Genomic DNA, 72,089 nt, shown 5'->3' with positions numbered 1-72,089 from the left:
TGCTCTCTGCTGCCGGCTATCGCAGCTTCATGGTGCCAGGGTGGTGATCGATCCACAGTACCCACGCCTGCCACCTCACCCGCTTTCGGCAGCCCTTACTAGGGCTTACTGGGGAGTAAGGGAGGTGCGAGGGAAATCCCCACGTCTTCAGGATGATCTTCCCAAAGTATTTCCAGGGGCCATATCACCGTTACGGCTCCCCCTTCCCTGACAGCATCAGAGTTCCCAGGAGCTGGGGCTTCTCCCAACCGGCCAGAATGGCGCTTCACCGGAGGTCTCCCCCTGTCGCGGGGATTTGAACCGCCGACCTTCTGATTGGCAAGCCCTAGGCTCTGTGGTTTAGACCACAGCGCCATCCCCACCCCTCTTATAAGAGTACTATGGCATAAAACACAAACATTGGCACATTCCCTGGCATTTGAAGGGTTAATCACATGAGCTTACATGGTTTTCTTCTAATTTTCTGATTCCAGGCTGGAGAGAGAAAAGAATGTGGGTGGTATGAACCGCGGCCACCTTACTGGTTTGAGCTCTAAAGCTGATTGACTCTCGCTTCAAGTGTGAGTGAATAGCCCTCCGTCCATTTACCCATCTCAATAACTGTGGCAGAAAACATTACCAGCGCAAATGAGCTCATGAAATATACCTCTGTCATTTTAATACCTTACTTGCATGGTGGTTTGTTTTTTTCCTCTCCTTTTTTTTTACCACAGCACAGTTCTAAAGAAATTGGGCATTGGGCATTTGAGCTAAATGTAAAGGGAAATTTAGAGATGCAATTTTCAGATTGCCAGAGTCCATTAACCTGATGTCTATTTAATGTATGGAATTGTACCTTTGAGGCTAAGATGAGACATAATAGAAGCTGGAAAGAATTTAGCTGAAAAACAGGCCTAGGTAATCACTCATTGTGTACAAATAAGTCATCTCAATGGTGATTCACAGGCTGGAGAGAATTAACAGATCTCTATAATTTTCTGTTTTCCATAAGTGCAAGGAAAATGAAACAATAGCACTTCTATTGAAAACAAAGTTTTGCTTCATGGTTGCACTACAGTACTAGATTGACAGTTTGGGGGATTTTCTGAATGTTGCATGTGGCAGAATTTTCCTGTATTCATACCACAAACCTATATGTATTTATTTATTTAAATATTTTTAACAAGACTCTTCAGCCTTTAAAAGAGTGGGTTACAGATCACAGCAAATGAGAGACAGCCCCTTTCCTCAGGTTTACAATCTAAGAATGCATGGCACAAAAGGAAAATGGATTGGCAGGGAGGAGGAAATATACACACACAGGTGCACATGCTTAGTTAAAGAGTCCCATGGACTGCAAAAAGATCAAACATATCCATCCTTAAAGAAATCAGCCCTGAGTGCTCACTGGAAGGGCAGATCCTGAAATTGAGGCTCCAATACTTTAGCTACCTCATGAGAAAAGAAGACTCCCTGGAAAAGACCCTGATGTTGGGAAAGATGGGGGGCACAAGGAGAAGGGGATGACAGAGGATGAGATGGTTGGACAGTGTTCTCGAAGTGACTGGCATGAGTTTGGCCAAACTGCGGGAGGCAGTGGAGGATAGGGGTGCCTGGCGTGCTCTGGTCCATGGGGTCACAAAGAGTCGGACACGACTGAACGACTGAACAACAACAACTGCCAATCTGGATGATATAATTAAATGTAATTGCATTGTTCATCTAATAGAAATGCTGCAATTTGATGAAATATTTCACTGCACACACTCAAAGACAGTGTTTCCCAAAGTGGGTGATACTGCCCCCTGGGGGTGGTGCTGGAATGATCCAGAAGACGTTAGTAGCCTCAGGTGCAATGGGGGGAGGGGCGTCAAATAAATATAAGGGGGAGTGGAAGCATAAAGAAAGAAGAGAAGAAAAAATGAAAATCCATTCATACATGTTTCATCTGTTGTTTGTCTGTTAGCAGAGGTTATGTTCAAGTTATATATGCATAAGTTTATGTGTAGATTCCTTATTAATGCAGATGATGCTTATGCAACTTCACACACATATATTTTCCTCTTCCCTGTAGAGGCTGAAACTGTTGTTCACTGCCTTTGCTGACCAAAACAGAAGCTGCGTAAAGTGACAATCTGCCCATGAGTGTATTGGATACCTTTCTTTAAACATTGGCCCTTCTGCCGATACGCCTAATTTTATAAAACTATTTTTATTGACTCACACAATGATTGCTCTTTTCAAAGAAAAATTGATCCAGCAGTAGAAGCTGCAAGTAAAAATTATATATATTTTTAATTGAATCTGCATCACTTCATCCTCTTTTTAAGTACAGTCTTACTGGTAAATGACCAACAACCCCCCCCCCCCCCAATAACTCTCAGTTTAACTCTTTAAGAAAAGTGTAACACTTATCCTCTTCCTCAAAATCATATTTAAAAACTCATTATTCCTGTCGGACACTGATATTATGGAATATATTAAACAGCCACACATATTGTTAGAACTTTTTCTTTCATTAAAAATGTTGCTTTTTAATACATTTTACAAGGCAAGACAACACTTTGAGTTGCTCCTTTGAGTTTTGTGGGACTTACTTCCAGGTGAAGTTGTCACCTGTTCTTTAGAAGCCCAACTAAAGGTTGATTATTTAGTGTTGCATGCTCTATGCTGAGGAACATGGTCTCCCAGCAGAGGTTTGGGTAGCATCCTCACTTTGGGCTTGTAGGCATCTCTTGAAGACTGTTTGGGACTGAGAGGCCTCTGCATCTGTTTAATTAGTGTTATGTACTGAGCTGAATCCTAGAACTATAGGATCCAGAATGCAGCAGTATGATTGGTCCTAGAACAATAGGATCCAGAATGCAGCAGTCTGATTGGTCCACAGGAGCCACCTAATCCAGCTCCAGGTGGAAGTGAATCTGCAACCTGATTGGCCTACAGGAGTAGCTCGGAATTAGCCAATCATGTGGGGCCCATTGTGTAAATAATGTATATATTAGATATTGTGGGGAAACATTCATTCATCGCTACTATGAGCTGAATAAAGAGCATGAAATTCACACTTGACTCCAAGTATATTTTAATCAGCCACTAACTTCAATGGTTATTTGTGTTGTTTTTAATTGTTCCAAAACCAAGGCGCGCTTTCCCATAGAAAGTAATGCAAAACTGACTAATCCAGACTTTTAAAAACAACCCCTAAAGCAGCAATTTATCATGAATTTTACTATCTAACAAGACCATTGATCAATAAAACGAAAGCAATAATCAATGTACTGTACTATAAAATAAATAAGACAGTATTGTAGATGATAAAAATTAAAGTTATTATTATTTTCTTACCTGCACTGATGATAGTCATTGTTTGGATGAGGGGATTTTAGCCATTTCTGCAGACAAATAATCAATAAACCATTAGCTGAACTGGGTTCCACACAGTCACAAAAACAAATTAACCAAAAAAGCCTCAAAAACAAAAACGCAAAATAAATAGCAAAAACAAAAGCACCAAACTTAATCTGTTCCGGAAGTCTGTTTGACTTCCGAAATGTTCGGAAACCAAGGCACAGCTTCTGATTGGTGCAGGTGCCCCAGAAACAATAGCCGATATCCCCATTGGATGTTCAGCTTCTGAAAAGTGCACAAAAACCAAAACACTTCCAGGATTTCAGCGTTTTAGAACCAAGGCGTTTAAGTACCAAAGCTACCACTGTATTTTCAGTTTTATTGTTGTATACCAGTATAAGATTGTAGTCTGAATCTTGAATGCATCTATTAGCAGGAGGGATTGAAATTTCCTGTGACTCTTGTCTCCTCAGTCAAAAGGTATCATCCACCAATTAAAATATGTGGCATCTTCTCAAACAGACCACTACTTGAACCCCACCCATCCTTGATTACTGTAATACCTCCACAAATGTCCACTTTGTCTAGCATCCATTCTGGCAAACATCTGCAGCAAACCCAGAAGTACCGGGTTACTTCCGGGTTTGCCACTCGCACATGCACAGAAGTGCTAAATCGTGCTTCATGCATGCACAGAAGCAGAAAATGCTCCACGCACGTGCGCAGACGTGGTGCTTTGCCCTGTGTCCTTTTAAGCTAGCGGCCGGGGCTCAGGAACGGATCCCGGCCGCAAAACAAGGTACGACTGTACATGCAGGTAATGGGCTGTATTCAGTAGGGTTGTGCACCAGACTCAAGATTCATCTTGGATCTCAGACCCTCCAAGTGTCCCTTTTTCTCAGGGACAGTCCTAGATTTACAGAAACTGTCACAGTTTCTGATTTGATCCTGGAATGTCCAACTTTTTCTTAGGACATCCCTATTTTCATTGGAAATGTGTAACTATACAACCTTTAGAAGACACCCAAAGGCCACCCTGTAGAGGGAAGTTTTAAAATGTTTTATTATGTTTTGTTATATGTTGGAAGTCACCTATTATTATGGAATAATATTTTCATCGGATAAATGTTGGAGGGTGTGGTATTTGTGTCGGAGGCTGGCCCAAGTCATTTTGGCACCTGAGGCAAACCACAAAATGGCACCTCCCCTGTGAGTTAAGATGAGAGAGGGGAATGAAAATCAGCCTGGGAATGAAAGGGGGGAGTGAAGGTCAACCTCAGCACAAAAGTGGAAAGGGAAGAACAGCATTTAAATGAGAGGAGAAGGCAGAGATGGTGGTGATGGAGGTGAGCTTTAGCAGGTGGATCTGCCAAACCTCCCAGGGGGTCTAGAATTGCTGCCTGAGGTAGCTGCCTCACACTGCTTCATGGGTGGGACAGTCCTATCTGTATCTATAATTTAAAAATGAAAATAAAAAATCTGTGTCTGTTTCTGAGTCACTCTTTGTTCTCTTTGCTCCAGTCTATAATGTGGTTCCTTCATCACTCCATATAAAACAAAGCTCTGCTCCCCCTATTCATTATATTGTGGGATCTAAACATGGCTATAACTTGTCTCTTTGTTGGCCAAAGTGGATGACAATTCAAGGGAAAGGAGCCCCTCCAGTGCAGATTGAGGCTACCCAACTGCGTAACAATAGGTCCAGGGGTTTTAGTAAGGAAAGTAAAAGGGATACACTTTCCTCTATAATTTCTTATGGGAGGAGGAGGTTTTCATGCACCAACGTAATGGTAAGTGGTGTATATTCTTACTTGTACATTTTTACTGTATATTGTACCAACTAATGTAGGGTCGCTCCAAAAAGTTGTTGAGCTTTCCTGGGGCAATCAGCAGTGGCAGATGGCAGGGTGGCAAGCAGGTTTCCGAAACTGCTGTCTAGATGGAAACAAAGAACAGCACTTCTGCTTCTGACATGGAGCAGACAAAATACCAGACATTTACAATTAAATTTAAAATTTCCCCCTGTGTGCCAATTAATCCCCCATTCCCCAGACATTAATGGAATTTTCCAATATATATATGGTGACCCTAAACTTATGGTAATGACCAAGTGGTGTGTAGTCTTGTTTGTACATTAAAAAAAATATGTTTGTAGCATGACTTGCTTGGACACAGAGTCCAGTGTCCAATAAGATGTACAGGCCTTATTTTTTGTTCTCTGATAGGTCACAGACCTCTGATATAGGTCTTACAACCTGAAGAGCTCTGAGGGTTTTATTTTGTTTTTCCCCAGGCTGCAGATGAGGCATAAAGCTTAGCAGCTTAGGGTTGTTGTGTTTTTAAACTGAAATGATTTTTAAAAAAAGAACATTCACTGCTGTGCTCAGCATCATCAACAACAAAATCCAGAGTTCTCCAGTCCTCTGCAGGTAAACATTTTGGAAAGCCTCACTTGCTAAGCCCAAAGAGCTAGAGAAAGAGAGGCTTGTGAAAACATACAACTATCCTTTAGAGATAAACAGAACAGCAGAATTCTGTGGCATTGTGGGAGTTCTAATATCCTGATCCAACTTGGTTGAGGATTATTGACATCATGCTTTGTCTTGAGAGGGGAGAATACACCCAATCAGTTGATGCAAACCTCTAGTATTTACAAAATAGAAAATTCTTTCCAGTAGCACCTTAGAGACCAACTGAGTTTGTTCTTGGTATGAGCTTTCGTGTGCATGCACACTTCTTCAGATACACTGAAACAGAAGTCACCAGATCCTTAAATATAGTGAGGGAGTGGGGAGGGGTATTACTCAGAAGGGTGGTGGGAATGGGTGATCAGCTGATAGGTGTGGAAAACCTGTTGATGACTCTTAACGGCTGCAATTAGTCTTGCAGGGAAAGGCAAGGGGTGAGATGGCTAAGATAGCTGTGTTATGTATAATGAGATAAGAATCCAATGTCTTTGTTCAGACCAGGTTTCTCCATGGTTTTAAGTTTGGTGATTAGTTGCAATTCAGCCACTTCTCTAGTATTTAGACTAGCCATTTGCATTTTGCCAAGGAAAGGAAAGAAAAACACAGCTTGCATTAAGAAAAATGTGATCTGTTGACCGATGCGTTTGCTCAGACTGCCGTGTGGGTGATCACATTTGATGGACATGGTCAAGGCCCCTTGTCTCAGTCCTTGTGGTTCTTTATCTTTTAACTAGACTCAGACTGGATATCCCTTCAAATAGAGCCCTTCCTCAAACAGAATTCTCAATCTCTTCAAGTTGACGTCTCCGGTAATGACGTCTCTTGCTCACGCTAGCCCTTTTCAGTCTTGCTCTCTTCTGCATTTCTCTATTCTATCAGTTCTGGTGTTCACATTCGCCATTCTCTGGCAGGTCTTGTGCCCCAACAAGTACCACTCATATAGAATGCTGTGGTAATTCCTTTCATTCTGGGCAGCTGGATGTACTGGAGCAATTTTATATTGTGGGCATCATAAAAATAAAATAAAATGGTGATGCAGTTTATGGTTGGGGGGGGGCAATTGGTGTGCAAGAGGAACCAAAAGACAATATTTTGGTGAGGGCTTCCTGGGTCCTGAAGCAAACTCTGTTCTCTGCACTGGCTAGCCGTCCACCAATATAAAAGCCAATATGTTTCTTTGAATAAGTGTGTGTGTGTGTGTGTGTGTGTGTGTGCACTCGCACTCACGCTCGCTTAATCATCTGACAATGTGTTACTTTCAGTTCAAAAGACACATTGTAAAACAGATTGGGAAGGTGCCTTCATTAACAGTATATAGGCCACTAGACTATTTATTAAAAATAAAATAAAAAAGAACGAAAAATATGAAGGGTTTTTTTATTGTTCCCTGCTTTTAAAGTGTTTTGTTTTTCTTTTCCCCTTTTCTTTTCTTTTTTTAAAAATCTGTTCTCCCTGCCATTCATTTTGCAACTGATTGACTGATTAATTTAGAATTTGATGATAGCATTTTAAAGAAATAATATTTGACTTCAGGGTTTTAGTTAGTATTGTTTTGTCACAGTTGTAGGTCACTTGGAGATGTTCGCAGAATTCATGCAATGTTCAGATCTATAAGGGAAGGGAAGATATAACAATCACCTGCAACATCTTGCAGTCTGATAAGTAAGTGTTGAGCACAGCAGTTCCATTTCTTTTAGCTTCCAATGAGGCATCAGTGCAGCTGACATTGGGAAGAGCCAATAGTATGAGGTGTGTATCCAATGTGGAGCTGTGTGTTTTGCTGAATGTGTGAGTCACCCGTTAGGTGATGAACCTTGGCAGCCTCCAGACTGAAGAGCCCAAGAGGTAGGAACTAATAGCTTTCCTGAAAACGATGCCTGTTTTACCCCCTAAACAGTGACACACTACATTACCCAGCAGCTGGCGGTCTAACTATGTGGTTTGAAGAAGTCCATTATTTTGAGCACAGCTCTTCAGGGAATTGCTCAATCTAAAATGGAGTTAAAGAAGCCAAACTATGTGGTCCATTATTTAGAAGAAAGCCCTTCAGGGAATGGTTCTTTCTCTTTCTTTCTTTCTCTCACTCTCCTAAATGAAATTTAAAACCATAGTGAAGAAGCTCTGACAGGAAGGGGGGCATTAGTTACTCAGAAAATCTAGTTGTCTAGGTTCCTTCTGTATGGAGAATCTTTGTCAACTCATTTACAGTCCAGACAAACACTAATATATCTCCCCTGCTATAGTTTCACACATATATCTAGTCAATGATAGACATTTGTCTCGGAAATTGGTACAGAGGAGCTGCTTATCAACAGCCGTCAACGTTGGCTTGCTTGTCCTATTTCTGTATGAATAATACAAATATTTAGCAGTGCGAATGGAGGAGGAATCCATTTTTAAATGGATGTACATTTGAAATTTGATCCTTGCAAACCAATTGAGCATGGCCCACGTCAGACAATTGCCTTGACAGCCCACTTATGTCAGAGCTGTTCACACATTCTTTATATTCTGGATAGCCGTGCTAGGTGGGCTAACCAGTTTGGAAGCATTCCCTGGCTTTGTCACTGACCAAGGCCACTTGGAGGCTGCACCCCTCACCTTCAGGAAGATTATCACGAGGAATGGAAGGCCATCCTTGCTCCATCTTTTGGCCAGAGGAGAAACAGCAGGGATCTTGTTTCTCCTTTCTTTCCAGCAAAAAATATGCTCCAATACATTGTTTTTTCCATTTTCTCTCTCTCCCTACCCCCTTTTTATATCATGTTCATTGGGTTGCAAGTCTGTAAGGAAGGACTTTCTTATCTGCTGATGTCCTGCTTGTGGATTTAACATAGACATCTGGTTGGCTACTAGGAACATAATGCTGGTTTAGATGGACCTTTGAACTGATCTAATTCATTAGGGCTCTTCTTCATTGCCAAATAATAATATTTGGATAACTAAATTCATAAGAGAGATTTTATTCTACTATTCATTGTATTATCAACCTTGAACTTTATTATTTTACAGCTCTTTTATCTGGTTTATCTTCTGAATTCTTCTCAATTTTTCTATATCTTTCTTAAAATTTGATGCCCAGAACTGTGCCCAGTACGCCAAATGAATCTGGAATATGCCAAACGTAAAGTAATAACAACTGGAAGACCTGTTGAGATTCCTGAATTGCAGAGGAATTGGGCTAGATGACACGCGGGATACCCTCCAACTCTACAATTTTATGATTCTATGCTCCCTACTTTGCAAGCCCTTTTCCACCTGGCCTGGGAGGACAGGACTCTGGCTGACTCCAGCTACAAAAGCTTAGTCTGGTGCTGGAGTGGGGATTGTTGCTGTTATTGATACTATTTGTTTGTACAGTGGTACCTCTAGTTATGCACTTAATTCGTTCCAGAGGTCCGTTCTTAACCTGAAACTGTTCTTAACTAGAGGTGTGCTTTCGCTAATGGGGCCTCTTGCTGCCGCTGCACCACTGGCACACAATTTCCTTCTCATCCTGGGGCAAAGTTCTCAACTTGAGGTACTGTATATTCTGGCATATAAAACTACTTTTTAATCCAGGAAAATCTTTTCAAAAGTCGGGGGTCGTCTTATACACCAGGTGGATAATCTGCGGTCGAGTATATCTCAAACTCTATATTTTAACTGGAAAAGTTGGGGGTTGTCTTATACGCCCAGTCGTCTTATACGCCGGAAAATACGGGTAACTCTTCCAAGTTAGTGGAGTTTGTAACCTGAAGCGTTTGTAACTCGAGGTACCACTGTATCATTATTTTAATATCTTATTACGATTTATGTGGAAATTCTTTTGTGTTTTTTATTTATTGCCTATGACCACCTTTGTAATTATGTAAATCTCTTTAAGCTCAAGCATGGTTTTAACTATGGAAAGGGGGTATACAAATATGATGGTGATGATGATGATGATGATGATGAAGTAGAAAAGGGAACCAGGGTGGATCTCTGAAACTACATGGCAGTTAACATGTGTTCTGTGAAAACATGTGGAAAACATTACTAAGGGTTATAGGATAAAATTATCAAAGATATAGAAGAAAAAGTCTTCCTGAAGCAGCATAAGCATGGCTTTTACTGAAGCAAGTCCTGTATAACCAACTTTTTTTTACTGTTCTTTAAGAGTGTCAATAAGCAGGTAAATAGGGATGATCCAACAGACCCTCTGTGCTTTGACTTTGAAAAAAGCTTTTGATAGTCCTTCACAAAAGACACCAGAATAAATCTAGCAGTCATGGGTTAAGAGAACAGACCCTCTTATATAGATCAATAATTAGTTAAAGAGCAGGGAGTCTGAATCAATGCACAGTTCTCACAATGAAGTGGTGCAAAAAGTGGGCCCACCAAAGATTTCTAATGCGGTCAAGTGCTTTTAGACCCATTCATAATAGGGCGGGTGTTAAGGGTGATTTAGAACATCTGTACAGGTCTATAGGGCATGTTTGTTTGCTTGTCAATTCTTTTAACTTTTTTTACAGCAAAGAAACAAGTTAATAGAACAAAGGAATAATAATAAATAAGCAGGAACAACTCAATCTGTAATGGAAGTGCCGAAGAATCTTTGAAAAATACAAAGTTATTCAATCCATGCCCAATGAGCACATTGTTTATTTTGGAGCTGTCTGTTATAAAGAAAAAGAAAAAGATTTATGCCTCAATAACTGGGCAAGTGTTTACATATGAAGAGGATGGCAGAAAGCTTCTGCAGCAGTAAAAGATTTCATAGTCTGCCAAAGTCAGTCTTCCTTTTCTAAAACATTCCAGCTGAAATTCAATGGTACTTATTACTTGTAAATAAATAGTAGAGAATTGTGCCAGGAATAATGCTTAGTTATACTACCAAAAAAATAAAATAAACAAAAAAGAAAACAACTGTGACAATTAATTCAAAAGCCAATGTGCTTTAATTCAAAAGCATTTGATTTGGCATTCAACTTCTTTTGACAGATATTGTGCAGCATCAGGACGGGGGGAGGGGGGCTTTTCTAGTTGAAGTCCTAGATAACGTTTGAGTTAGGATATAGGACATTAATCAGAAAAACCCACCCACACCCATATAATTATGATCCTAAAAGTGGTGCACCTCCTCATACAGAGGGAGACATTGTACCTCTAAGTACCACAGTACCTAGAACAAAGACCTATGGTGATCCAGTTGACCCCAACCTGGTTGACACAGAGTCATTAATAATGGTACAGTTGCTCAGCCAGCTGTGGTTCTCAATATCACCATTTGTATAATCTTGGGCACCCTTCAAAAGCAATTGATCTTAGGGTGGTATGCGTTTTTAAAATGCACAAGTGATAGGTAGACCTGTGACCCACCAAGCTGAAGCCTGCCAGTCAAGCATTATGGCTTGATGGGTGCCTGTCACTTCCTGCATCCTCCCACGGACACAACAAAAACAGTCCCTAGTTTATTGAGTCCCTAGCAGCCCATCCCCTCTGTAGCTCACAGGCTGCATTTAGTGTGGAGGACATCTGTTGTTCAGGTAGGGAAGAATGCACGCTTCGTTTTCAGCTGTTCAGCATTGCTGTGCAAATTTACAGTGGCCCTAAAAGCACATAATGCAGTGCTATTTAACTGAAATATTGGATAACGCTGCCATTTATAGAATTATGGTTATAGTTGTGAAGAAGCATAGGGCTGCAGTATGGCAATCCAACATTGCACAGAATTATGGCTGGCTGTTAGCTTCCCAACTAATAGTGCCATTCATAAACCACAATGATGATCACGTTGCACATTGAGCATCATGTTTGTAAATGTACTGGCTTAGGTTGCATTTGCTTGTCTCTGTGCTTTGAGGGTTGTTGCTTAAAAAAAAAAAAAAAAAACTACCGGTAAGGCAATACAGCAAAGCACAAACATATCTATAACAAAGTGGAATTAGGTAGAAAAACATTTCTTTTGTCTCTCTAGTTCCCTGATCTTGGGACAGCCTTATACAAGGGGTCAGAATCCTTGTGTGCCAAGAGCACTAGAAACTTATGACATTAAAAACACACACACACCCCACAATGGTTTATTTTTACAATGGGCATGTTGAGCAGGCAAACAGTCTGACAGATGGTGCCAGCCTAAAGCTGCATCAGATCTCAAAATGCAGCATGTACTCTATATATATATATACTTGGAACTCCCCAAGATTCTTGCCAGCCAGCTGCTAAACTCATACATTTTCTTCCTTTTCCTGGATACACTTAAATTGTTTCCTTCATTGTTATCTAAGCCAATGGGATGTGCCCCTAGCTGGTAGCCACCAGCGAAGAAAGGAGCAAGCTGTGGCACAGAACAGTACAATTTCCATTTCATCTCTTAGTGACCTAGAATCAGGACACTAGAACTCAAATTTCATTGTGGTCCAGGCAGATAAAACCACCTTCCCTTAAGGTACAGAGAGGATATACTTGATGGATATAACTACTCCCAAAGACCCTTATTGTTTCACAGACATGGAATGGCCAACATCAGCATATAGGAGGGGTGGGGGTGGGGAATTAGCATCAGTCTAAACGGTATGGTAATGATCTGTGGGCCATGTCCACTGTCTAAGTTATTGTATGCATATTCAATGTAAATGAATGACAGTCTTGCAATAAGAATATAGTTTGATGGATGGAGCACCATCACAATAATTACTTAATTAATTAGGAAGAATAAAATATGGTAACAAGAGGCAAGTGTATAAGCTAAAGTAATTTTTCAAGGAGCAGTCACATAAGCAAATGGACTTACCAGGAATCAGCTCCCAACTGAATGAGATATTTTGCAATGGCTGTTGAAATTTCTTAAGTTCCTCCTGCTTTCGTAACAGGTTTGAGAAAACTCAGGTTTGGGGGGGCTGTTTGGGGCCCTCCAGGCTTCTCTCTCTGGTTCTCAGGACTCCTCTCAGGCCACACCCTTCACAGTCTCTGCCCCCATGCCCTCCCAGAGTGCTTGTATGGAGAATGAAGATATATGTATGTATATATATATATATATATAGAGAGAGAGAGAGAGAGAGGGAGGGAGAGAGGTGTGTGTGTGTGTGTGTGTGTGTGTGTGTGTGTGAAAACCTCTTATGCTGCCATGCTGCAATATAGCCTGTTGTACAAAGAGAAGTGTTGCTTCTGTTGCTCAACCAACTTCTCATTCATCATTGGCATATGCCCCCCAAAAGATGTATCCAATGTCTTTATTTTCTGCCAAAATTGGATATAGATTACAGGGTTGATTGCCCTGTCTGAAGGAACAAAGCCTGCCAAATTTCAGAAATATAGGTGCCATCATTGTCCCACAAAGGTGGATGTTTTCAATTGGTGGTTATAAAAGATGAATTGTGTTCTATTCACTAGTTGTTTGTTTGTTGGATATCAGTTTGCAAACTGGGGGCATGAGGGGTTTTTCCCCAGGTAAGAATCCTGCCAAAGTTCATTCAAAGAGTTCTAGAGGGGTCATTGTGCTGGGAGATTTTTACCTTCATTATAATGAAACCTGAAAACCTCAATTTTTCTCTCTCAAGCCCCTTCCTAGAAGTAGGAGAGAGGGTGAGGAGATCTATGGGTTATTAACTGATAGAAAAAAGAACGACTGGGAAAGAAAGAGGTCATCAGGGGAGAATGATGGATTACGTACTATAGGATCATAGAATCTTAGAGTTGGAAGGGACCCGAGGCTCATCTAATCCAACCCCCTGCAACGCATGTGGGTTTACTTTCACATCCCTCCTCCAAATCACTTGGACTTACCGGTAATAATTAACTATAATTAAAAGCTGGATTTCTCCATCAAAACAAAAAAAAAAAATCTCCACACTTCCTCACGTCTCAAGCACCAGGTATTTCCCTACCCAGCTCAGTTTCCTCTCTCAGAAAGGGTGGGGGGTCAGTCATGCACCTTTTTTTTTGTCTTTCAAAGCCAAAGGCAAAGAGCCACCTGGAAGATGGTGGATCCATATGGAAATGGTTTTTTAATGGCACAATCTGGCGAAAGGAAGGAAGGAAGGAAGGAAGGAAGGAAGGAAGGAAGATCCTTTCACAAGTCACCCTGATTCATCTTATATTTTGGAGTACAGAAGAGAGAGAGAGAGAGAGAGAGAGAGAGAGAGAGAGAGAGAGAGAGAGAGAGAGAGAGAGAGAGAGAAGCTCAGGGGTAGAGCATCAGCCATGCATACAGAAGATCCCAGGTTCAGTCCCTGGCATCTCCAGACAGGACAGGGAGAGGCTCCTGCCTGAAATCTTAGAGAGCCAGTGTTTGTCAGGGTACACAATGCTGAGTTTGATGTACTGGGAATAATGCACCTTCCAATCTTCCTGTGTTCCTATTTCACTGTTTTATTTATTTGATGCTGCACAGCATGCAGGCTAAAACTGCTACTTTCATTTCCCAAACTAATAATTACCAAATAGATTTGTTGAAGCTTGCATTCACAGAGAAGAAAAGGAAAGTTAAATAATTGATATCACACACACACACACACAACCCCTCTTGCTAGGTATGTAAGATCAAGTTTCATTCAGGTATTCTGAGTGTTCTTGGCAGTTCAATAATATGTTCTTTAGAGGAAAATTTAAAGAAATGTGATGTATGTATTTAGATGCTGGCTCAACATCCATCCTCATGCAACATCTATGAATAACATAAAAAGGTTCTTGTTGAAAGATCTCTTTAGTATAGGAAAGGTCATCCAAATGAACATAGTGCAAAACAAATACAATTCCAAAGTTTATTTTAAAACAGAGGGTCCTATCTTACCTTTATTGAAAGTATTATATGACTATATAATAGTCATTATACACAGCCCCTGTGTGATTGAAAGGATTCCCGCCACATCGCCCGAAGGCGACCAACCTGGTCAGCCGGGGGGGGCATGTCCTGCTTCCCTTTAAGCGGGAAACAGTGGGAATCCTCTCTCTTTCACTCCGGACCCCAGCTGCATAGGTTCTCCCGCCCACCTGCCCTTTAGGTTAGCTCTTGACCTTGCTATGGACTTCGGTTGGTTGCCTCAGTTGGCCGAGGGGCCTGGTAGGATTTTTTCCACTTGGACTAGCCAAGGCGGTTTTTTCGCCTACCTCGTAGCAACTCGTCACAACTTTGGTTTGGCGGTTATAAAATGCAAATGAAATGTATAGATATGTGCACTGGGGAAAAGTGTTTATGAAAACATGTACAATTTAAATGCCTTGTTGTGTGTGTATGTGTGAAAGACTAGACATGACTGAATGCTAGGGATATGCACAACTCACCTATCCACCCCATCCAGTCTGGGCCAATCCAGGGAACATTTCAACCAATCAGCACATGGGCAGCCAGTGCTGTTTTAGCAGAGGTGGAACATGCTGTCGGCTATCTAACCTCATTAACTGTCTAGGATAAAACATGTCTATCTATACTACTTTCTCAAACTGGTTACATATGCATCTCTACCAGAATTCTTGGCTTCCTTGCCAACCTGCAATTTATTCAGATTCTTTGGCATAAGACAATATTCTCAAACTTATACAAAACCAATATACATTTGTAATGTGGATACGGCTTAAGTGTTCAGAAGCTTACTTTCTGAATTTGTCAGCAGTGACATTTTAAGCTGAAACCAGAGGGGACTTGGTTACTTTCTGCATCCCCCCCCTTTCTGGGAATGCAACCCACCCACCCACCCCCTCTATATATGATGATGCATTAGATGTGTCTCAATAGAACAGTATGAATGATTATGTGAGCATGTGGAGAATAAACAGCATATCATAATAGAAAGTGCTATCTTTATTCCCAACAGCCACAGGAAGGGATCGGCTTCACAAGCCCCAGTAATTGAGAAAACTGAAAGCAGGAAGAATTTGCAGTGATGTATGACCAGCCAGCGCTCCTTTAAAGAAGATTCATTTTCCGTCAAGTTTAAAAGTCTAACACAGAGACATGAGACTCGAAATGTTCCCTCAGCCTTTAAGCAGATACAAGATTTTAGCTCAATGAAAACACGGCTTATCTCTGCCCTCTTTCTCCTTTCAAAATCTTGAGTTGCTTTTGGGGATCACCACAGCAGAAAGACCAATTCTAGATAACCAGGAATGTAAAGTACTTACAGAATATTCTGGATGAGTAAGCATTACCAGTGTCCTTTCTACCACAGGCTTATACAACCCCATCTTTCATCTCACTCTAGAAAAAGAAGCTTGGGAAACCATGGAATATCTCTTGACAAAGCCCTCATCCAGATTGGGGCTTCACCGTGATTTGCTTGCACAGTGCTTATGTGGAGTTTAGATTGTATACAGCCTTTATTGAGCCTTTGGGCTCATCTACACTTCTGTTTGCCCCATGATTTCAAGTTACAAATACAAGAGTGTTTCTTCCCTGCCCCCTGCCCACTGTCTTCCCTGTGAGAACCCGCTCTTTACTGCTGAATCAGAACAAACACCAAGCAGATTTCCTGATGACTGATGTTCTGATTCAGCAGTAAGCAGCAAGTTTTCACAAGGGAAGCAGCAGGACAAAAAATACCTTCTCATAACTCTGACTTGAAATCATTTGAAATCATGGGACAAACCATGTGCGCCGCCTTGCCCCCACAATTGAGGGGGCCAGGGCCATGCACTGACAGCACGCTGTGCCCACAGGCCTATGGCCTGTACACATGACATCAGAATGTCCCACTGTATGCGCAAGTGATGTCAGCATGCTCTGTGGTGTACTCTCACCATGCACGCATGGCCTGCAGTGTGCTGACATTACTCGTGCATGCTGCATGGTGTGCTGAGGTGTCATGCAAACGGCCCAGGGCTTGTGCACATGATGAGGGCATGCCCTGTGGAATGCCCTGGCACAACTGCCAGGGAACTTTGGGTGAGCCTGGACGTCTCCTTGAATCTTTTTTTGGGGGTGGCCTGCCAGCCCCACCCTAGATGGTGTGCCTGGGACAAACAGAAGTGTGGGTGGGTCCTTTCTTCTGATTTGCTAGCATAAAGCTTACATAAAGATTTGACCATGTCCTCTTTTGATTGAGCATCCATTCTGGTTTGTTTGTAGTGAGACTATCTGGAAATATGGGCATGCGCTCCCCCACCCTTTGACCCACCATGCGATCAGCGCTGGAGGAACCAGCCCAAGGCCGGGTAAGTTTGCTGACCCCTGCATTAGTCAAAGTGTCTTGTCTCAAAAGGTCCCAGGCCCAATCTGTGCTGTTGCCAGGTGAAGTCTGCTGGGGTTGGGAGACATCTTCACCTCACCAGTGTGGTGTAGTCGTTAAGAGCGCGGTAGACTCGTTATCTGGGGAACTGGGTTTGCGTCTCCTCTCCTCCACATGCAGCTGCTGGGTGACCTTGGGCTAGTCACACTTCTTTGAAGTCTCTCAGCCGCACTCACCTCACAAAGTGTTTGTTGTGGGGGAGGAAGGGAAAGGAGAATGTTAGCCACTTTGAGACTCCCTAGGGTAGCGATAAAGCGGGATATGAAATCCAAACCAGTTTCCAATCTGTAAAATAGGAATGACAATGTCTTTGTTTACAGGAAGCTTTTGATGAAGAGAACATACACTTTATAACTGAACTGAAAGCAATAGTAAAAAGTAAAGGGACCCCTGACAGTTAGGTCCAGTTGCGGCCAGCAACCCACATTCTGAAGGATGGAAAACTCAATTCTGCAATCTGTGTAAATTAAGCAAATCTGCATGATTTATTTTACACTTCTTTTTTAAAAAAGCAATCTTCCAGAATTTATTCTGAAAGGCCATCAGTCTCATGCATTCCAGCTGCCAGAAATACAGTCTGGCAATTCCCCTGTAATATCCACATACTTTCAAAATACTTTTGCAAAATAAGGACTAGATTTATTTTTTTAAGCAAGGATCCAGCACTCCATACAAGATCCTGCAGGGTGGCTTTTTTGCCATTTCCAATTTTGGCATATGCATATAGCCATTGTGGGATATATTCACCTTGCTGCTGAGAAAGAAATTAAACTGGATGCTAAAATCTTGTGCTGGCAGATGTAAAGAACTCTTGTAACCCTTCCGTGGTGATAAAATATTGTTATATGCATGACTGTCCTAAGATGTCATTTCAGAATACAAGCAGATTTGAGGAAGGGAGAAAGTGGTTAGGTAGCCGTCAAATTTTGCACAGAACTCTCTATCATCTGCACAAAGGCGTCGGTACAGTTTATCAATTCATTTCCTGAATCAGAGAAGAAATTCATTCCCATCTCCTCTTTCTCTTTGCTGCGAGCCCTCTAGTCATAAATAAAAATGAACCCGACCTATATGAATAATTTAGCTTGACACGACTGTCCTAGCCCATTACATTGACATCAGGGTTTTTTCGGGGCAAGCAGGATTCTTGTTCGGAGAGTGCCTGACCTCAGCAGACCTCCACACACTGCCAATATGAAATAAACTTTGCCTCATTCATGCACTTTGTACAGTACATTCAGAATGCTTGCTTCTTTACTGCCCACCATAGAGCAGACAGATTATTTGGTTGCCAGCTGTGATATATATATATACACACACACACACACACACACACACACACACCATGTTTTGTTGTAAGAATTCCTGATGTTGGTATGTGAAGCAATTCTGACTGATCTATATCTCATTGTTCTTTTATAACAGCTGCCATTAGCTCAGCACCATGAATGCCAGCTTGTGTTCTAATACATTATTTGGATCTTGTTTGTCTGTTGGATGATGCATAGGTGTGTTTTGAATGGTAGAAAAAGAGAGGGGGAAAGTGGATTTTCACTAAGTAGGTTCGTAGCAAGGGATGGATATTGGGGCCTTAAAGCAGGGGCAGCTGGTGGCCCCCAAGTGGCCTTATCAAGAAGGAGTTTCCAAATAGCTATCATGGACATTGGCCATCTATATGCCTATCCATTATGCATGTGGGAAGCTGCTTTATACTAGGTCACAATCTCATTTTATTTAGCTCAATCCAGCAGTGGCATCCTCCATTTCATGCAGGGGTCTATCCCAGTCCTACCTGGAGCTGCTGGAGATTTTCATGCAAAGCAGATTTATTTTCACTGAGATATGACCCTTTCCCAACACAAATATGTATGCTTATGCTGTTGTTGTGACCCAGATTAGGTCAAGCCAGGAGGGGCGGGGGGAATGTTGGCAAATTGGGTCCTCCCTCAAAGAGGGCACGTGTTGTGGTGCGACCTGGTCACATGACCCAGTGTTGTGGGTGGGTAATCCTGGAACAGCCACAACCCCTGATAGGTGGGTCCCGTGTTGCCAGGGTGCAATCTGACCAATGGGGTGCTTCAGAAAAGGAGCATCGCAGGACCAATATAAACCCATTTGAGGCTTACGAGCTTCCTCTTTGGGGCTATCACATCAGAACATGGAACATTGGATCGTGGACCACTGTTGCTCAGAGAGACTTCAATTGACCTTCTTTGGTGATCACTGTACCCTTAATTTTCCCTTTAGTTTTCCCAGTTAATTACCCTGTTTCCCTTATCCTCTCCCTCACCCCATGTTTTGCAGGCTTTGGAGCTTTGCCCTGCCAGGGCCTTTGGGCCTTTGTGAATAATCTCTCCCCCCCCCCGGGGGGGGAGTAATTTTAGTCCCTGCGAACTGTTCTCCAGAGGTCGTCACCTTCCCGCCTTCGCCTTGTTCACCGTGCATTGGCTTCACCAGACTCAGCTTCCCTCAAGGTTGGTGGTGTAGGTGGGTGGCAGTGCTGTGCGTGGATCGGGTGGAAGGTGGAGAGAGCCTTCGTCAGTGAACCTGGGTTTCTTATCCTTACATGCATAGGGCGCAGCTCAAAACAGACTGTGCTGCGTGCTTGGGCGGGAACCGCCATCTTGTGTTCATGGACGCCTTCTCCTTCGACCGCATTCCAAGCCTGGCTCTGCCTATTATCAAAACTTTCGCCGTAGGGCCTCCCAGGTCCATACAGCCCATTGGGACTGGAAAGATCTTGATGCCTGGTCTACCTATGTTGCACCACATATCAAGGCTAAGACCTCGGAATTTGCAATGCCAAAATTTGAACCCAAGAAGGTTGCTAAGCGAGTGTATTATAGTTGGGAGTATAACAAAGGCTCCTGCCAGAGGCAGGGTTGCAAATACACCCATTCTTGCGACAAACCACCCAGCTGTATCCTGTGGTGCGAAGCGCCCCTTTCATGGCCAGAGGAGGGGTGCAAAGCAGGAGGCTAAGTCAGTGAATGATGCCATCCCCGCGGAATTGGCTTCGGTTAAATATGCCACTTTTGACCAAGCGGTCAAATTAATAAGAAGTTTTGGGAAAGGAGCTTTGCTGGCCAAATGTGATGTTGAAGCAGCATTTCGCTGCTCCCGGTGCATCCCCGTGATTTTAAATTCCTTGGATTTAAATTTGAGGGCAATTATTAGGTGTACAAGGCCATGCCAATGGGATGTTCCTTATCTTGCGCAGCTTTTGAATCGTTCAGCACCTTCTTGGACTGGGCATTGCACAGGAAGACGGGCTTTAGGGGTGTGGCCCATTATTTGGATGACTTTTTTTACTTTGCTCAGCAGCTGAGTCAGATGAGTGTACCCAGCTATTGCTGGCCTTTTTATGCCCTGACAAAGGAACTGGGTGTTCCTTTAGCTGCTGACAAAATGGAAGGCCCTGCCACTAATCTTTCATATTTGGGTATTCAGTTGGATACAGTTGCCCAGACATCCGCTTTGCCAGAAGAAAAAAAATTGTTGCCTTGCGTGCTCTCATTTCAGAAATCCGGCCCAGAGAGAAATTGACCTTAAGGCAGATTCAGCCCCTTTTGGGACATTTGAATTTCTCCTGCAGAGTGGTGGCCCCAGGCCACCCATTTTGCACACGTTTGGCAAGGTTATCATCAGGCCTACGATTCCCCCATCACAGGGTGCGGGTGCCCAGTGAGGTCAAGAGAGACCTGCGCAATTGGCCGGAGTTCTTTGAAGGATATAATGGGATATCCTTGTGGCAGGACACTTTAAATTTGGAAACTGATTTCCAGGTCCATTTGGATGCTGTCAGCTCATTAGGATTTGGGCTTTATTTTAGGGGCCGATGGTGCGCCCGGAAGTGGCCTGAGCACTGGCAGGGTACTGCCATTCTTTGCAATCTAACCTTTCTTGAGTTTTCCCCCATTGTAGTAGCCGTGGGCCAGTCCACTGTCCCTCAGACCATGTGGGGGGCTGGACTATATTTTGGAGAGAGAGAGAAAATGAATGAATTCCTATGCCCCACAAATAAACCAGAGATGCATTTTAAATAAAAGCACACATTCTACTCATGTAAAAACACGCTGATTCCCGAACCAACTGTGGGCTGGATTGAGAAGGTGATTGGGCCATATCCGGCCCATGGGCCTTAGGTTGCCTACCTCTGATCTTAGCCAATGGTCAGGGGTGATGGAGATGGCCTTAATAGGTCGACAAAATCTGGTAACCCAGGTTGGATGAGCACTGAGATAGGAAACTTAACTCAATTATATCCCCAAAGCTTTGGAGCATTCTCATAGTGATGGAAAACTAAGAAGAAGCCCACAGTTAGCTATCCTAACAAAAAAGATTTATACTAGGAATTCGTTTTTAAAAATTCAGAGTTTACCCCCATACCTGGTCTCTGTGCGAAGTACATTTGAATTGCTGCAGATAACCTTATTTTCAAGAACAACTCTGTCCCAGATAACCTTTGGCACAAACATTTTAGTATTCTCTGTAGTCTCGTTGCAATTATTATTTTCACATCAATTTAATGTTGATTCTCTTTCCTTCCTCTTCAGCTTTTCATATGCTTCATTGCTGTCTGCCTAATCTGTAGCACATACAGCTATAGTTTGGATGAGGCAAAATTTCATTACACCAGTGCAGAAACTGGCATGCCATGATGGAACAACAGTGTGAAACACCTGCTAATGTAACAGAGAACCCAGTCAGGATCACTTTAGTTTCTCTCACTTTCTGTTTTTTTCAGTCTTAAATGGAGTTCTCTATATCTCTACATCTATTTGTTATTTTATTATTTTTAAAAGTCCTAATGCAAATTTATTATGATCTTAACATGAATTTATCCTAATATCCATAATTTTATTGTAATTTTCCCTAATCTACACACTTTTGCAAAGCATTTCCCCCCTACTATAATTCATTTTATGTTATTTTCACTAATATACACATTTCTATCCACACTTTCCACAAGTTCCACTTTTGGAACAAAAGACTGGAGAACTGCCTTGAAAAATTTCGAGAAATGAAAATTGCAAAGGGTGGTGGTTGCATTTTAATTCACATGTTGTTTCGGAACATGCAGATTAGGTAGGTTCACCTGTAAATGTGAAGTGAATAAAATTATCTCTGATCCTTAGAATCCAGGGCAAGAACCAGAGAGGGAGATAGAGGTGCCACCATGACCTCGAGGAGAGACCTCAGATGCAGAGGCTAAATATGGATTTGTGCTGCCTGTATTTCCACTGTTGGGTTGCAGAAGAAACATCTTGGGTGCCTGCTTCTGCTTTTCTTCCTGTACATTTGTCATCACTGTCCCCAAATAGATCAAATCACAGTGAAAGTCAATCTTCTAAAATAAAATGTGTCATCTGTTGTTCTGTCTGCCTCCTTCTCGCCCAACTGTTTTGCTGGCAGGGGTGAGAGAGGTGTGATTAGATAGCTGTGGGAAAGTAATGTAGTAGACAGTGCTTGGGGAGCTCAGAGGCTTTCTTTACCAGGGAGAGAGACCCCCACAAATGCCCTGTTCTGCTTTCTACTGTTTTAGGATGCTATCAATTCCTTCACAGCGCCAGCAGCCATTATACTAGCAACTCTAGCAACAAGCACACAACGCCAAGCACAAGGTTGGGCAGTACCAAAAAATCCTGCCATGCATAGCACACCTTAGAAACATTGGTTGAGAATAAGTTTGTGTCTGCAGAAGTGACAAAAACCAGCAGCACAGTTTGGAAGGAGAGCACTTTTTCTAATAATAATGACTGCTCCCTGCATCAAACGGGTGCACATTTTGTGTGGTCGCGAGTAGCCTCCTCAGATCACGGTGCAGCTCCTGGCAGTTGGGTCTGGCACCACCTTCCCAGGTTGGATACCTCTGGTCTCCACCCACTCAAGCAGCCACCCAATCCCGGCTGGGGAAGTGTTGCCGGGGGGGGGGGTTGGCCAGGTAGAAGGAGGGATTAGTCAGCTATACAAGCAGGAACTCTTTAGGCCCGATGGCGTCCATCTTTCAACCACTGGTAATGAGTATTGGCTAAGTGACTTGAGGCATGGCCTCTTGGAATGGTTGGTGGAAGGTGAAGTGTCTGTTCAGGTGTACGTAGTCTTGGCAGGGTTCCCGTTAAAGGGGTCTCAGGGGGAGGCATTGGTTCATACGCCCAGGGGTCGTCATTGCCCTCCCCCTCCAGCAGCGGTGAACGGGGGGGCTGGCTATCTGCTTGAACATATGTTCTCCAGAGTTAGCCCACTCCCCACACATGCTGGATAACCCTATTACCCAGAACCCCGGCTGGGGGGTTGGGAAGGATAAACGCCCAATGCCTGAGCCAAGGTCTCCCTACATCTGAATATTAATAAAGTTGTGGTCAATTTAATCCCATAGATCGTTGTCACATGCCGTTATTTCCCTCAGGGGCTGCCCGGGGTTTGGGGGACTCTGCCTGGCCACGCAATAATAATTTCCAGTAGTATGAAGCATTTTCACATGCACACAGGGGTGTAGCAAGGTAAATTGGTACCGGGGGGCAATTTTTTTTGTCACACCCTCCCCCCCAGGCATGGGAAGGTCAGGTGGTACCCAGTGTGGAAAATTTCTTGTCAACCCCCCCATTGATTCCCACCCCCCACAAAAATGGTTTTAAGTTATTTCATATTTTCTTACAAAGGAATAATAACAAGTAATAAAAAACACCTTTTTATATATCCCACCCTCCCTAGCCAAAGTCGGGCTCAGGGTGGCTAACATCAGATACATAACATTGGTATAAAATCAAACAATATTTAAATTATCTCCTAAAAACATCTCAAAATCAAATTAAAGTCTAATGAGATGGCTTTCCACAGGGTTAGGGTTGGGAACAGTAAGTGTTCTCTGAACTGAAATTTCAGCCTTCATGACATAGGAAAACAGCCAAGTGAACACCTATTTTGGTGGAGGAGGGTCAAGATATTAACCGATATGCATGAAATTTCATATATAGATATATAATCCCTAGTATAGTAAGATAAGACCTTCAGAGGAGGCATTAAAAAAATCGGAAAAAAAATAAAAAAAAAATTGTTCCTTGATAATTTGTCACCCTCTCCATTATGGAACCCGGGGCGGCCCACCCCCTGCCCCCCTTGCTGTGTAGCACATACATTTGGGTGATCACCCCCTGCAATTGTTCATCCTTTCAGAGTGAGGACAATGCTAATCTATCTCCATACTGAATTGGCTTTGTTGGTTTTTTCTGATATATTCATGTAGCCAAAACTGACTCACTGTATGGTATAAGGATCTCATCACATCCATTAAATGATCTGTGATTTGCTAGGATTGCCGATGCAATTGTTGCTAAGAGGAAACACACACACAACCCAAAAAAGCACCAAAGCAACAGAGTAAGGAATGGCTATGAAAAGAAATGGAAGAGGGAAAGTCATTTACCTGATGTAGGTGAGGTTTTGTGGGGTGGGGGTGATATGAGCTCATCAAAAATTACCAACTATCAAGGTACCTCTGCAATTTGATGTATATTTTACCAGTGTCCAGACAGACTCTTCCTTTTCTCTCACTAATAGACTCTTCCTCTCCACTCACTAAAGATACACTGAGCCCCTTCTTATGGGGGGGGGAGGAGGTGTTGGAAAACCTTATTTATAATGTAGAGGGGCATGGAGAGAGTGGAGGTTCCCCAGAAAGAATGAATTGTCGTTTTGTCACAAGGGTCTTGAATGTGGTTTTACATTGCCTTGCTAAATGATATCAAAGGTCCATCCAGGGATCACCAAGGTCTAGCTGTCACACCTGTTTTGAATACCAGTTCTTTAGCAATGCTGATGGACTACCAGATTGACATGAAATGGGGTGAACCTTATGAAAAGTCAGAAGTTTAACCAGATGACAGCCTGGGCCCCAGCGGCAGCTAAAGATCTGCCAAGAGCTATCTGCAGACTCTGCCAAGGAGACAGCTGCTCATGCCAACAGTGCATAGATTGGCAACACTCATCTCACATCATGAGCGATGCTGTCATAAAGTCACATGCAGAGCACCGTGTTGGACAACCAATGCTCAGTAGAGGGATGTCAGAGTCTTTTATATTTAGACCATGTTTGTTCTCGCCCTCTGCTTGCTCTCTTCCACAGTTGGGAAAAATGGCACGTGGCACGTGGCAGTACTAAAAGGATCAGACTCAGTGCTATATGATACAAGACACAGATGCCGTGCCTGTAAGGATTTTCTATCTGAAAGCTATGCTGCAAGGTTTGCTGAATTTGAATGCTTTATATTAGGAATAAGGTACCTTTTTTTTCAGCTCGAGAGCCACATTTTCTCACACACAGCCTTTGGAAGGCTGCACGCGTGTGCATGGCCAGAGGCAGAAAGGAAATGGAGCAATGGATGCAACTCTGACTTTGGGACAGTAGGCAACATTCAAGCCAGGAAAATCCCAGAGGGTTTCTGTGTATGCATAACTTCATCCAGAACACATTCCACTAAGGAAACGCCCTTGAGGAGGGGGTGGGTAGGGCCAGTGTGGGATGTGGCCTGGGAAGGATACATTTGGGTGACTGAGGGCAATAGAGGTGGATGAGCAAAGAACACAGGAAAGGATGTGCTAGGAAATACAGGCCAATATGGAGGCACAACGGCGTAAAGCATTTTGGAGAAGCTTGTGCAGGGTCCAGGAGTATTGACAAATAGCCAGCAAAGGGATTTAAGATTGGTAGTCATATGACCAGAGCAATGAGAAAGGTGAATCATTTTGGGAGCAAGGGAGGAAAAGGAAGTTATTTTTATGATGTGGGGCTTTCTTGTTCTTTTGTAATGCTGTAAAGCTATGTGACTTAGCAATGAACTGAGTTTGGAGGCAAAGGACAGCAAAGACAAAGAGAACCCAGTGCCTTGCATCTGATCAACATTGCAGATAGTGATGTTGCCAACGGACATCTTGGCAGGAAACATGAGAAGTTCAGTCTTTGAGATACCGTCCTATGCAATATACTCCCAGAATCTCAAAACCCTAATTGGTTCATGATACCAACTCTATTACATACCTAACCACTAGTGAGAGGATCACTTTACTGGACACTGGGGGCTCTCTGGGGAGGTGAGACAATTTCAAGAAATTATCCCACACCACCTTCTTTGCCACCACTACCTGTTTGTAGTCCAGGAGGCAGTGACGATCATGACCCTGGTTTGCTGGCAACCCCCCTCCCCACCCCCAAAAGTTCAGATTGAAAGCAAGAGGAATTGCTTTCACTCTTATTTGGCTACTTGATAAAGACATGTGGTACTATCATCAAGCCCAATCAGAGAGAGGGTAATACCTTCAGGGGGGGGGGCAAAGCCTGCCAGCAGTTGGGAACATCATCATAGCCGCTGATAAATTTCATAAAATCATAGAATTGTAGGGTTGGAAGGGACCCTACAGATCATCTAATCCAATGCCCTGCAATTGAGGAATATACAGCTGTCCCATATGGGGATCGAACCTGCAACCTTAGCGTTGTCAGCACCGTGCTCTAGCCAACTGATCTATCCAGTCATTTGCAACATTTTTATCTCCTGACCTCAAATTATCCTATGAAAAGTGTGGTCAGGAGGGGTATTTCATCCCAGCCTCTCAATTTTTACAGCAAAATCTATTCTCTAGGTACTCATCTCAAGAAAACAGAAGCCTTGGAGAATTCAGATGTCGGCTATCTACAATTTATAGGATCACTTAGAATCAATTCAAACATTCAAACATCACCTCTGCAATGTGTTGCCTCTGGAACAGTGTCCCCCAGTGTCCCACACCACTCTGGGCAACATATTTGCATCATGTAGCAAAAGAAAAGAAAAGAAAAGAAAAGAAAAGAAAAGAAAAGAAAAGAAAAGAAAAGAAAAGAACTGTGTTGCACCTGAACAAAAACAAAACAAAACAAAACACCAAAAAAATTATTGTGGCAAAAGTTTTCATGGACTGGAGCTCACTTTATCAGATGCATGATGTGTTATCTTCAGTTGTCAGAAAGAGAAGGGGAAGGGGGGGATGTAAACAGTGGGGTCAATAGGCCATGAATTGCAAGAGAAACAGCCTGTGACATTTCTTACAGAAATTTTATTCTATAGGTAGGCAAGCACAATCCTATGAACGATTCCCAAACTGGCATTCACCCTCCTACTGGATCACTGATGCTAGCATGGGAATGATTATCGACATAATTTGGGCTAGTCATGAGATGCAGGTATGGCAACCATCCAAGGGAGGCCAACGTTGCAATGGAAGATGCACAGAAAAGGTAATTTGAATGTATGTGTGTATGTATGTATTATTTAATAAAATGTTGGTAACATCAAGACAGGATTACTGCAATGCACTCTAACATGCGGCTTCCCTTGTGCTTGGTCCAGAACCACAGTAAAGAATGCAGCAGCACAAATGCTGACAGCTGTGAGATCCTGGCAGCCTATTACCCCCCTGCTCAGAGATCTAAACAGGCTGCCAAATTCAAGGTGTTACCAACAGTTTAGGAGCAGTTTACTTGAAGGATTGATTTACCCAATATGTGCCTACTTGACCACTTCAGTCTCCATAACCGGCACCTTTATAAGTGCCATGTAATTCTTGTTCTGTACTTGCAAGGGATCTATCCTTCAGCGTGGCAGCACCTATTCTCTAGAACTCCCTGCCCATTAATTTTATGCAGACATCTTCACTATATTCTTTCCCAATGCTTGTGCACTCTCTCTCTCTCTCTCTCTCTCTCTCTCTCTCCATTGTTTAGGCAAGCATACCAAGACATGTAATTTTAATGTGCACTTTTATATATATCTTGAAAAATATTATGACAACTTGCTTTTAACATTTGGATTTATTGATATTTTTAATAAACTGAATATTTTATATTGTTTTATGTAAACTGCTTAAATTATTGTTATTATTATTATTATTATTATTATTAACCACCCTTCATTTAAAGATCACAGGGTGGTTCACAACAGATAAATATAAAATACATGACAAAACAGAAAAAAGCAAGAACCCCCCCCTCCCACAAGTCATATAATATTAATCAGTCAAATGCCTGGTTGAAGAGAAACGTTATTTGCCTGGCAGCTAAAAATATGTATTGAAGATGCCAGGTGAGTCTCCCTGGGGAGAGCATTATGTTAAGCAATATGTAAAGGTAAAGGACTCCTGACAGTTAAGTCCAGTTGGAGATGACTCTGGGATTGTGGCACTCATCTCGCTTTACAGGCTGAGGGAGCAGGCGTTTGTCCGCAGACATGTTTTCCGGGTCATGTGGCCTGCATGACTAAACAACTTCTGACAAAACCAGAGCAGCACACCGAAATGCTGTTTACCTTCCCGCCGGAGTGGTACCTATTTATCTACTTGAACTTTGATGTGCTTTTGAACTGCTAGGTTGGCCGGAGCTGGGACCGAGCAACGGGAGCTCACCCCGTCGCAGGGATTCGAACCACCAAGCTTCCGGTCGACAAGCCCAAGAGGCTCAGTGGTTTAGACCACAGCGCCACCCACGTCCCCAGCAGTATGTATGATCTTGCTAATCAATAAATAGTTTTAGTTGTTATAGTTCAGTTTAGTTCATTTCTTGTATCATTGAACTCTATGCGGTATGTTTGGTAAATATACCCTTGCTAATTATACCTACAAGACTGCATTCACTGGGTTGAAGGTGTGTGATCTTCAAGTGTGCAGCATAAGAGCTGATGGTCCAGCTCTCTGTAACTTCCACCTGAATAAACACTGTGGAGTCAGAAGCACCTGATATCCAGAGTCCATGTCCATCAAGGGTATCAGGTCCAAGAGAAGCTGTCTTAATGCATACTGGTTCAGGAATCCCCAGCACCTGTGACTCCTGCCTTACATGCTTAGACAAGTTATAATAGTTTAGACTTCTCACCTATGGGGGCCAACTAATTTTATCCACACTTCCTCTTGCCCCCACTGCTTTCCCTGGAGAAATTTGAGCAAATAGAAGTTTGGGTTTTCCTCTGATTGATGTTCAGTTTTGAGCTAAAGAGCAGGTTTTCCCTGGGAAAAGAGCAGGGTGAGGGGAGAACCACTTGGAACTGGACCTAGAAAGAGTGGGCTAAGTGGAAAAACCACTCGGACTTGTGCTTTCTAGACACATGACAAGCATAAGTGTGGATGAGCCCTGAACCCTTCTCTGAGTCCTGGCTATTGCTTGTCATGAGGGTCATTACAGAATACACCAAGAAATTCCAGTTGATACTTCCAGACTATTCTGTGTTAGAGATCTCCTCTTCCTAAGCACACACAGGCTGGATCTAGACACATCAAAGAAGTGTTTCAGTTAAACACGTTGTAAATTTAAACATGGGAAATATGGTAAGTAAAAATGGGGCTCCACAGTGCCACCTGGTGGCACAGTGTTATATCACATACACAACGCATATAAATCGCTTTTTCTTTACCAATCTAGCTGAGGTCACAGATTTTATTCTTTGTGTACACCTTACTTCACTCTCTTGTTTTCTTGTTGCTCCAAAAGCTTGTTTTCTTCTGCTCTGGAAGGTAGGACTCAAACTAATAGCTTCAAGTTATAAGAAAGGAGATTCCGACTAAACTTACAGAAAAACTTTCTGACAGTAAGAGCTGTTCGGCAGTGGAACGGTCTCCCTCAGGAGGTTGTGGACTCTCCTTCCTTGGAGGTTTTTTAAGCAGATGATGGATGGGCATCTGTCATGGATGCTTTAGTTGAGAGTCCTGTATTGCAGGGGTTGGACTAGATGATCATTGGGTCTCTTCCAAATCTAAGATTCTATGAATATATATATTGCAGCTGGGTCAGCAATATAACCAAATAACAAAATGAATTGGAGATTTAAGTGAATTTGAGAGCTGATTCTCCCATGGTAGTTTTCTCATACATGAACCACACATTATTATATTTTAGGTACTGGAAGGATTGCATTAATCCACAGATGTCAGTCTTTAAGTCACGTTGCTAATGGCCACCATTTTGCACATGCCTCCTTTCCCTCAGTTTATCCAGAAGCTTTCTATTCATAGAGATTTCTTATGAACACACATTCCATTGTGAAGGAAATTATTTGAACCAATATAGCTCTTATGGTTGCAAAGAAGTGTTAGAGGTGTTGGGAATGTGTTTTAAAATTGATAAGTGCTATAACACTCTATTATTCATTTGAAGGAGAAAAAAGAATTCCACAATTCATCTTATTTATTTCATCCAATTTGCATACATTCTGTTTTCTGTGCCATCACACAAAATGTAATTGAGTGGACTTGATATTTACAGAGTTAATCGTTTCTTTTTCTCTCAACAGTGCAGTTTAATAGGATGTGACCTTCGTTACTTCTGCTGTGAGGTAATCGTAGTATTGTTAGTGGGTGGGGAGTCAAATACATTAATATTTTTGCTTGTTAGCAAGACTATTCTGGCTGATCTGAGTTGTGTGCCAGTGGAATGCCAATATATGTCCACCTCCCATGAGCCATTGCAGTAAATCAGCAGCTCTTGTCTGGCATTGATGAAGGGGGACAAAATGCCAGACACTCACCAGCAGGAGATTCTAATTCCACCTCCCCCAATCCCTATTTCTGTCTCAACCCCACTGGGATATTACATATCATAAACAGGACTGGTTTGTATGGGAATGCCCAGGGGTGGAAGATATTTTTTTCTTCCAATAAGGAGCCATTTACTTATGGGAAATATCAGATGGGGGTGCAGATCTAATAATGGATAGATCTAAATTCAGTATTGAGTTGCACCAGAGTCAAAAGTGGCCAGAGCCTCCTAAACTGCAGGATTGCATAGCATTCTTTGGGAGGTATTCAACTAAGTTTTACTCAGAGTAGAGCCACTAAAATTAATAGATCTTAGTAATGCTCATTAGTTTAAATTGGTTGACTCTGAGTAAGCACTTATACACACTTCCTGTTTTCCCTTTGCTTTCCACAAGGGACAGCCATTCTTTAGCACTCAATTGGTTCAAATGGCAATTCAGGTTTACCCCGCATTGTCATTTGTTCCAATCTATCCCTAAAGGCTGTGTTTTCCTTTGTGAGAGGAAAAATGTTTGGACCGATGCCTAGAAGGTGTGCTTAAGTGAAAAACCACTCACATATGTGCTTTCTAGACACAACACAAGCGGAATTGTGGGTGGGCATTAAAAGTTAATTGAATTCCAGCTTTTCTTCATCTGCCACCCCTACTTACAGTTTGTAAAGGGTAAAAATAAATGAGGTTCATGCTCACCTAAGCCTAGTTGTATACAGAGAGAGCACAGCTCAGTGGTAAAAGCACATGCTTTACACATACAAAATTATTGGTCCATCTTTGCTGAAAGGATCTCAAGGCCTGGGAAATAACCTAGAAATAACCATCAGCCAGACTAGGCAAAATGGGTTAGATGGACAAATGACTCTGTATAACCCAGATGGAGGACCTCTGTACCTTGAGTCAAGGCTTCACTTCCCACCACCCCTAACCATTGGCCATGATGGCTGGGACTGAAGAGAACTGAAGAACATCTGGAAGAATATCCTTAGCATAAAACAATACTGAACAATACTCTCCAGTCATGGCCAGATTACATCACCTATTTTTATTTATTTATTTAGCCATCTCTCAGTAAGGGCTTAGCAGTTACAAACATATTCGCTCATGCATAGCCTTAACATGTGAACATTGCACACATAAAGAATAACCCACTTACCTTGCCTGCCCCACAGAACCAAACCAATCAAACTGCATGTTTATCCAACCTGCTCTTAAAAACAGCCCGTGATGGGGATGTGAACAGCCTTCACTGAATCACACTCTTGATCTATGTAGCCCTTTATTCTGTGCTCTCACTCAGTGGTTTTTCAAGGTCTTAGGCAAGGCCTTTTTCCAGAGCAGCAAACTGAGCACTTGCAAACAGGGGGTGCCCAGGATCAGCCTTGGGACTGTATGCATGCAAATAATGTGCTCTGTCCTTGAATTTATGGCAAATTTTGGGGGAATCAACAACAATCTCCCCTCCTCCTGAAGTAGGGCTATCCCAATATATTTTGTTGCTGAGGCAAAATTGCACCTTGCTTATCCCATAAGCAGAGGACAATCAGAGTGGCAGTTTACTTTTACTTCAGCATTAGTGAGGGGACAGCATCCTTCACCAAACTTGAGGACAGCAAGATAATTTATGGAGCTTTGGGCAGGCTGTGTAACACAGAAAATACTGTCCTGCAGCATCCTGCCACTGCCCCCCCATCTGCCACCTGAGGCACCTTACTCACTCTGCCTAAGGGTAGGGCCAGATATACCAAAAGAGATTACCGGTATTTCTGTCAGTGCTTGCTGAAGCTGAAATACCTATTTGGTTACATTGGTTGTGCCTGAGCAAGCAACAGAGCCAGTTGCTGTCAACTGTCACAGTGGTCCCTTGCTTGTAAGGCTTGCAACAGAAGAAATACAAGAACTTTCAGATCAGATATGTGACAGATTGTGAGAGTTCATATCCATATGGTTCTCCAGACAGCCCTCTGAATGCGATGAAAGTTATATGAGGCTTTAAAGTGCAGCATGCAATTGTGTGAAGCTTGCTTTGCTCATCTCCCCACCCAGAAACCCAGTACTAAGGGAATTGTTCTTCAAAGTAGTCAGTGATGTAAAATGTCCCAGCAAGTGGTCTGTCATTATTAAACATAAGACTGATATGTTAATATGGATTATTTTTCTCCAGAATGCTGTAGGCTTTTGGGCTTTGACTTAAACACAGTTTTATAACAAGAGTTACTACTGAATTTGCTACCTAAAGCAAAATTCAAGGTAAAAATTGTATGTTCCTAGTTAAGAAAGCTAGAGGGGATTATGAGAATTTCAGAGGAAACAAAACCAATCTTGATATTTTCTTAGGATGAAGAAGAGGTTTACATATTCTCGACATGTTTTGCCTTCAGTATAAATCAAAGAGAGATGTAGAAAGTCCTGCAGACAGAAAATGTTGGATGAATTCTTCAAAAAATTCAAACAAAATTCATTCCATTTCTGCTTTAATCTGCTTTTTAAAAAACAAAAAAACAAAAACAAAAAAAGCTTTTTTTGTTTAAAAGGGGGGAGTCTCAACAATGCAGATTTTAATGCATGTTAAAAAATTTACTTTGCTAAGTTGCCAAAATATGCATCACAATGCCCAGGGAAGTGTCAAATCTCTTAGATAAGTATGTTCTGATCCACCCAATATTTGTGCAGATCATGTATGAATTCCTTTGCATACTTGTACCTTCTCATGTGTTTCTAAAGTCACTGTAAAGGTAAAGGGACCCCTTTGACCATTAGGTCCAGTCAAGGACGACTTTGAGGTTGCGGTGCTCATCTCACTTTACTGGCTGAGGGAGCCAACATACAGCTTCCGGGTCATGTGGCCAGCATGACTAAGCTGCTTCTGGCAAACCAGAGCAGTGCACGGAAATGCCGTTCACCTTCCTGCTGGAGCGGTACCTATTTATCTATTTGCACTTTGACGTGCTTTCAAACTTTTACTTATTTATTTACTGGTGTGGTTACATTTATTTCCTGCTTATTACATCTATTGATTCTTTATCTGTTGTTTGAATATTTTTTATAGATCTTTGCCAATTTTACTGGGGTGAGGTACCAACGATAACACATTTTCATTATATTTTCTCTTATCAAATAACAAGCTGTGAAATTTATGTCAACACTCCATAATTTTCACACCTATCTAAATGTATTGTCTTGCCCAGATCTTGTGACCACTTTATCATTGTTTCTTTTATTACGTTTTTCTTTCAAGTCCCACTCAAGGAGTTGATTGTACATTTTTGATATAATTTTTTTATTTGACTGCAATAGTTCGCTTTGTAATTTAGAAGTTCTCTGTTCAAAACCTGTTTCTTTTTTATCTTGGTTAAACAAATGGACTAACAAGGGTGGCTAACTTCAAAGATACTGTGATCTATTCACAGAGTTAAAGACTGGCAGTGATATACCCCCTTTTGGGGGTTCAGGTCAAAGTTGCTGAGCTCTTTTTAGGGAGGAGGAAAGCCCCGTTTTAGGGGGATGCAGGGCAAAAGTTTTGAGCTTTTTTTTTAGGGGAACCAAACTTGTTGGGCTTCTTTGGGGGGAGCCAGTGATCTACCACAGATGTCCAGTGATCTACCGGTAGATCACGATCTACCTGTTCGACGTGCCTGGACTATTTGATGATATTGTAGCCAACTATTGCAGTAATCCTTAATCTCTTCATATGGTTTTAGTTTTATAACACCATGCTCTTTTATTAATAATTGTTGGTATGTTGGCCATTTCTACCCCCCCCCCCTTTTACCGCCAATACCTCTAGTGGAGACACCCACTAGGGTATCTTTGGTTCCAGTAGCCATCGATAATTTGCCAATATTTTGTAATAAGGACTTTTTAATTATATGGTTCAGGAAATCCTTATTTACAACTTATCATAGACCAAATAAGCATGCCAACCAAAATGATTATTCCATCCCTCCACATCCAAAATCTCTGTGTTACTTAACATGACCCAATCTTTGATCCATCCGAGACATGCTGCATGGTAATATAATTTCAGATCTGGCAGTCTGAAGCCCCCCCCCCCCTTTGGTGCCGTGTTTCTCCTAAAATAAGACACTGTCTTATATATTTTTCTCCCTCAACAAAACACAGTATGGCTTATTTTCAGGGGATGTCTTATTTTAACCGCGTCACATCGGCACGCTGCATACCCATGCCTTTCCAGGCTGTTTTAATGGGAGGTGCCGCGTCACTATGGCATATTTTCGGGGTATGGCATATTTTCTGGGAACGGCTTATATTTCGCAAATGCATAGAAATCCTGCTATGGCTTATTTTATGGCTATGTCTTATTTTAGGAGAAACACGGTATCTGTTAATAATTTAAACTTTACTCTTGGCTTCTTCCCTTGCCATATGAATCGTGATATGTCTTTTCTCGATTTTTTTTAAAATGTCATATTTGCTAATTACCAGGAGCATTTGGAACAAGAACAATAGCTTTTGTAAAACAATCATTTTAATCATTGAAATCCTACCCCATATAGATAATTTTAGCTTTTGCCAAATTTCTAATTCATTTTTTTATTTCTCTCCAAGTTTTGTTATAGTTATCTTCAAATAAATTAATTCTCTTCATTGTTATATGGATCTCCAAATATTTTACTTTCTTTACAATTTGTAATCCATTTTTCATCATTATCATATCATCTGTGAAATCCCTGATTTTATATGAATTTCTTCCTAAGGTTATGGCTTTTATTTCATCTTCTTTTCTTATAACCTCATTTAACACCTCCAATGTTAATATAAATAAAAGGGGGGTAGTGGGCCTTTCTGTATGGGAAAATATTCAGTCATTTCATTGTTTATAATTAAGTTCGCTATTTGATTATGGTATATTGCTTTTATTGCCTTTAAGTTTGGTATTCCTATTTCAAAATTTTCCATTAAATTTTCAAGGAATTTCCATGATACATTATCAAATGCCTTTTCAGCATTGATTAACACAAAGGCAGCTGTTTTTCCTGGGTTCATGTCCAAATACTCAATGTTGTCCACCACTAATCTTATATTATTGCACATCTTCCTCTCTGGTAGGAAGTTTGTCTGGTCTTGGTTAATATATTCCTTCAGTACTGTTCTTAATCTCTGAGCCAGAAAATCAGCATAAAATTTATAATCATTCTTGAGCAAGGATATATGCCTGTAATTATTAATTTTGTCCTTATTCTTATCCTGGTTAGGGATTACTATAACATGTGTCTGGTTCCAAGATTCTGGGGTTTTCCCTTCTATCATTATGTTATTTATGAGTTAGTTCAAGGGGATTGCTAACACTTCTTCCATTTTTTTAAATAACACAATGTGGTGAGCCCATATGGGCCTGGTGACTTGCCTAACTTGGCTTTTTAAATGGCCTCATGAAAGAGACAGAAAAAGAAATATTATATTACTTACATGATAAACGGTCACCAAAGATAGAAGAGGAAAAATTAATATATCTAAATGCCCCGATATCTATGAATGATTTTGTTGGTATGTGCTGAGATTTCCATTTAGTGGCAATCACTACCCTGGCAGCTGTTGTTGCATACAAAAAGATTGGGGTTCCCCCCCCCCATATGTGGCATGTATTTGCCCACCAGCCCTAACAGATAAGCTTTGGGATTTATTATCAAGGTTTTTTTTAACATTTTCTTAAGTTCCTCATGTATTATTCCCCCCCCCCAAAAAAAAAATTTCCTTGCAACCCCACCACATATGAATTGTCGTTCCAGCTTCCTTATTATATTTCCAACAAAGGCTGGATTTTAATTTATAAATTTTGGCAAGTTAAGTTTGACTGGTGTTAAATACCACCTGTAAAACATTGAGATCTCTACTCTTAATGTCCTTCCCTCTTTATCCTTAAATAATTGTTTTGCCTGTAATTTAGGATTTACATAGATTACTACCTCTTTTCTTTTTACTATCTAAAGCTATAAATTCCTGACCCAACCGTTTATTTCACAGTATTCTCCTATGCCTTCTTGTCACATGGGTTTCTTGTAAGCAAATCACCTCCCATTTCTGCTTCCTCAAAATATATTCAATCCTATTCCTTTTGACTTTATCATTTATCCCGTTAACATTCCAAGATATTTATTTAAATTCATCTAAAATTAACCTTTATTTGTAAATTAATGTAGTATACACTGCTATTCTCAGGAGTTTGTACAGTAAAAGATACTCACTCAGAACTTGATTTTGTTACTATATTGACCACAATTGTCTATACGCCTTTCTCTCCCTCCTCCTCTCTTCTTGGTGATAGTTTTCCCAGCTCCTTCCTGTGTCTTGCCCAAAATTTCCTGAGATCTTCTATTGTTCTAATGGATTTTTCCCTGTCTCTTTGATGCATCTCAATCATTGACAACTGATCAAGAGTTTCTTCATGTAATCTCCCTAATTCTCATGCCTCTTCATTTGATATTTCTTGATATTCTCTTATCTCTTTATTTTCACTTTTTAGCACCTTGGTTATTTCTTTTTGTTTATTAGATCTAATTTTAAGATTGTGTAGTGGTTTTATCCATGTCTTTTTGCTTCTTCATTATGTCTTTTATTTGTTCTGATAATTCTTTGGTTATTTTAGCATTTTGTCCAATTTTGGTGTCCAATTTTTCAATTTTGTTATCCATTGTGTCTAATTTATCATTCAGGCTCTTATCCATTTTCACTATCATTTTTTATATCAGTGTTCGGTTCCGAATCCACTAGAGATTGCCTTCTTACTTGTGATCCTAAGGTTCTGTAATTGTCGCTTGTCTATTTCTCGTGCTCATTTTGATATCACTGTTCCGGATTCATCAATTTTGTTAGTATTAAGTTTTTGCCTTTTATTCGGTTGAATTACACAAACGCTTCTCTTTTATCTCCATCAGGTTAATAGTGGGTTCACCCTGATTATTTCCTTTTCCTTACATCCACCTATACACTAGTTAGCAGTGAGAGAAAAAGTTGGGTTTGACAGAGGAAAGGAGGCTAGGGGGATACAAAATAGAGGGGGGGGAAGAGCCAACAAAATTCTAGTGATATTTCCCCTCCTGCCCCCACGTGTCACTATGGCGTCTGTTCTGTTTGCAGTAAGTGATCTCTCTGGTTTCCTGTTTAAACCTCTATAGACTTTATGGAACTTGCTGAACTGACCGCGAGAATCCGAGACCAGAGGGAGGAGAAGGTGCAACAAGATTGGAAGAAATTTAAGGATTATTTAAAAAATCGTGAAAAATTAGATATTTGAAGCAGAACTAGTTTGTTTAATTGGCTTTTGCTAGATGATGTTAGATAAAATAGTATATAAGAAGATATGTTATAAATGGCTTAGGAATGCTTAGGAATGTTTAAGGTTATGTTGTTCAAGTTATGAATTATATATAATTAGCCAATATGTTAAAGTATACTAAGAATAATAGTGAATGTTTAGAAAATAGTTACAAAATTACCAACGCATATTTATATTGAACGCAGTCGAGAGATCGGGGGAAATCCCCCAAAGAAGATCTGAAACTAGAACTAAACAATGATTTTGTTTTTCAATGTTTTTGTTTAGGTTTGTATAAGTTTTTCTTTGTCATTTTTTATGTTTTTATGATGTGTTTGATGTGTTTTTTCTTATGTTTTCATAATTGTGTTTCTTTGTTTGTATGATGTATGATGTTTTCGTTGTTTATTGTAGAAAATAATAAAATTTTATTTTAAAAAATAAAATAAACCTCTATAGTTATTTCCAGACTTTGTGCTTTGAATGACTGACTCAGCAACTCATCACCATTTTTTCTTCCTTTTGTTTGTTCACTGACACTTTGGGCCTCCCACCATTCACTTTTTCTCCCTTTTTCTCCTTATTCCTTCTGAGCACTATTCAGTTTGTTTACTGCCATCCTTCTCTCCTCTCCTCTCCTCTCCTCTCCTCTCCTCTCCTCCAATCTCTGTGCGATCCTGCAATGTCCTGCCTCTTCCCTTGCCACCCCATCTCCTCCATATTCACTTCTCCAACTTCGTATCTCTCCTCTCCATTCTTCTGTACTTAGACCTTCTACCGCTTTCTACCACTTACTGTAAATGCACATAAATATGTTCCAGTTACCTCCAAAGGTTGACTTTTGCAATGTGACTGTTCAAGGTAACTGATCTCGGCGTCAGTTATTTAACTGAGAAACCTGGTGCAGGTCTTACTGGGTCCTGAGGAGTTTCACGGTCAAGGGTGCAGCCACTTTATTGCTGGGATTCTCCCACTCCCTTCCACACCAATTACTTGCTGGAATTAAAATAGTGCTAGAGCAGCAGAAAGTCCCCTTTTTGCACAGCTCAGTGCCATTGATTGAAGACCTCTTCTTCAATTTTTTTCTGGGGGGTTTACATTGCCCTCACTCCCCCTCCCCTCATACTGCAGTGGTAGTGCTCAGCTCAACTGGAGCAGAGCACTTTCCCCAACCTATTCACAGAGCGCACCACGCCGGAAGCTGAGGCAAAACCAATATTTGGTTCCATCTTCCTCCCTGTTGAGTTATACAAATGCAACAGTGAGACTAAGGAGAAGGAGGTTGACCAGCAGTGTCATTAGCTCCTGGACTTGTTGCCCCACCTGCCTTAAAGGGCCCGCTCTAGACCCTGAGCAAGTTAGTATCAGCACTTTACACCATTATCTGGCACCACAGATTTCTAAATATGCAAACCTCAGACATCCCATCCTATTGATGCATCTTTTGGGGGTTACTCTCCATCACTGACTAGAGGCTAAGAACAGTTGTGGCGTCACAATGTTGGGTGTCTAACAGTGAGGCTTGGCTTTCAGATTTCTGCTTAAACCTGACACTCACCGAGTGCAATTGGTTGGCCCCATTTTTCCAGCTCAAACAGACCCCAATTGTATGGGGATATTTTTATGCACATGAGATAAAATAGTAACACATCTTTATACTGAGTCAGACCATTGGTCCAGCTAGCTAAGTATTGGCTACATTGACTAGATGTGGCTCTCTAATATTTCAAATTAGGTACATTCCCAGACCTACCTGGAGATTTGGCATACTGAACCTGGGACCTTCTGCATGAAAATCACTGCATGGTTGATCACTGAGCAACAACTGTTCACCTGAGGGATTGGCATCTTATTGTCATTTTCTTGGTGTGTGTGTGTGTGTGTCATTTTTCATACCCTGTTTTCACTCAAGAAGAACTATCAAATGGAACTATTGATTTGTCTTTCTTTTTCTTTTTTTCTTTTTCTTTTTTGCAAAAGGGAAAATCTAATTATTTTTGTTAGTTACAAATCCAATTTGTGTATTAATCTCTCAAATATGTCAAATGGGTTTTTAATTGGGAATTAATTGCTTTTTGCCTTCCATAGCCCTTGCTGATTTTCATAAGCTTACTATCAAAATCCTTTGGTGATTTTTCACCTGATAGAGAAATAACATATCTAATTAATCAAGTTGTGTATTAACAAATCTCCTATTTAGAGGTACAATAATTAGATTGGGAAAATGTTAGGAAAACAAGAAAATTATTCCCCAAGGTGGCAGGATTGTGAGTTCGACTTGAAAGAAGGCTCTGTGTTTTGCAAAAGCTGGTTAATTAGTTTTAAGGAGGTCTCGGAAGGCTTTGGGGGTTTTTTTTGTTTTTTTTTTTTGAAGTGTGCAATCAGTTTGCAAAAAGCATTTTTCTGAGCCGCAAAGATACTTGCAACCAACTTTCAAAATATTATCTGTGACAAAACACAACATTTGCTTTTCTTTATGGAAAAACCTGTTTTCACTTTTAGAGGCACAGTATGATAAATTCTGGCAAGCTCAGTGATTTTCTATCTTCTATCCACTTGGCAGAGACCAAATGCTAAATAAAAAGTTTTCCTCATTTTTTTACAAGCCCCATCCACACTTGAGCTAAGATTGGAGAGGATATTGATTCAAGTGAGAAAGAAGCATTTTGACTCACAGATTAACAATGCATTCACCACTGCTGGGTTGAGCTTTAAATCTGGATGCTAAATTCAGATGTTGAACTGCAGTGCTAATCATCCTCAGACAGCATGGGCAGTGGTCAACAACATCTAGAGAACCATACCTGTCCAAAATGGTGGAGGGCAGATACCAGAGAGAGGTGACTTCCAAAGTGTAAAGCAGAGGTATTCAACCTTTTTATACCTACCACCCACTAATACATCTTTCTTGATGGTAAAATTTCCTTACCGCCCACCAGTGCTCAATGGAAGGAGGATTCAGCTTGTGCCGTAGAACCCCCTACGGCCCACCTAGAATCCTGAAACGCCCACTAGTGGGCAGTAGGGACCAGGTTGACAAACCCTGGTGTAACGTGACCAAAAATGTTGTTTGGTGCCTTGAACCAGCCATGCTGGTTGGGAATTGGAGTTAATAACTGTGCCATAATGTAGGGATCAGACCAGATTGGATTGGGGCCATCCTGCTATGAACCTGACCAGTTTCGGAAGCATTGTTGGGATGTGAGATAGATGGGGTGTTTCTTTTGGAACACCCAGGTCTTGTAACCCCTAGACATGTGCACCTCTCTCTCTCTCTCTCTCTCTCTCTCTCTCTCTCTCTCTCTCTCTCTCTCTCTCTCATTCTCTCTTCCTCCTTCTTGTGGTGATATGCTAAAAACATTTTATTTTGTTCAACTTTTTAGCATGGGTTAAAGTTTTATCTCCTTGTTTTTATGCTGCTTGTTAGTAGGGTTCAGACAACTTCCCCCTATCTACAGATTTGAGTGTAGAAGGGACCATTTAGTGCTACCCTATTGCCCATGTGATGTGCTCCAACGGAACTGGAGCATGGCCACTGAATGGGCACGTTGGCTGCTGAGAGCGCGAGCACATGGGGCGAGCCAGTGATGCCTTGTAACCTCCCTTGCATGTTCTTTGAATGCATTTGTGGCGCTGTCTGAATGTTCCTATTTCCTTTATCCTGCTCTTTTGAATAGGGCCACAGTTCAATGTTAGAGAATCTGCTTCACGTGCCAAACATCTGAGGCTAATTCTCCAGGTAGAAGAGGGAATGTCCCCAGTCTGAGGCGCTGCAGAATGGTTGACAGGCAGTATCTATAGCACTGAATCAGATGGACCAATGGTCTGACTCAGTGCAAGGCATTTTCCTACATGAAACTCATTTCATTCATTTGACATTGACTTTGTGTTATGTACTTCGCAAGCTATCTGTAAGCTACTTTGAATTTATGTTATTAAAAAAGCAGGTCATACATTTTTAAATAAATTGTGTGAATGGGCAGCTGCCCCCTCCTATACAAGATCAAACCCCAGAGGCAGATATTTTCATATCAAGTCAAACATAACATTTCCTGTAGAATCACATTGCACAGCCAGTCATCAGGGGTAGTGAAATCATGTGACTTGTACTCCTGCATGAAACAGTCCCAAGTGGTGCAAAATTCAGATATGTAATACTACCCAAGCCTTCTGCCAAATTAAACCCTGATTGGAGCTTACATTTTACTCTTCTTTTCACCCTTCCAGGCCATTTTCCCATTTGCTCTTCCTGTTGAAATGATACCAATTTAAGCAAAGCATGCTTGAATGAGACATACCCTCATATCACAGTTGGACCATCTGTGTGCCTTATCGTGCTGCAATGGTCCCAAGTAATTCCTACATTTCCCGCTAATACCAAAATGAAAATCACTGCTGTTTATCAGATTGCAGTGCTGAAGAACGAGGCTTATTTTACACATATGCTTACAGGCAGATTAAGATATACGGGGTGGGGAGCACACTGTGGAACAGAAATCTGTTCTGCTAACAGATCTAATCATTTAGTGTACTATAAAGGCTCCAAATTTCATCTGTTAACCTATATGCACTTCCTAATTACCATTCATCAACCTGGCATTTTAAAGCATTCCCCTGTGTTACCAATGCGCTCTTCAATGGCTGCCTGTAGTAGTTTTAGCAGCTTTTCATCCTGGAGGCATTTAAAGCCTTCATCTGAGCTCAGTTCTTTGCACTTCTTACCCACACACATGTAATAACGGAATAGGTTGAATACAGTATACCCCATGGTGGCTGGGGCTCATTGGGACTCATGCAATGTAAAGGAGGGATACCAACAGTAGTCAAAGCTTGAGCCAACATCAGGGGGAAACCTATACTACAAGGGGCAGGGCTGAGACTAAGGAGAATCATAGGATCAGTTACAGAGTTGAAGGGAACACAAGGGTCATCCAATCCAACCCATGCAATGCAGGAATCTTTTGCCCAACTTGGGGCTTGTATCCACGACTCTGAGATTACAAGTCTCATTTGCAACCAACTGAGCTATCAGGCTGAAAGGAAGAATACAGCCAGGACCACTGATTGTAAGAAAGAAGGCATGGTACTTGATGGGACCAAGATAGAGGTTGGCAGGACAGGGCACAATTTGCCCTAATGAAGGGTGGTATACAAAATAATAATAATAATAATAATAATAATAATAATAATAATAATAATAGACTATCCTCTACCACATACACCTGATTTTAGAGCCCTGTGACTAAAAGTTTCCCTATGTGCATGTCTGTATCCAGAAAATAAGAACAGGACACTCTAGAGACACATTTTAAACTTAAAAAAAACAAAACTTGGATAGATATCTGGACTCTTGACTATTCAGCTATTAATGCCACTATCAATTTCTGTTACTAAACTAGTTCCCAGATTTTAAGTGTGATGCTATAGCTTTTGCTGTCAAATGAAACTCTTTTCCTTCTCCAGATGGAATGAGTGCATACTTGGATCAGACCCACTAAAGCCTAATCATAGCTACCGGTAGGAGTGGGGAAGAAACCTGATTCAGATCACATTTAAAAGTGAAGCCACCAAGTGCTCTGTCTCTGTCTCTGTCTGTCTCTGTCTCTGTCTCTCTGTCTCTCTCTCTGTCTCTCTCTCTCTCTCTCTCTCTCTCTCTGTGTGTGTGTGTGTGTGTGTGTGTGTGAGAGAGAGAGAGAGAGAGAGAGAGAGAGAGAGAGAGAGAGATCTGCCCTCACTGTGAGAAGGAACATAATTTTGAGGGGATATTTACAGAGACCTTTCACACAGAATGCACTCTCGGGCACACTCCCACTAAGAGAAGACAGGTTGATGACATTAATATCTTAAATGAGAGCATCCTGTGCATGTTCTCACCACACGAGGTGAGCCAGACATCTGAAAGAAAGAGGGCCTTTTCACCTTTTTTTGGCTCTATTGTCCGTCATTGATAGATGATCTTGTCTGAAATATGGACAACAACAAAAATGTCCTTGATTGGACCTGATTAATAAGTTTTTTTGATCTTCTCTCTTCTGATGTTATTGTTTTGTTATTAACATATGCTTATACTCTTTTTAAAAAGTCCAATAAAAAGATGGGGGGAGGGTTTCAGCAGTGGTTGTGGCAGCATCATAGCATGGGTTGCTGGCACCTGTGATGGGGCAAGTGTTGGCATCTGGGGTGGTGGCACACACCAAGAGGCTTACACAGGATCTTCGCCTGCTGCCTCCATCCACCTGCCCAGTAATTCAACCTGCCTGCTCCGGCTCCTCAGCTGCCAGGGCTATGTGCCTGTTGTGGGGGGCACCTGATTGTGCCCCCTCAAAAGTGTGTGCCTGGGGCCACACACACCCTTCCCCCTTGCTACACCTCTGGGTGTGGCATCTACCCGTACTTTATTGTCCTTTCAGTAGCAGACACAGCCCAGCCCACTTTTATTTTCTCAAGCTTTTCAGACATAATTCTAATATGAGCCATTAAAAAAATGATTACCAAGCTATGGAATGTGTTCTTACCTTACCTTACCTTTCAACAGCTCAGCAATATACAGCTATTACTTGGCATTGTCATTGCAGATCCTGGAATGCTAACCCAGCACTAATATAGATGTCTCTCGCACATATGGCCTACGCTACATCGATTTAGACAAGCATTCATCATGAACTAATTAAAACTCTCTTTTCTGCTTAATTATTGGTCTCCAATGATATTAGATGAAGACAATGTATATCTCAAGAAGTTGACAGGCGTGTGCACTCTGGAAACAGTGATAGCTGTCATACACTTGGTGATTTCAATTTTCTTTCAAAATTATGCAGGAGGAAGCACTTCTGTAATGCCTTGAAAAAAAATTAAATAAGAGAGAGAGAGAGAGAGTAGAGAACAGCTGCTGATATTGATTCTATGAATCTGAAACTTTATGAAACCATAGATGGATACATTTGACAGAAGCATATTTCTGGAAGACTTTCAGACTTAAGCAAACAACATCTGTTAATATTGACTTTTGGAGTGGGGTGGGGAATTACATCGGAATTTTTCAGAAGAATTACAATCAGCAATTGATTGAAAAATATGTTCCAGTGCTGTAGAAAAGAGAATATAAAATACAAAACAGAAGGTTAGAGGGTCTGATTTCTTTTCAGTGTATAAGATTACACAGCAGTTGTATTTCACTCTAAATATGCCATTGAAATAAACAATGACTCACAGCAGAAGTTGAACCATATCTACTTAGAAGTAAATCCTGTTGAATTTAGTGGGGTTTACTCCCAGGTAAGTAGGGTGAGGATTGTAGCTTGACTATCTCTTGGTAGATGTTTCAGGAACTCTCAACTGGATTTCTAATATTTTGGAATTATTTGATCATGTTTCCGAAGCATTGTTAATGCATCAGGAATCATCCATTATTAAAATTTTCTTTACAAAATAAATAAATAAATCTGGTATTTGTTGGAAGTTCTGTGCACTGGGCAGTTTGCTATAGTTTTCTTCTCCTTCCTCTGATGGCCTCAGACCAGAGGTTCCCCCTTAAAGCTGCAGAAGGGGAAAACATGCTGGCTGATGTTGTTGTTGATGTTGTCATCGTCGTCTTGCTAAAGTGGTTATTCTTACCAAAAAAGGAGAAAAGATTATTATTATTACTTTTTTTAAAAAAAATACTGAATTTACATTGCTTCCCATCCACATATGTTCACAAATCATAGTACAAAGGCTAAAGAAAAATGCAGTGAGGGTTTGAACCTGGTACTCTCTGGTCAAAACTCCTGGCATCAACACCTAGCACCCTTGGGACAGTTTTTGGAAGTTTTTGGAAGTTTTTGGAAGTTTAGCATCCCAGCAAGGACCACCTGCACTGTTGCCTATCCTGGACCCCTGGCTGTAGGTTTCCCTGCACCTGAGTGACTCCCAATTGGTGGATATCCCATTGGTCTGACTGAATTTAAGGCAGCTCTCTATATTTCATATTAGGTATTTGTGAGCACACTCTTAACAATAATTCAAAATACAAAATGTATGGCAAAATGAGACTTCTCTCAGGGGAAGAGAACCATCTCTTGGAGAACTGTACCTAGCACAATAATAGAGCTCCACTGAATTTGACAGTTCCTTTTAGGAGTGTTACCTACTCAAGCCATCTGGATGAAGTAGGTTAAAAAATATGGGGCTAGGACATGGAAAAATAAGCACATAATACATACACTATGCATCTCCTGTCTGTGCCCATTTTGGTCTATGTTTCCAGCTACACATTCCTTATGAAGTCCACAGCACCTCTGTCACCACTTGATATATGCTGCCTCACCATGTCTAACATTTGTCCCTTTCTGCTGACTGAGAAATGTTTGTTTTGGTGGCAGATCGTTTAAAGAGCCTTGACACTGATCACTTGTTTTGAAACATTTCCTACTTCCTGCAAATCTGGGATAACTGTCAGGACAACATTGATGGAAATCTGTCTTTGGTGTGACGACTCTTGGGAGCTTTGCTTTACAGCTACAGCAGTTTATTCTGCTTCCACAACACACACACACACACACACACACACACACACACAACCATTGGATACAAGGAGTTGAGCCAATGATCACATTTTATCTAGATGAACATTAAGATCATATGTACATCACTTACACGACAATGGAGGATGGCTAAGAAAACTGAGCAGCTGGGGTGCATGTTTTGTACATTTTCATTCTAAACATAGGAAGCTGCCTTCTTCTGAGTCAAGTCATTAGCCATTTGTGTACTACTTACAGTAACTGGCAGTAGCTCTCCAAGATTTCAGCCCAGGTTCCCTGCCAGTCCTACTGTAAAGGGTTGGGGATTGAACCAGGGTATATTTGTAGCCCTGCCTGGATACACCAGGAATTGGGCATTAGATCTTCTGCATGCAAATCAGATGCTCAATAACATACCCTCCAACATTTCTCCAATGAAAATTGGGTCCTCCCTCCAAAGAGGGCATGTGTTATGGTGCAACCTAGCAGCCAGACCACCCTATTGGTAGGTCCCTCGACGCTGGGAGCAATCTGGCCAGTGGGATGCAAGGAAAGGGCATCGAGGGACCTATTTAAGCCCATGCACGTGCACCTGAGCTTCCTCTTGGGGCTAGTGCATTGGAACACCCGCCCACCTCTCCCTATATTTAGGGCTTGCGCTTGACCTTGCTATGCCATCGTGTGTCGCCCGTCATTGGGACAGGGGCACAGCAGGAATTTTCCCCACTTGGCTGATTGGCTGTTGCCACTTGGGTTTCACCTGCTGCATAGCAAATCATCACAACTTGTAAGGTAACAGATAGGCTCTGGTTCAAGTGAAAGGGGTGGCAGAAGGGTCTTGTCATCCCTATGTGAAGGGTATTCCAGTAAAGGAATCCAAGGACTCAATGGTTTGGTCAATGCTGAGAGGGGTTGTGCCCATACCTGAGTCCAGGGGACATCAGGGTAGCTGACTGGTGGGTTTCCCGCTTTCTGCTGTCCCTTGGCTGACCTATGGTAGAGCTCTGGGTCAGCGCTGCCTGCAAGGGTGCAGGGAGCTAATTGAACCAGAGCCTATGCAACCACTCACTTGAGTGTAATCAATAAAGTTGTGACCTAAATTCTGCCAAAAACAAACCTAATATCTGAGTCATGTGTGAATTTATTTCTGGGGGGTAGTTAAAAGATCTAAACATGCAAATAGGGATGTCCCATTCCATAATGATGATATTACTATTTATACCCCACACATCTTACTGATTTGCCCCAGCCACTCTGGGCAGCTTCCAACATATAAAAAATAATAATAAAACATTAAACATTTAAAAAACTTCCCTATACCAGATTGCCTTCAGATGGTTTTTTTTTGGGGGGGGGGGGGTTAGATAACTCCATACTCTCCAACATTTCTCCAATGAAAATAGGGACGCCCTACTATCCCTTCCAGCATTTCTCCAATGCCCTAAGGAAAAGCTGGACATTCCAGGATCAAATCAGAAACTGGGACGGCTTCTCTGCATCAGGGATGTCCCAGTAAAATGAGGCCCTCAGGCTGAGAAAAAGTTCATCACCAATGATTTAGATACGCTTTATTCAGGAAGAGTTTTAGCGGAGCATTTCTCCCATTTTATGTGCTGTTAATGCTGTTTCTCTTTAAAAATAGACATAGTTTTATGAATAGTTGCTCTCTCTGCTTGATAACATTGTCATGCCCCCACATAAAATCTACTTTAGTTTTATTGCTGTTTTATGTATTACTGTTGCTTTAATTTTATATATTGTTTGATGTTTAATTACTGTTAGCCATTATTATTATTATTATTATTATTATTATTATTATTATTATTATTATTATGTTCTTCTCCTTTATTTCTTTGTCTGGTGGGTTCCAGCTCCCCTGCTGGGGGAAAAGGCCTTTTCAGAGTGACAACAACCTTGGATCCAGCCAAAAAACCTTTGAAGAAAGCCTGGTTGTTTCAAACCATTCTTACTGTCTTAAAATCCTTTAGCCACTTATTTGGGAGTAAATAATAACTTGGAACTCAACTGGATTTACTTACAGGTAGATGTGCGTAAGATTTTTGCTGTGGGTATTTTAAATGCTCTAGCTTTTAATTGTGCTTTTCTCTGCTGTTTGTGTCTGTGTGTGCATGTGCCTATACACACACCAACCATCAAATAAAAGCACAATAAAAAGTCGGGCATTTTAAAACAATTTGTCTTGTTCTAACCTTGCTAACCGCCTATAAATCACTGACAAAAGGTGCTGTGTGTGTGTGTGTGTGTATTTCTTTAAGCAAATAAACAATTTGCTGTCACTGATTGACTCCAGCCACTAGGTGCCAAAGAAGCTTCTTCTTCTTCTTCTTCTTCTTCTTCTTCTTCTTCTTCTTCTTCTTCTTCTTCTTCTTCTTCTTCGTCTATTGCTACCCACCTTCACACAGAACTTTACTTGCATGTTAATTTACATCTATGTCCATTTCATGCAGCTCATGAAAGCACACGAAAGCACATACCAAGAACAAACTTAGTTGGTCTCTAAGGTGCTACTGGAAAGAATTTTTTATTTTATTTTGTTTCGACTATGGCAGACCAACACGGCTACCCACCTGTAACTACATCTATGTCGTACATTTATAGCATATTTAAAGCACATTGCTTTCCAGAAGGAAATGCTGCGAACTGTCATTTACCCCTTACAAAACTACAATTCCCGGCATCCTTTTAAAAAAACTACAGTTCCCAGAATTAAGAGAAGCCATTTTCTTTGAATGTGCTTAACTGTATAGTGTGGAATGTGGGTTTATTTTGGGGTGTTTTTTTTTTTCCTTTGCAGCTGCAATGGTCTTTGAAGAAAAAAAGAATAGGCACATTTTATCTTTCAAAGCAACTATTCAGAATGTAGGCTCATATATATACATTGCAGGTTTCAAAAAAGGGGGGGGGGCAAAAGAAACAATAGCCCAACAACAAACCAGCCAATGTATTTTAGCCCTGTAGAGAGCTTGATCCAAGTCCAATTGAAAAAGGCAAGATTAATCCTGTTTAGTGGGCGTAAAAGTATTTCATTGCATTTAATTACGTTTGTCTAGACATTTATGGGATGTAACTAAGTTGTCGAAAACGTACGACATCAAACTGCTGTGTGTGCTTCGTATTAAAGGGCCTCCTTTTGGCTCAAGAACAGTGAAAAGTTATTTTTCTAAAAACAACTTCTGAGGCTACAATGAAAAACATGATTTCCATTGTCAAAGGCTTTTTTTTCTGGACAAACTCTTTTTTAAACTTAAAGAGATGCTTTAAATATATATATACGCTGAGAAGCTGGTTGAGATCTATGGAGGGTTCACAACACATATGTGTTAAACGAGTCTTGCTTAATATGAACAAAGCAATTCATTATGTTTTACCCTGTTTTCCTAAGGGAAACAGAAGGAAATATGGTCACATAGAAATGCCAAAATAATCTGCTTCCTTTTTAAGGCTCAGCTAAACAAGGTTTGAAATAGACATTCTGAACAGGGGGGTTGTTAGGCAAACAGGACTCAAATCACCAATAAAATGCAATTTTCTGTAGCTATCATAAGCAATGTCATTCTCTACACGTGTGCACACACAGCAATCCAAACTAATGGCACCTAGATTGAGGATTCTTCAGGAATCCACTTCAAGGGCCATAACTCATGATTTTTAGGGGGAAAGTCCTATAAATGCTACGTGAGGCTGGAAAAGACCCTTTTATGAAACCCTGCCAGACAGTGTAGAGCAGGAATAGCCAACATGGTGCCCTCCAGTCATTGTGGGACTCCTGTTCCCATCATGTCTCATCACTGGCCATGATGGTTGTTGAGGCTTAAGGGAATCAGAATCCAGCAAGACCTGAAGGGTACCATGCTGACTACTCCTGTTGTAGGCAGTACAGAGCAAAATGGACCAATGGTCTGACTCAGAATTATTATTATTATTTTCTATACCTCCCTTTGGAGTATAAACAAACAAACAAATAAATTAAACAAGTCCTTTTTTGTTTTTATACAAGACGATTCTGACCAAGTAGGCATACAAAGCCAGGCTGCAAGTATTTATATAACAAGTCTGGCTAATCTTGAAGCTTAATTGTGCCTGCCTGTTACTAGGCACAGTAATGACCATCCATATTCTCTTCCCATGCCTTAACTTGTGCCTTAATTGAGAAGTTCAGACTTATGTCACAAAAGCCTACATAGGTTCCATAAGTTTCCTAATTCAAAAACCAGATTATCAACATCCTATTCAGTTAACATCTCTGTGAATCAGAGTTCAACATGAAAGGCATGTGCCCTTTCTAACTTAATGGCAGAGCAGATTTCATTCCATGAGGCTGCTGAACAGAGGAAAGATAAGAAGCACTGCTATTCTATCACCTCTAGTAAAAGACCATTTGTCTTTGGTTTCCCACAAAACTGTCACCTAGCAGCAGCCCGCACCCCTGCTTCCTTACACATCCATTTTTCTTTGCAGGCCACGTCTCTTGCACTGTAAGCCTCAGGACAGGTACTGTAAGTCTCTTGCTACAGATTTTTGTAAGCCACTTTGGGAGCCATTTCAGCTAAAAATCAGAGTTAAAACATTTTAAATAAATGCATTTTTGGGAATGATCTAGGACTTTGCCTGGCCAGTGGATTCCAGATTGTCCATCTAGTTTCAAAAATACTGTGATATGAATCATACCTAGACAACTTTAGGGACTAGACAATCTGGGTTGTGAAGAAGGGCAAATTGAAAATGCAGAGGTGAGAGGCTAGCTGGCTGATTGATGTTCAGATGATTCAAATTACAAAGCAAAAAAGCAAAAGATGAAGGCTTCATAAACAAGGCAAGTTGGTGGAGGATATAGGGAGTGTCAAATGAACATCAAAGAATTTATGCTTGTCAGTAGTAGGGAAGCATCCCAAAGCTTTGACAAGTCCAGCCATTTGAACATTTTAAAACAAAAAGCCAAATTATCTCTCAAATCCTAATCAAAAGAGTATTTTGGACTGAATGGTAAGGAGGATATATGAATTATGTATTAGGTAATTATAATTAATGCTATATATAGTAACTTCAATGTGCAACTTTCTTTTCTTTTTTTTCTTAAAAAAAACCCTTTTCATCCTCCCACAAATCTTGTAAGATAGGTCATTTTCTATTTTACAAACAGGGAAATGGAGGCTAAGAAACTGAATTACCCAAGGCTAGCCAGTGAATCAGTCTGAGGCTTGAATCCAAGATGTTTCATATGTGTGTAATAGATTGTTTCCTATCCCATGCAAGTAATCTCTATGTCCCAAGCTAATGGGTAAGAAAGGGTATGATCTCATGGAACGTTGATGCACATTCTCAGGAGGAACTGTCAGACATAGACTATTGATCAATACATCTACATTGAGAAAATATATCAGTAGCTGGTAGAATATTTGCATCTATAAAATCAAATTCTTCCATCTCCGTTTCTAAAGAAATATTGTAACAGGCTGGGAAGATCATTGTCTGAGATCCTAAAGAAATGTAGACATTATATAAGCAGAAGATTGGTTTGCTGAAGGTGGCGATGGGGGACTCCGACATTGTTTTTGTCAGGGGAACTGTAGAGAGATAGAGAGGCAATTACTAAAGTCCAGGAGCTGCATTGAAATGGATGGTTGGCCCATCTCAACAGGTAGCCCAGGCATTGGACTTCAGATGTTGCAGATTACAGCTCCCATGACTATTCCCATGCTGGCTGGGACTGATGGGAAGATGGCATAGCTCCATGTGAAGAGCATGAGACTCTTAATCTGAGGGTCATGGGTTTGACCCCCCCCCCCATGTTGGGCAAAAGTTTCCTGCATTGCAGGGGGTTGGAGTAGATGACCCTCATGATCTCTTCCAACTCTACAATTCTATGATTCTATTTATTACTATCTTATGCTCTCAATATTTGACCTTTTAGGCTTGTGAATATAGCTTACATCTATATCTAATCAGGGCTGGGGAACCTCAGCCCTGAGGGCCAAATGCAGCCTTTGGAATGCACTTTGGCCATGTCATCTTCTTAGGCCACATCACTCACCAGCTCTTGTTATCTGTGCTTAGTGTTTTTGCCTGGCTGGAATGTGTCCTTAAGTGGGTTCCCTGAATGAAGATGTGTAGATGAAACTTTGGCCTCTGTGTAGCTAGTATAATGATTACTGTAGAAAGGAAAGTGTCCCTGGAAGGTTTCTAGGAGGGAAAGCAGTCCTTCTGGCTTCCTGTCTTTTAACTAGGGCTCATTCAAACTCTGTTTTGCACCATACAATCTGTGGAAAATCTGGTGGCTGTTTGCGGTAAAACAGGTTTTTTCAGGGAAAATTATGGGACCAAAAAAATAAAAACAAAAAACACCCACGTTTGGACAAAGAGCTTTAACACTCAGAACTGTGCCTAGAAATGCAGCACCAAAGAAAGCCCGGGTGAGCCCTCATAGCTATCATATTTGCTTCACCTATAGGATGGCGCTGTGGTCTAAACCACTGAGCCTAGGGCTTGCCGATCAGAAGGTCAGCGGTTTGAATCCCCGCAACGGGGTGAGCTCCCATTGCTCGGTCCCAGCTCCTGCCCACCTAGCAGTTTGAAAGTACGTCAAAGTTGGAGTAGATAAATAGGTACCGCTCTGGCAGGAAGGTAAACGGTGTTTCCGTGCGCTGCTCTGGTTTTGCCAGAAGTGGCCTTGCCATGCTGGACACATGACCCGGAAGCTGTACGCCGGCTCCCTTGGCTGGTAAAGCGAGATGAGTGTTGCAACCCCAGAGTTGTCTGCAACTGGACCTAATGGTCAGAGGTCCCTTTACCTTTATAGGGATTTCTGACTCAGGTGCATTTTGGGTTAGGCACAAGAATTTCTTCGATGTTTCAGTCATTGGTTTAGGACACACATTTACTTCTTAACTTCTCAGTTTTCTGTTTCTTTCCCCTTGCTGCCTGGAGTAGCAGTAGACTGCCTTTGAAGGTCTCCACATGTACTGTCAGTAAATCTTAGTGCTTTAATTGCATTCATCTGGGGACTTGTTATTGTAAGATTTAATAGACTTTGGGGTGTTCTCTACCGCTGCTTTAAATGTGTTGGTGCCATCCTGCTTGTAGTGAGATTGAGGAGAAAAATGGGACCTATGGGAATGACGCCAATAGTCTGGTGACTAAAGAGATTCAAGAGTTTTGCCTTTAAGTGCCCCCTCAATGACCAGCAGGCTCTATTGGGGGTGGTATGACTCACTCAAAGCCTTGGAGACGAAATATCCAGCGATAGCGAATTATCTTGGCAGAGGGGATATTCATCACTATCTTTGGATAGACCCCCTAAACCAAACAAGCTTTATTTTCTCCTGTACCCTACCAAGAAAACAGCTGTTGTTATTTGCAATCTAGCTGGTCCAGTAATGCTATTTACTGAGTGCTCGTTAAATGCTTCCATAATTATTCACAGGGACATAATGAACAGAACGACACATTGAAAGTTTATGGGCCATGATAACTGCCCAAGCATATTCTGCTTTTGTTGTAAGCTGGTGACTCATTCTTCTGTTTATGACACAGAGCATTGGGGATATCTGAGCAGCTTTGACTCAGTCTGTGGAGTCACATTGTGGTTTCTGTCAGTTCACCCACTGCCCTTCATGGGGTCAGAAAGTGTGGCTGAATCATGACACAATATCTGAGCTGAGCTAAAGCTCCTCAGATAACATTTTATTTTTTTCTGAGAGAAATAAAATCCTTTTTTCATTCCCCACACCCCAGAAAAAGGAGAGCACCTCATGGAATATCATTTGTATGTGTGGTGGGCTCCATTCCCTGTTCTGACCCCCCAAATCAGGGTTATTTTTGAGATTCAGATGAAACCCAAACCAAATTGGACAATTTGAGTGGACTTGGGCGTGGGTCAACCCAAGGCTGCCAAAAGGACAGCCAGTCAGGCAGCAGAGGGAAGTAGGAGAGGACGGTAGCCTCTGGAAGTCTTGCTTTGCCAGTGCAGCCGGAAAATCTCTCAGAACTCTCTGGAAATCCATTGGATCTATCAACCTCTGAGGGTGGACCAGAGGACAAAAGATGTTATAAGTGTAAATCTAATCAGGAGGTGATGTGACAAAAAACTTACGGTATGTCAATATCTCCCACTTTCAGATCACTTTCTTCCTGCCCAGTTGATGACATAGAGTGTGCATGCCAGGGGGCATGCCCCCAGTTGTGGGGGCAAGCCAGTGCCTCTGCTGTCAGTTCAGGAAGGGAGATTGCTGGGCAGCAAGGTGGATGGTAAACCAGCGGAATCCCCAATCTTTCCCCATTTCCCAGTGCCAGGAACACACATTCTAGATACCCCTGACTGGACAGAGAGCCTGGAGAGAAAGATAGAATCTCTATAGACCACAGCAACTCCCCCCCCCCCAACCCTCAAGTCTGCCCTAATGCTGCACTGAGTACCCCAGTGGGCACAGCTGGCAGGGACCAGCTCCACCCTGCTCACTCACCCAGGTCTCTGTGATACAGACCAGATATATAGCACTCTGCATCTGATACAATCAGATCCTGAATGAGGGACGTCTTACTCTGAGCTGATCTGGCATTCAGCAACAGCAGCCACAGGCCCTAGGACAACTAAAATCCCCCAAGTTGCCTGTATGTGCTGTGTACCCCTTACCTGGCCTGCCCCACATTCCACATCATACCTCTCCCTACAGTGAACCACAGCAACTGCTCCCATCCTGCTCTCCCCAAATGCTGCTATGCTAGGATAGCCATATTTCAAAAAGTGAAAATCCGAACACTAAAGTTGTTGAGCTATTTAATGAAGCTTTTTTTGGGGGGGGCAAAGCTGTTGAGTTCCCCCACCCCCAAAGTTGCTGAACTATTTTTAAGGAAATTTGCAAAAAATAAAAAAAAATGTACACTTTTGACGTAGGGTGCCATGCGTCCAGACATTTCAGCAATTGCTACCTGGACACTGTTTCCAACAGCCGAATCCAGGCTATGTGTAGGAAATTTTGGACGTGTGGCCATCCTATACTATGCTCCTCAATGGCCATGCATGAGTTACCTCAGCACTCACCACCCTACTGTCTAAGAGCAGCCAGTCACTCGTGGTCCGAGTAGGAATTTGCTTTTTTAGTTCTTTGGCTGTTGACTTGATTGGTAGGAAGGATATAGTTCTCCATCCCATCCTATCTCTTTATCTTAGGAGGACCGGCAGCTGGTATAGGGTGGTGCCTAAATAGTTTGGTTGGTCCTGACAGCAAGGCATTGTGGGAAAGTCTGTCATTAATTCAGCTGATTCCCCCCTACACACACACATTTGATCACATGGGGCAAACACAAGGCTCATCTGTCCATTCCTAATATAAACAGTGTTTTAGTGTAACTGTGTGATTAACCTTCACTGCTGTCCTTAATACTGTTTGCCTTTGTACGTGCAGAAAACCTGCAACATATTTGCTCTGCATGCCATAATAAATGTGTGGCCTGTACTTTTACCTGTAATTGGTTGGGCTGTTTTTCTTTAAGACATCAGAAGCTCCTTGTGCCATCTACCCCAATGGAAACTTAATTTTATGAGAGTTCCTTTGAGGCTCGAGCCACTTAGGGAACAGGAAGCAGAAGACATAATTAATATTTTGAAGGAAAGATAAATGAATGCAGAAAAAGAGATGTTTTCAGAGAAGAGCACAGAGCAGATGGAGAGTTGATGAGGCAAGAAGATGCCATCTTGAACCTCTATCAAGTTAGACAGGTGGCAAGCTGCAGTGTTAGGACCTGATCCTGTAAAGTGCTGAGAAGGAACTCTTCTGTTAACTGGGACATCTTGAGGTAAGTTGGGAGATTTAGGCATAGTTTCAGTGGCTGCTCAGAACCTTACTCATTGTGCACCAGCAAAATGGGTTTCTGTGTAAATGTGAGGACATGATATTATTTCTGCACAGCAGCATCCACCACGAACTGTTACAGAAATTTGCTGCAGTCGTGCATCCAATAGGATTTGAAAGGATGCAAGAATCCCCCCGCCCTATAATACCCTACCTTGTTCTGTTTCGGGTAAGATTTCCTCAGCTCATCAATCTCCAACCTGCTCTGACCTCCTCTCACCTCAGCCTTTTCCCTGAAACATCTGAATTGCAAACCTATAAACATATGTCAGGGTGATAAGAACGTGAATGTGGATCCAGTGGGTGTAATTCTGCTTTCCCTTCGATACACTCAACAAATGTGGGTGGAAGAGCACTTCTAAAATGGGCCTCTTGGTTGTATAAGGAGCTTTCCTCCTCAGCTTGGCTCACTTTTAATATTAGCACAGGAAGCAACCATATACAGGATCAGAGCACAGGTTCATCAGTCTGTTGTCCACACCGATTGGTAGCAAATCTCCAGTGTTTCAGGCACAGGGCTATGGCCCTTCTCCAAAGATGCAGACCTACCTGAAAGACGCCAGGGATTGAACCACAGACTGCATGCAAAGTGGGTGCTCTACCACTGACCTAAATGTGACTGCGGCTGCAATGAGGCCAGAATAGTTCAGTTCCCTTTAGCTATGTTCATTTTTATGTGTTTCTACAAATGCTGTAAAGATTTGTGTGGCGCTACTGTAACATACTGGCACCATAAGGTGTGGTGTATGGCTTTCATGGAAAAATTTGACACAGGTTTCAAATTAAACTATGGGAAAACAAAAGTATTAGTGAAGAACATGAAAGAAAAAGATAAAGCGGAATTACAAGAAATTACAGGATTGGGCATTCAAAAAAAATTAAGATATTTGGGAATTAACATAACGACAAATACTATGGATTTAATTAATGAAAATTATGGGAAAGTATGGAAAGAAGTAAAAAACGATTTACAAGTATGGGACAAATTAATTTATCATTACTAGGGAGAATATCAGTAATAAAAATGAATATATTACCTAAGATGATGTTTTTATTTCAATGTATCCCAATATTAGGAGGAGAAAAATGCTTTAAAAATTGGAAAAAAAGATTTGGCAAATTTCATTTGGTCAGGGAAAAAACCAAGAATAAAGTACAAAATCATGATTGATAAGAAAGAAAGAGGAGGATTAGCCTCCCCGATTTAGAATTATATCACGATGCGGTGGGCCTGACCTGGCTAAAAGAATGGATTAAACTAGACGATTCAGACGTATTGGACCTAGAAGGAGTGGAAACGAGATTTGGATGGCATGCCTATCTAGTGGACGAAAAAGCAAAAGTGCATAAAGGTTTTTTGGGGCATATAATTAGGAAATCTATTTACAAAATTTGGGAAAAACACAAAATAATCCTAGAGCCCAAAATACCATGGTGGGCATCGCCGGCAGAGATAGTCGCAGTTAAAAAATGGAACATGAAAGAAAATTGGGTCACTTATAAAGATGTATTAGAAGAAGAAAATGCTGTATTAAAGTTAAAAGATTATGAAGAAATAAAGGCATATATTACAGACTGGTTTCAGTACACCCAAATTAAATACAGATTACAAAAAGATAAAAAAATAGGATTTGAAAAAGGAACTTCTAAATTTAGCAAATATTTATTACAAGAAACTTCAAAAAAAATATCCAAATTATATAATTTGTTGTTAGAATGGGAGACAAAGGATGAATTAGTTAAAGAATCAATGATTAAATGGGCAATAGATATTGGAAAGAATATTATGTTAGAGCAATGGGAAAATTATGGAAAGAAGATATGAATTTTACTAGATGTAATATATTGAAAGAAAATTATTTGAAAATACAACACAGGTGATACTTAACACCAGAAAAAATAGCCAAAACAAATAAAAACTGCGGAGATGTCTGCTGGCGATGCAATGCAGGAAAAGGCACCATGATACACATATGGTGGAATTGCCCCAACATAGTCCGATTTTGGGAAACTGTATATAACGAGATGAAAAGAATGTTTAAATACTCTTTTAAAAAAACACCAGAAGGTTTCCTACTGGGAATAGTACCAGACAGTTTAAAGAAGGAAGATAAAACATTATACTTATATGCAACAGTAGCCGCAAGGTTACTGATAGCAAAAAATTGGAAAAGTGGAGCAATCCCAACAAAAACAGAATGGCTCGCCAAACTTCTAGAATATCACAATATGTCTAAAATAATGGAAGAAATTGGAAGGACCACAAAAGAAAGGGCAGACAAAGATTGGAAAGCGTTCAGAGGATACTTGAAAAATTATGTTGAAAAGTCAAATCTCCTATTATAATGAACAAGTTCCGTTACAACTATTGGATATTAAATAAGTTAGACAACAAAGGGGAACTGTAAATAAACGAGAAATTGGAATAATAGTGTGTTAGAAGAAAGAAAGAGGAGAAACAGAAAGAAATTATAGCTGAGTTGACTGGAAGTCATGCACAGGGTGGGGTGTGGGTGTTGGAAGGTGGTGGGGTAGAGTGTGATGAAGATAAGGAAAGTATGATGGAGTGTTTGGTTTTTAAGATGTTGAAAAATGTATGTAGGTTGTGTATGTTTTGTCGGAAATATGTGTATGTATTATAATTTGAAACATTAAAATAAAGCATTTTATTAAAAAAAATAATTCACAAAAAAAGAAAAAAGAAAAATTTGACAAAGAAAATGAGAGTTCTGCATGGGACTCTGTTTCAACGTGGTGTTCCTTTATTGTTTATGTCAATAATAAAAACAGCAGTCAACATCTTCCTACAGATTACACAAAAATTGGAACACTTAACTTTATAATTTTATGATCCTATGTTTACTCAAGTCTGTATTCTCTATGTCGAAAACATTTTTCCACATTCTTAACTGTAAATGGCTGTCTCCTTTTATTTTGTCTCCCATTAAGTCTTCTCTTTAAATTGTTTCAACTGACAGAACATTGATAGTTTCCTCAGCATTTTAGCTTTGATGCTCCCCTGCTGCATCTTTTTCAGACCCGAAAAACAAATCAAATATATGGTTTGCTCAGGGCAGGGAAGAGGGAAATTGGCCTGAACTAAGGATGGGAGAGAAATTAGGTTTAGGTCTCATTTAAAACCAAAGCTATCAAATTTGCACACTTTCCCCTACCATTTTTTTTTTTTAAGGTAAACATTGGTTGGCGGATTGCATAGAAAAAATTGAGCTCCCCTTCAAAATTTGCTCTTTTTAAAAAAATTCCTATGTAATTCACAACCAATGTTTTTTGTTTTTTTTAAAAAAAAAAAAATGCATATGTTAGGGGAGAGTGTGCCTAAAACAGTATGTATTGTTGGGAATTACACACAAAATGCATATTAGGGAATATCTCTTGAAAAATATATAAACATTAGTCAAAGCTGCATATAAAATGTGCCTGTTAGGAGAAACTCACAGTAAAATGCTGGTGATTTTACACAGAGACTTTTTAAAAAAAGAAAAAAAGAAGAAGCATATTGATGCAAAATGTGGAGAACTGCATTTAAGATTGGTAAAATTAGAAAAAAGGGGGGCTCTGAAATTGTCAGATCCTTCCATCCCTAGTTTGAACTGGCTAGAGCTTTGTAATTGGAATTTATATCTACTAAAAAGATGAAACCATCATCTAAGTACAATTCAACTGGACTCTTTTGACATCTCATCTTAGAGATATGGGTTATTTCACCATTGGTTCACACTGCACTTCATCTAAGGAAGAAGTCTGGTTTGGGTTTTTCTTTGGTAGTCTCAGATTGCCAGAAAAACATGGGGCAACAGCCCCCAACCAATTGTCTCCCTTAAAACCATGCTAATGACAAAATTTCCTCTACAGGGCAATCTTAATATGTTAGGAGGCCCACGACTCATCTCAATCAGGTAAAATATAACTAGCTAAGTTAGACTTGACTCTTAAAAAAAATATGTATAAACCTGTGTTTGTGATTTATTGACATCCCTTTTAAATCTTTCCTTCCACCCCACCCCACCCCCCCGAAACATTTGTAATGCATATTGGCAGCAGGATTCATTGGTTTTCTCTGGAATTTTTCACTAAAATATTATCCATCTGTCAAAACTGCATGGTATTAAGCTACCCATTGTGTCGTAAGGATATTTTAACAAGTTCCACTGTGTCCTGTGTCCTCTGGGCTTTGGAGAAGTATATTTAAAAATTGCCTTTTATTTATCAACCCCCCCCCCACACACACACACTGCAAGAGAAGGGCTAAAGGCTTTTGTTGTTGTTGTCGTCAGTAAGGCTTAAAACGCCACCCACTCATACATACAGATACAATAGTCAGATTGCTAAGGATTCATATCTGGGGAAATTACCCCAAAAGACATGCTATCCACCAGGAGTAAAATACTCCCACGATCCATCTCTGAAACCTGAATACAAAAATGGGGAGGGCTGACAAATCGGGTTCTACCATGAGTAAGAGCACGTGTTGCGATCGGGACCTTGGCAAGGCACATCCCTTCCTGTGAGGTGGGGCCGGTAGCCGGCCTTAGAAGCTATAGGGCAGTGAGGAGTTACTGGGCAAAAGTAAATGTTGCAACTTGTGATGGACAGCTTAGCGTCCTATATAATCCTCTGCATGCAGGGTGATTCCTTCTCTTGGCTTCGGGCTTCTGATCACCCACCCCGCCCCCCTCTTTTTTCTTAGGCCTCTGTGCTTGACCTTGCAACTGACTATCATGTGGTCGTCTGCTTTGGAGCAGAGGCCCAGTAGGAATTTGTCCATCTGGCTGATTGGCTGTTGCCATTTGGTTTTGCCTACTGCAGTAGCAACTTGTCACAACTTGTAAGGTTGGCGGTTAGGCATGGGTTCCTGTGTGGATTGCTGGATTGGGCGGTACCCATCCAAAATCATGATGATGCTGGGAATTCCGTTAAAGGAATCCGGCGACTCTTATGCTTTGTCCCGAAGCCCCCGGTAGGGGTTAGGGCCGTGGCCGAGTCCCCTGGACCATGGTGAGAGGGAAGCGTTGTTTCCCCCCGTTCCTTAACTCTCCTCAGCGGCATTCTCCCAATCGCTGGTTCTAGGCCAGCCTCTGTCCCGGTAGGACAGTAGTCTGAACCAATGCCTACGCAACCACTCACCGATTTGTATTTAAATAAAATTGTGGGCTAAATTGTTGCCAAAAACCCAAACAAAAATTATGTCTCCTGTGTCAAGTCAATGGGGGTGGCTTGAGGTCCTCGATACGCAATTCGAAATTAAAGGTTTTGAAGTGATACTCAGTGTTCTGAAATAACACAGTATCTCCTGTGGCAGTCAGACTCTCAAACAGTTTTATTTGTAAAACAGGGCATTTGCTGACTTTTTAAAGAGTTGGGGTGGCACCAATTTTTCCTCTTATTCCTGTCCCTTTCTCTCAGATCTAAACTGATGTCTCCAGGGAAACATTCACTCATTAATATTGCAACTGCAATACCAACATAATGCAATCAGGTGCATCTCAATTCTCTCCTGAGTAGGATGAAATTGTGTTGCTTTTAGTCCCAGGAGACCAAGAAAGTACACACACACACACACACACACACCATTGAAGGTTTACTAGATAAAAACATCCTCATATATTATGGAAACATCATAACAGATGAAAACAAACACTGATACATACGTGCACACATGTCTATATAGTCCTCCTGCTCATTCTATCTGGCTGAACCTACTTAAAAACATAACTTGAGTTGCCAGCAAACTTGCACCTGCAGTGAAATGTGAGGTGAATCTGAAAGGTGTTCCTACTTGGGAAAATGTGTGTGGAGTTTTCCAGAGTCCTGTGTGTATAGAGAGTAAACGGGGGGAGGGGGGAGATGCCAGCTCCATTCAAATACCTTCACAGCTGACACAAAGACAAGGATGCTACAGGTGTGTCCAACATGGTGCCCTCCAGATGTTGTTGGACAACAAATCCCACCATGCTTGCTTGCTGGGGCTGATGTGAGTGCTTCAACAACATCTGGAGGATATCCTGTTTGCTATCGCTGAGATAAAGGCTCTCTGCTTCTCCAGATGGCAGATGTAGATGTAAAAGATTTCCAGGAAGGTATGTTTCAGTTCAGGCTCAACCCAAGACAGTAATGAAGGGTAAGGCTATCAATGGGTACTAGTCACATAACTATGCTCTTCCTCCACAGTGCCTCACTGAGAGGCTGTATGCTTCTGAACACCAATTGCTGGAAAATGCAGGAGGGCATAGTGCTCTTGCATTCAGGTTCAAAGAATCACAGAATTATAAAACTCTAGAGTTGGAAGGGACCCCAAGGGTCATCTCGTTCAACTCCCCCAATGCAGGAATCTCAACACATTGTCTCTCATCCAATTTGAAAATATGCTAGCCATTTTATTTGAAGCCCACTTCAGCTGTTACTTGTGGGCTTGCCACAAGCATCTAGTTGTTAACTATGAGAATAGGATGTGGACCCAATGAGCTATTGGCTCCAGCAGGCTCTTCTTCTGTTTTCATTTGGCCCCCCAAGGCAAAGAGCAAGTTGATGCTTCCCCCCCACTCCATTTGCAGAAGCTTACTGAAGTAGCAGTTGAATGCAACTTTGATGGTGGCAACAGGATAGCACTCTCCACTGCAATTGATTGAGGTGATTGCTACATTCCACCTAATGGTAGAGCTGGCCCTGTTTTCACTGAACATGGTCAGAACAGTGCAATAGAGGAACCAATTAAAATACCTGGGGTGGGGGGGGCTTTTCCTCATTGTGCAGGCTACATAGCCACCTGGAATATTCCTCTGGCTTAATGAACTAGATAGGGAAAGTCAGTAGCTCAATGGTACAGCATGTGTCTCGCATGCAGAAGATCCCACATTCAACCCTGAGCAACTCCAGTGAGTCACATGAACCAGTGGTCTGAGTCAGTATAAAGTAACTTCCCATGTTCTTCGTATACATACAAGACCTGATCCAAATCCAATGTGTGTGTGTGTGTGTGTGTGTGTGTGAGTGAGAGAGAGAGAGAGAGAGAGAGAGAGAGAGAGAACCCCTTGGGTCAAATCTGCATTTCTATCATCAAACCCTACAACATAGTCTGCCTGTCTGCTCTTTAGACCTGAGTGTGACAAACGAAAGGAAATGATCAAAGGACTTCAAAGTGTCAGAGAACTTCACAAGATACATGGGAGCCAAGGTGTTTGGTTTCATTTGCAAGTCAAAAAAGGTATTAAAGATGCATTTGTCAAAAGGCAAATCTTCCCATTTTCCTCTCTGTAAATACAGTTTTTTTTTCCAAGGGAAGGGGAGAAAAGGTTTGACAAGTTTAGCCAACGTGAGTAGGATATGGATTTATTGATTTTCAGTAGAAAACGAAGCACTTTAGGAAACCTTCTTTGAAATTCTAGGATAAAATGTGCTACTTGAAAGGATTTATTGTTATTATTATTTTTGTTTTGACTATGGCAGACCAACACGGCTACCTACCTGTAACTTTCTTTAGAAGTTACTTTTAATTGTGGCAAATGTAGCTTGAGCTATGTCTAAAGTTTTGTTTCGTGTTAACCATTCAACAAAATGATTTAAAAACAAATTGAAAGCCTGTCTGAGTTTTAGAGTGCTTGAGTAGAACCTAGGAGACCAGGGATTACATCCTCACTCAGTCATGAAGGTCAGTGGGTGACCTTGAACTACAGACAATTTCTCACCTTACACAGTTGTTGTGAGGATAACATAGAAAGATGCTGGCCAACACCTCTGTGCTGAGGGAATTTCCTAGCTGCCACAGAGAATGTCCTCTCCCTGGGCCAACACCACCCAAACTTCTTAGGACAGTAGAATTATCAAGAGGGCTATCTCCACTGATCTTAACACTCAAGAGGGTCTGCAAAGAAGGATATATCTTTCAGATATTTAGAACTGAAATAATTGAGGGCTTTAAACACTAATACCTTAAATTGGAGTCTGGAACAAATTAGTAGCAAATTCAGCTGAATGAAAACAGGAATTTTGTGAGCTCTAAATAGAATTCTAGTCTAGACAATAATGTAGCTGCTGTGTTTTATATCAGTCAAGATACCAAGAACAAACTTAGTTAGTCTCTAAGGTAATACTGGAAGCATTGTTTGTTTGTTTGTTTGTTTTGATTATGGCAGACCAAAAGGGCTACCTACCTGTATCAAGATTTCTGGGTTGTCTTCAAGGGCTGCCCTACACAAAGTACAGTTTAAGCAAACTTTCCAAAAACACATTTATCATAATGTGTACTTTGTCCTTGGGCGTCTTAAAAATCTTTTACAGGGTTTTCTCACCTGTCAGTAAGTGCAACAGGGCTCCATCACAATATGATGTTCCCCCAGAGAGCTCGAGAGTGTCAGGATTATTTTGGCTATTATTTTTCATAAAAGAAATAATATTGTTCGAAACTATCAACTTTTTTTTTTTTTTTTAAATGTCAAAGTAAGTCATTGTATTCTACTTCCCACTACATCTCAATAACAATAACCAATAGCAATACCAATTAAGAACCTGCAATTATGTTCTCTCCCCACTTTTAATAACTATTTCTATTTGAGAATAATACAACTCCTGTGAATAGATTATTCTGTGATTTAATGAAACAGAATGAGCAGGTGGGCTCATTACAAATGAGTGTGATCGAAAGGCATTGTGCAAGCACAAGGTGTATTTTAGATGGAGGGGTTGAATGTAGAATGGAAGTCTCTACCCCCACCGCTGCCCCAGTTCTTCAAAGGAGAACTCAGCAGAAAGTTTTTGGGTTTTTAAAAGAAAAATAATAGTTCATATATTTATTTTCATTTCTCAAGGACACCTGCAAAGTATGCGGAGTCTTCGAAAATAATTAGTTGCATGCAAACATGCAATCAAATCTATTTAGCTATCTAATCTCCTACCTGCCTATTTATAAGAACCTGATAATAAGACCATGGTGGCATAGACTGTTATTTTCCAAAAGATGCCAACAAATAAATGGAAACTTAGAAGCAATTAATTGAGAAACCAATGAGGGTGGACTGGCAATCTCAGGCAGCAGCTCTGTGGGTGGCTGCCTTACCCCTGCCAAAGCTGCATACAACTGGAAGCAACACCATGAAAGCCTTGCCCTGGTTTGCTCCTCTTTGGGGGCAGGATGAGGAGAGGGAGTGAGGACAGACAAAAAAAGAAAGGAAAGAAGCGAGAGACAGGTTTCTCCAGCCAAGCCAGCCTTCCCTGTAGGAATGGGGGTGGGTATTTGGAGAGGACCCCTAACTTGGCAGAGAGGAGGGTGCAGAGAAACAGCAACAGCAGCAGAGCAGAAATACAGGACAAACTGCGACCTGTATTGAATATAGCATTTTACAATGGGACAATCTTGTAAAAGGACAGTTAGTAACTCTATCTGTTCTCCAAAAATTCTCAAAGATTATAGACAGAGGTACTGAGATTACATCTGCAAGCTCTTTTAGTACCCTTGCGTGCAGCTCATCAGAACCTGGAGATTTGAATGCATTTAAAGTAGCTAGATGGTCCCTTGTCTTTGTCCATGGAGTTTTCTTGGCAGGGATACTGGAGTGGCTTGCCAGTTCCTTCTCCAGGTGGATCACATTTAGCCTAAACTCTCTGCTATGACCTGTCCATATTGGGTGGCCCTGCATGGCATAGCTCATAGCTTCCCTGAGTTATTCAAGCCCCTTTCGCCATGACAAGGCAGTGATCCATGAAGGAGATGGTTGGACAGTGTTCTCGAAGCGACTGGCATGAGTTTGGCCAAACTGCGGGAGGCAGCGGAGGATAGGGGTGCCTGACGTGCTCTGGTCCATGGGGTCACGAAGAGTCGGACACGACTGAACGACTGAACAACAACAAAGATGGTCCCTTACCACCTCTTTTACTAATTTGGAATATAACTCCCTCCTTGCATCTCCCCTCCCCCATTATCACCAGTTGTGCAGTGATTTTCTTTTGGGTGAATGGGTGAAGTCAAGAGGCAGCTACACCAGTTTCTTTAGATGCCTCCCATTTTTCTTTCTTGTTGGAAGTTGTCTTCCTTTGTGCCTTCAGTAGTTCACTTAAAAAAAAAATTAAAAAACTCCCATCCATCCTGGACTCCCTTCTCTTTGAGTATTTCTGAGTATGTGATGATATTGCCATCATGGACAATATAGTCTAATGTGATCTGGACACTGCCATACTGACTGCCCCTGAGGTAAAAGTACTGCAATATGATTGGGAAGCCCAGAGTTCACAATCTCACTCCACAATGAAGTTGGGCCAGACACCATTTTTCTTAAGCTAACCTAAGCATTGTTTTGAATATAAAGCATGGGTGGAATATATTGCCTTTCACTATGTGGAGAACCAGGACTAAGCAATGTAAGGGTTAAATTTTGTGCCAGTTAGAACCCAGAGGGGTGGGCTCAGCCCGGGTATAAAAACCCCTCCCTGTGGTCAGTTAGGGGGGGGAGTTGTGTGGGAGGCGGTTAGTCGGAGAGAGTGAGTCAGGAGGGAGAGGTAGGTCTAAGAGTCTGAGGTGTAGCATTGGTGGAAGTAAGCAGAGCGGAAAAACCGTTGTTGTGAAACATGTTGTTATTGTTAATTAGTTGACTGTTAGAGGGAATAGGCTGGTATCATCTAGCGGTAATAGGCTGGTATAGGACCTTCTTTATAAGTTTCTTGAATACTTTACTTATCAGAAACCCCAAACTTTTGTACACAATAAACAACTTCTTTATTCACATAATCCTCATCTGTGGTAAATAAAGCAAGCAGATTCCAGTTAGCAGTCTGGTGGGTTGCAGCTGGGGACCGTTTGTCGTGGGTGCAGCACTCATAGACCGTGAAACGTCCGGGGATGCTGTGCAGGGCTGAAGTGCCCGCGACACACTCCCTGAAGGAAAGGCGGAATATAAATGCAATTAAAAAATCATGATCATATTTTGTCACTGAGAAACAACTCAACAAAATCTTTTGCATGGTGAACAAATACCCTCGCTTTACACCAATTTCAGCAGTTCATTTAGCAGTGGAGTAGAGGAAAGATAGCTTTAACCTCTCCTTCTTGGGACTTAAAAGCAAGTAATTCCTTTTCAACAGTGGAAATAAACTTCTGGGTTTTTTTTTTTGGTTTTTTTTTAAACTGCTGTTTCTCCATTATAGCTTGCCACATATTATTTCTTTCTCCCTAATTACTGTAGCCATACTGCTGTATTGGATGACATTGAATGTTGAGCGACATTGACATGAATATAATGGGCTTTTAAAAGTTTACAACCCAACAACTATGTCAGCTAAAGTGCCAGCCTCTGGAGTCTTTTAGTCACACAGACCTTTTAATCTGGGGCTAAACCTCAAAGAAAAGGCAGGTGGAAAGGTTAGAATGTCTGAAATGTCTTCACCACTGTGGGCAGGTTTAACCATATCTTCTTAGGAAATATGAAGCTACCTATGAACACAGGAATTAAGGAAGTCATTGGTTTATCTGGGTCAGCATTGTCTGAACTGACTGACAGTAACTTCCCAAGGTTTCAGATACAACATTTTCTGAGCCTTAGCTGGAGATGTAGGGATTGAACTTGGGACCTTTGGCATTAACAGCATGCACTCTGCCACCAAACGATGTCCCTTCCCCAAGAAGCAAGGAGCTGTTACCTTCATATCTTGCTTGCTTGTAAGCTTTCCAGTGGAACCTAGCTGGACAGCTTTCCCAAAAACAACTTCATCCTTCTTACAGGCAATGGCTGTTTTCTCTTCCAATTCTCTCTATATGGTGATTAGCAACAGACTTAGGTAAAGGTAAAGGACAGAGGAACTATACCAGAAAGATATAGAGGTCTCATACACCCCAGGTAGTGTGGTTGCTGAACTTGAGCCAGACATCCTGGAAGTGAAGTCAAATGGGCCTTAGAAAGCCTTGCTAACAACAAGGCCAGTGGAAGTGATGATATTCCAGCTGAACTATTTAAAATCCTAAAAGATGATGCTGTTAAGGTGCTACACTCAATATGCCAACAAGTTTGGAAAACTCAGCAGTGGCCAGAGGATTGGAGAAGATCAGTTTACATCCCAATCCCAAAGAAGGGCAGTGCCAAAGAATGCTCTAACTACCGCACAATTGCACTCATTTCACACGCTAGCAAGGTTATGCTTAAAATTCTACAAGGCAGGCTTAAGCAGTACGTGGACCGAGAACTCCCAGAAGTGCAAGCTGGATTTCGAAGGGGCAGAGGAACCAGAGACCAAATTGCAAACATGCGCTGGATTATGGAGAAAGCTAGAGAGTTCCAGAAAAACATCTACTTCTGCTTCATTGACTACGCAAAAGCATTTGACTGTGTCGACCACAGCAAACTATGGCAAGTTCTTAAAGAAATGGGAGTGCCTGATCACCTCATCCATCTCCTGAGAAATCTGTATGTGGGACAAGAAGCTACAGTTAGAACTGGATGTGGAATAACTGATTGGTTCAAAATTGGGAAAGGAGTACGACAAGGCTGTATATTGTCCCCCTGCTTATTTAACTTATATGCAGAATTCATCATGAGAAAGGCTGGGCTGGATGAATCCCAAACCGGAATTAAGATTGCCGGAAAAAATATCAACAACCTCAGATATGCTGATGATACAACCTTGATGGCAGAAAGTGAGGAGGAATTGAAGAACCTTTTAATGAGGGTGAAAGAGGAAAGCGCAAAATATGGTCTGAAGCTCAACATCAAAAAAACTAAGATCATGGCCACTGGTCCCATCACCTCCTGGCAAATAGAAGGGGAAGAAATGGAGGCAGTGAGAGATTTCACTTTCTTGGGTTCCATGATCACTGCAGATGGTGACAGCAGTCACGAAATTAGAAGACGCCTGCTTCTTGGGAGAAAAGCAATGACAAACCTAGACAGCATCTTAAAAAGCAAAGACATCACCTTGCCGACAAAGGTCCGTATAGTTAAAGCTATGGTTTTTCCAGTAGTAATGTACGGAAGTGAGAGCTGGACCATCAAGAAGGCTGATCGCCGAAGAATTGATGCTTTTGAATTATGGTGCTGGAGGAGACTCTTGAGAGTCCCATGGACTGCAAGAAGATCAAACCTATCCATTCTCAAGGAAATCGGCCCTGAGTGCTCACTAGAAGGACAGATCCTGAAGTTGAGGCTCCAGTACTTTGGCCACCTCATGAGAAGAGACTCCTTAGAAAAGACCCTGATGTTGGGAAAGATTGAGGGCACAAGGAGAAGGGGACGACAGAGGATGAGATGGTTGGACAGTATTCTCGAAGCTACTAACATGAGTTTGGCCAAACTGCGGGAGGCAGTGAAGGATAGGCGTGCCTGGCGTGCTCTGGTCCATGGGGTCACGAAGAGTCGGACACGACTGAACGACTGAACAACAACAACAACAAAAGGACCTCTGACTGTTAAGTCCAGAGTCATGGGCGACTCTGGGGTTGCGGCGCTCATCTCGCTCTATATGCCGAGGGAGCCGGCATTTGTCCGCAGACAGCTTTCGGGTCATGTGCATAGAAACACCATTTACCTTCCCACTGGAGTGGTACCTATTTATCTACTTGCACTTGACGTGCTTTCGAACTGCTAGGTTAGCAGGAGCAGGGACCAAGCAACGGGAGCTCACCCCATCGCAGAGATTCAAACTGCTGACCTTCTGATCGCCAAGCCCTAGGCTCTCTGTGGTTTAGACCACAGCACCACCAGCAACAGACTTACTTGGCTTTAAAAAGTGGGGGATTGGTAATTTCTATCAGTGGTTATTATTGTTTTATGGAGATAGATGGAACCATAGAATTGTAGAGTTGGAAGGGACCCCAAGGTTCATCTAGCTCCTTCAATGCAGGAATCTCAGTGATCTATGATTTGATGATGGTTTATTTTGGTGGAAACAATGAAAAAAGAAGTGCAATTTCAAGAGTATCATGTCCTTCTCTCTCCTGACTTCCATCTCCATCATCATTATCCTCCACATGTTCAAATTGTCTGCCTGCAATGGGGAAGACATCAGTACCCATGGACTTTACCACATAATTTGGAGCCCTGTATAATTTGGAACACCAGTATACCAGGCTCTCCACCACAAATAATCACCTTGGGACACCTTTTAGGATTCAGAACAGCTTTTTCCACAGTATTCGTCTTATAAAAAAGCACAAACTTTTGTGTGTTTAGACCTTTTACCTTTCCCCAAATAAATTCACACAGGAGTCAGATATTTGGTTTGGTTTTTGGCAGAAATTTAGGCCACAACTTTATTAATTACAATCAAATGAGTGGTTGCATAGGTTCTGGATCGACTATCTCCCTGCACCCTTGCAGGCAGCGTTGTCCCATAGCCACAGTCATAGGACAGCCAAAGGATGACCACCAGGGACAGCTGGTGGAGGGAGCACCAAACAGCCGCCCTGATGTCAGGGTTCGCCAAACCAGTGAGTCCCTGGGTTCCTTTACCGGGATACCCTTCATTGCATAGGTGTGGCCACATCACGTGCCACACCTATCACCTGAACCAGAGCCTATCTGCCACCAAGAGCACAAGTGATCGCCGCCAAACACTCAGCCTTGTAACCAATCCCTCAACCCCACTGACACAGAGGTCAGCCATAAATCATTCCCAAATGCAGACAGGTGAACACCACCAGGCCTGTAAATGGATGCATTGCGGTAGGTGATGCCTGGGTGGCCGCCATGCTCTGGATGCGTTTCCTGGCCCTCTTGGTGGCAGCTGGGCTGTGACTCCCTCTCCATGCGCGCCTCTGCAAGAGTTGTGACCAAAATATTTTGAGTCAAGGAATAGTTGCTGCCAACTCTTCCAAGTCCTCCTGCATGTGGGTCCGCGGGCTCAGGCCGGGAGCTTCCGGCAAGTCGTTCTTGCCCAGCTGAAGCACCATTGCAGCAGGCATGTTTGCAATAGACAACCTGCTCTGGATCATTGGGAGAAGCTCCTCCCATCGCATTCCTCCTCTGGAAATCCAGGACAGTCACACATGCTCAGGAAGCCCGAGCCGGTGTCCAATTCCAGATTCCGCCGCCCTCCTGCTGGCCCAGTGGACAATGCTGTGCCCGACTATCCAAATGTACAAGTTCATCTACAAATGAACAAAAAACAATTACTGACTGCACCTCAGCACCATTTCCGAACAGACCCTTTGTAAGCTTCACATTTCCAATGGCCCAGGTCCTTGATCCTGTCTTCTGACAGGCCCAAAGGCACAGCTGTGGTAGCTGCCCCAATGCAAAAGGAGTGAGGTGCAGATTCATTGGCCTGCTGGCCACACATTGCTACTGCCATAAGCATTACCGCAGCAAACTGATGCCTCCTCAAAGGCGTGCCATCCTCGTGGATGGGGAGAGAGCCATCCCCAGGAGGACGAAGGGACAAATATTTCCGGACATCCTTAACCGGGCAAGGGCCAGATTCACTAGTTGCCGGCAGCCTCATCAAGGCGCCTCTGCCCAGCTGATCCATTTTCGAATTGCGTATGGTGAGCAACAGCTCAGAATTAGCCAACTGGATGTCCTGCAGGAGTAAACCCCTGGAAACTCCACCCTGTGGTGCCTCGAGCACCACCTCAGCCACATGCAGTGCAACAAAGGAAGTTATAGAAAATGCTGCTGAAAATAGTCTCGCCTCATAGGTAGACCATCAAATTTGCCTCAATTTACTGTGCATAATGCAAAGCATATCAAAAGTAATTGGTTTTCTGGCTGGGGCTTTCAGTGGTTGCAGCCTAGCCCAGCCTTCCAATGCTTTTTGCACTACAAATTTAGAGCAGGGGTCCCTTGAATACAGGGACTTACAAAAGAAAGAAATAGCTGATGATTGGATTTGAATGGACTTCACAGCTTGGCCCAAGAAGCTAAATATTACAACACCTCCTGCGTATTTGGGCAAAGGGTGTCCTGCACTCCAGGGCACTGGG

The sequence above is a fragment of the Lacerta agilis genome, chromosome Z (assembly GCF_009819535.1).
Source record: "Lacerta agilis isolate rLacAgi1 chromosome Z, rLacAgi1.pri, whole genome shotgun sequence".
Lineage (NCBI taxonomy): Eukaryota > Metazoa > Chordata > Lepidosauria > Squamata > Lacertidae > Lacerta > Lacerta agilis.
This window is presented reverse-complemented; position numbering follows the sequence as displayed.